The 72089-nt window shown below is 42.6% G+C and overlaps 2 protein-coding genes across 2 annotated transcripts in view; both read right to left on the reverse strand.

Annotated features, from left to right (window-relative positions):
* Positions 1 to 1790: 1790 nt before the first annotated feature.
* On the reverse strand, positions 1791 to 42570 carry MSANTD1 (Myb/SANT DNA binding domain containing 1; the record flags this gene model as incomplete). Its single annotated transcript, XM_084266925.1, has 4 exons — positions 42477 to 42570; positions 24294 to 24558; positions 13873 to 14157; positions 1791 to 2031 (listed from the first exon to the last, which is right to left on the reverse strand). Exons 2-4 carry the CDS (start codon positions 24545 to 24547, stop codon positions 1791 to 1793), a joined length of 780 nt encoding a protein of 259 aa, XP_084123051.1. The 5' UTR covers positions 24548 to 24558; positions 42477 to 42570.
* Positions 42571 to 70881: 28311 nt separating this feature from the next.
* Positions 70882 to 72089, reverse strand: part of HTT (huntingtin) — a gene marked incomplete at its 3' end in the record, with an annotated part of 75446 nt that continues 74238 nt past the window's right edge. The window contains exons 66-67 of the mRNA XM_084266731.1: positions 72027 to 72089; positions 70882 to 71095 (exon numbers count right to left, since the gene is read on the reverse strand). The exon at positions 72027 to 72089 is cut by the window's right edge and continues 98 nt beyond it. Coding sequence (XP_084122857.1) covers positions 70882 to 71095; positions 72027 to 72089 — 277 coding nt within the window. The remainder of the gene's footprint in view (positions 71096 to 72026) is intronic.

Raw genomic sequence — 72089 nt, forward strand, 5'->3', positions numbered from 1 at the left:
ACCCAAACCCTTCTAGGATTTTGTGATTCACTTTTACTAAAGGCCAGCTTTCCAGAATCACACCAGTCACCTGCCCTTTTTCCAATCACCCAGTCACTACAATAAAGGTGGAGCGGAGGTAAGTGATGCCATTACTCTTCAGCAACCATCAATTCCTGCAGGTTAAGTCTTCTGCTACATTTGCATTATCCTGTTATCATGAATTAAATGCTGTAGGAATGGGCCACATTTACATACTTAATCATTCTTAATTGCATACCTCCATGATCTTCTAAGAAATATTTCCACATATTATTAATTTGCTTGGTGAGTATAACCTTTATCCTGTTCACCAAGCATCATTAGAGATTCATCAGTTGTGTCTGGGCTTTAAATTTGTTTAGCTAACATTAGCTTAAGCAACAATACACTGAATTATACAGGAAAATGCAAACACCTTCAAAAACAATGAGAATTTATTTATTAATGGGAATGGAAGGTGGCCTGAGTTCCTAGTACTAACATCAATTCCATACTTACATACTTCTGTGTCTGAATCTAACCTGCAGTCTTGCAAGAGCAGTGAAAGCAGCAGGCAGATCTTTGTCGAGATGAATGCAACAAGAAATAGTATACAGGGAGTTCAGCTGACGACGGTTTGAATTCACCTTAAAGGTTATTTCAATGTCATATTTCACTGAAGAACCAACCCCTCGCTGGTACTTCAGCGGAAGGACTCGATGGAATCCTTTGTGCCTCCGGCTCCCTCTTGTGGTGCATCAGCGTGGAGCCGCCTCACAGACTCCACCTCAAGCATCCCCCTGCACATGCCAGGGTGGCGGCGCCAGATGGTCCTCGTGACTCCCACCTCTGTGTCTCGGGCATCGCTACGGGGGATCTTTACACGGCGATTCCGAATTACAAACCTTTGCCCGCGGTTATTGCTCCCAGGATTTTTCACTCTCCCAAAGCATACTATCTGCCCAGCAGTGATAAATAAGTTTCTTCTTTTTATTTCATTTGATAGATTATATATTCATATATGTATATACACACAGTACAATATTTTTCCTTTGTGATAGAGAATAAATGAGAGTTTTCATTGCTGGTTGTTCGTTAAGTCAACAGATTCCAGTTAATAATGAAAAAAAAAATTAAACATTTAATATCAAAAGCAACTTCAAGTATCTTCTATACATTTTAGTATTGGGTATATAGTAAGGTGGGTTGGGGGGTTTCTTTTTATATCAAAAGTGTATTTGAATAGACTATTTTTACCCTAATACTTTCAAGCACTATTCATATCAGGCATGGAGGTTAAAATGATGTATCTTATGGTCCCAAACTAGCTCTTCACAAGAACCATAGGTCACCTGTACAATCATGGCGTATGTTTCAAAACAGGATTTAACTGTCAGCAAAGCCAAGATGCAATTACCATGTTTAGAAATGCTCTATTTCCATCTCCTACAAGAGGTCAGGCTACAGTCCTTGATACGAAGCAATATACAACACCACTGTTTGTGAAACAAAACCTGACCTAGGCATAAATAGTACTGAAGTTCCCAGAGCGATTCATCTCTTAACCTTTCCGTATAAAAATAAGTCAACTTAGGTGTATATTGCACTAGTTTTATCAGACTGGGTAGCTCTCACCTGGCTTTATCTCTTCTCTTTCCTTAACTAAGATTACACTAAGCTTTTTAATTTCCATGGAAAACCTGGGAGTAGGGCAACAGACACGCATATGGTGTGCAATAAAGGGATATCTATAATATCAATAGTAATCTCAGAGGCAATCACAAATGAAACTACACATTAGATTTGGAAATCATCTTCTCCAGTAGATTCATCATTCTCTCCTGTAACTGTAAGCTTTGAACCTGAATGATGTTTTGCTGATCCAGAATCCTGCGCACTTCTCTACAGGTTTCTTCCATAGCTCTACTCAACTTCTTTTGTTCTTCCAGCATGGCCTCCATTAGTTTTAGTTTCTTCTTTTGGAAGCTGCAGCTTTGCATTTTTCTTTTCTTAACCGGTCTTTCTTCAGCTCTGGAATGTGAATATTTGTTAATAATTAAACTCATATTTATAAAAAAGAATGGTAGAACTTAAAATTCTGTACTGCATTCTTGACCAAACTATAATGCAGTCCCCTTCCATGTTCTCCAATAAACCCCCTCAAGTTCATGCCAAAATATAAGTATTTACTGTGTTGTTGCATAGTGTTACAGACTGTAAATTAAAAGGTTTAAACCTTAATGTTTTTGAGAAGAATTTTCCATGCAGAATACCAGCCACTTTTTGGTTTTTCCTTGGCCTTTCTTACACATTGAATAGATAAACTGTATTGGGAAAGACATTTTGCTCATCTGGCCATTAAAACTCCAATCCTAAATCTGCTCCAAGCATCCCATCCGGAGACAGCACTGCACTGTTGTGTGGTGGTAAGTTACAGCTGGGTTTGTAAAGCATCACATCAGTAAGGCTGATCCCACTGCAGCACACTACTCTCAGGGCCACAATGATGATCAGGGGGCTGCAGCATCTGTCCTGTGAAGACAGGGTGAGAGAGTTGGGCTTGTTCAGTCTGGAGAAGAGAAAATTCCAGGCTGACCTAATTACTGCCTACCAGTGCTTAAAGGGGTCCTACAGGAAAGCTGGAGAGGGATTGTTCACCAGGGAGTGCAGTGATGGGACAAGGGGTAATGGCTTCAAGCCGAAAGAGGGTTGGTTTAGGTTAGACATTAGGAAGAAGTTATTTACTATGAGGGTGGTGAGGCCCTGGCACAGGCTGCCCAGAGCAGCTATGGTTTTCCCCTCCTGGCAGTGTTCAAAGCCAGGTTGGATGGGGCTTTGGGCAGCCTGGGCTGGTGGAGGATGTCCCTGCCCATGGCAGGGGAGCTGGAACTGGATGAATTTTGAGGTCCCATCCAACCCAAAGCATTGTGTGATTCTATGATTCTATGAATTTGCCCTTGCACTGAGACATAACAGTGGCACTGAAAATTTGCTTATATATTCCATCTCAAAACATAAACAACATTAAAGCTTTGCAGGATACATCTTACAAGATGCCCTCTTTTCTTCAAAACCAGCCTGGACACCATACAAGTCAGAACACACACACATAGATCAGTTTCTCTTGACCTGCAATCTAAGAAAGAAGTGTGCTGAAGCATGAAGGAGGAAGAAAGGCAAGTAGAAGGCAAACATGCAAGTGAACTACACATCTTAAAAACCTCCAGGCTAGAGGTTTCTCCAGTAGAAAAGCTGACTACTTTTCTAATGGAAAGCGACAGTCCATGTGTTCATTGACACTCTTAACTCCAGACTGGAGTCCCTGATATCAAAGTTATTTGATGATGGGTCTGGAAGTCCCTTCACTCAAACAATGATCTCAGCCACATTCTGCTCAATGCAGCATCCTTTCTGGGTGAAATGCAGTAAGGAAAGAGCACAATTCTGAGTTGTATGCCATGTCAATGCCTTGCAGATTTCAAGACATCCTTGAATAAAGATAACTTGAACTCTTGAGGAATGTGTTTTTATTAATGTGAAAAAGGGGAGTGGGGAGGGAGGTCACTCAGCTGCAGCAGATTTGTATCATAATTTCATTCACGGCCTTATCCTACTTGACAGGCTTTGTGCAACTCTGACTTTCAGATCTCTCAGCAAGAGAAATAAACAACCCTAAGCACCTGAAAGACTTAATGCAAATATAACAAAAAGACACAAGCCGCTTGACATTTAGAGTGCAACGACCCAAAAAAGGTGAGGTCTATGAAGAGAAACAAGTGGATTAAATGCTATTAAAATCTTAGAGGAAAACTTTAGAATTGGTCTTGAGGGAAACTGTGTACTGTTCAGTCTTTTAAATGTACTGTCCCCCTGTGCACAGGTAAGAAAGAACAATCCTCCTTTATAAACATACCCTTTGTAAAGAAGGCTCTATCACCTTTACACTGCTAAGATGATGCTAAGGAAAAAGAGATGCCATCTTTATGCTAAACAAAACTTAGAAGGCACGCAAAATAAATTCACCTTTGCAGATTTGATATGTCATATTTCATTTTGAACATCAAATAAACATATAAAATAAATACAAGCTGCTCTGCTCCAACTGTGGGTCAAGCTTGGCGCTGACCACTGAGATTACCACAGCCAACCCTGCAAGAACAGGTCTTGGTTGACAGCAAATTCTGTTTGCCCCCATTAACTCTAACAGGCAGAATGATTTGAAGTGTGGTTCTCAGAGAGGTGAAGCAAGTGGAAAAGGTCTACAGCAGTCAAAGGACAACCCTAAATCTGTTATTCCAAGGTCCCCATCACTGCACACACATTCACAAAGATTGCATCCTTTCTTTCCAGTAGGAAGAGCAAGAAACATTCAGAAATGATCGTGTGGAAATTTCTGAAACAATGTGTGACTTTATCCAAAGTCACCTTTTGTATTGAAATCTGCCTTCACAGAGGATTTAATTACTGCAAACCTGATGGACCTGCACCCTCTTCCCTATACAACACTAAACAGGAGGAGCTGGACGTCACTCTGCAGCAGGAAAACTAGAATATCAGTTGCCATCAGGGCAGCATAGTGGGATGACTCATGCAACTGGCGTGCTGCAATGGATAGCAATAAACTCTTCAGGAGGCTCAGGCAAGGAAGGAGAGGCAGTGGTGTAGCCCTGTGTTAGGGAGTGTTCTGATTGTCTTGAGCTTAATGATGGTAACAGTAGGGTCAAGTGTTCATGGGTAAGAACCAGGGGGAAGGTACAAGGCAGGTACCATGGTGGGATACTGTTATAGACCACTTAACCAGGATGAAGCGCCAGATGAAATATTTTACAAGCAGCTGGGATAAGTCTCACAGTCATTAGTCCTTGCTCTCATGAGGGACTTCAACTTACCTGATGTCTGCTGCATGAGGTTCAACAAGGCTCAGTGCTGGGTCCTGCACTTGGGTCACAACAACCCTAGGCAATGCTATAGGCTTGGGCAGAGTGGCTGGAAAGCTGCCAGGTGGAAAAGGACCTGGTGGCGTTCATTGACAGCTGGCTGAATATGAGCTGGCAGTGTGCCCAGGTAGCCAAGGCAGCCAACAGCATCCTGCCTTGTATCAGAAATAGTGCAACCAGTAGGAACAGGAAAGTGATCATCCTCCTATATCAGCACTGGTGAGGCTGCACCTTGAGTACTAGATTCAGTTTTGGCCTCTCACTACAAGAAGGACATTGAGGTGCTGGAGCCTGTCCAAAGAAGAGCAGTGAAGCTGGTGAAGGGTCTAGGGAGCAAGTCCTGTGAAGAGCAGCTGAGGGAACTGGGATGCGTTTAGCTTCGAGAAAAGGAGGCTGAAGGGAAACCTTCTTGCTCTCTGCAACTACCCAAAAGGAGGTTGTAGCCAGATAGGTGTTGATCTCTTCTCCCAAGTAACAAGTGACAGAACAAGAGGAAATGACCTCAAGTTGCATCAGGGGAGGTTTAGATTGAGTATCAGGAAAACTTTCTTCACAGGGAGGGTTGTCAAGCACTGGAACAGGGGGTAGTGGTTGAGTCACCACCCCTGTAGGTATTTAAGACATGTAGCTGTGGTGCTTAGGGACATGATTTAGTGGTAGACTGGGCAATGTTAGATTAATGGTTGTACTTGATGATCTTAAAGGTCTTTTCCTACCTAAACAAGTCTATGATTTTACCAGAAATTAGCCATGATAAGACCTCTTGTCTGAAACAAGAACTGTCTCCTAGAACTACAAGAGGGCTTGTGTCTTGTTCAAGTAAGCCCTGGTGAGAATGGTCCTTAATAAGGATTGAAATGGAATCTGAGGCATATCAATGGTACTGAGCTGCAGAGTAGCATGTGACTTCCTTGGCAATTGTGACTGACATTTGGTTTTTAATTGCAATCAAGACCAAAAAAGGGAAAAAAAAAAACCAACCTGAAAAAGGGAGATGGAGTGATTTTGACTGAAAGATCTGAAATAAGCCTTATTTTTAAGACAAGGAAAAAAACCCCAAAACTCTGAAGTGTTGTCTTAGAATCTGTAACTGAAAAACAGGTAAAATCCTGTAAACAAATGTGTTTCCATCAAAAGCCTGTAAGACACATAACCACTATGTCCAAGAAAATAACTGTCTTGCACAGCTCCAGAGAGGAAAGAGAGGCAAAACGTCTGGTAGCGATGGCACCTGGGGAACTTTATGAGCAGTATCTGCAGTCTGCCAGTAACTGACAAAGTACCTGTCAACAGATACTTTCAGCACAGAGAAGTTCCCCCATAAGGGGGATTCTTCAAGGTCTCCTAAGTACTCTCTAAGTTTGTTTACAATTACCAAGAAAGACTTAGTTAGCCTTAATCAAAAAGAAATACTTGGTGGTGTTCCAAATCTCCTTTTCTCTCCACCACAGTGACTATCAATGAGAGGGGGTTTTGATCATTCACAAGTCCACAGTAAGAACTTGGAATTTACAATCCTCTCCTACTGCAGAACAGTTCTTGAAGGAGAGCTCTTGAGAAGGTCTGCAAAAGAAGGATCTAAAGAATCGAATTTATGGGTAAAGAACCCTCAGTCACATGAAACAATGCAAAATGCCCAGTGATTGCTGAAGGAGTTATTTGAATTCTGAAGTGTTACCTCAGATACTGAGACTTCTTTCTTGAGTTCTAGGTCTCCTAGGTAGCACGCCAGAGAGACCTCCCCACTATCAATAACTTTTTCTAACAGAAAGTGAAGAGAGAAGGAGGGATAGGAACATGGGTTCAACACTGAATAACCCACCAGTATCAGTATCTGCAGATAGTTTCACCTAGGAGTATGTCTAGTTTGGCAAACTGAGCATTTCTTATGCTTCTGCCTGTCAAGTTTGCTGCAGCAAACACCAAATGGTTCCTGTTGCTGATATTCCATGAATTCCTGGGCAGCCAACGCTTCTGTGATGATAGGTGTGAAGCAGATCTTGACAGCAGCCACAACCTCTGCCAAAGAAGCATCTCCACCCTTGGCCAAGCCTACCTACCTTTTGAAATCTGGGAGAAAGAAGGGTCTAGGAATTCCAGGACTTTGAATGCAATCTGCTGATATTCTTGGGCCTCTGTTGTCTATCACTTGTGCCCTCCATGAGAACTGGCACCAGTATTCCCCTGAACACACAAAGGAAGTGTGGAAGAGCTCTGGCATTGGGATCCTGCTGCAAGAACCACCTTGCAAAGCTATTTCCGTGCTGTGCTCCAGAAGAGATTCAATGAAGCAAACCAAGGGAAAGGAAGTGTTTCTTCTCATCTAGGAGGCTGAGCAGAAATGACAGTACGTACTGGGGGCCAGAGAAACAAATCATAACCTCCAGATATAATTAGGCGACACACTAGGCAAGTCTCAGATGCATTTGCTGCCCACCTATCCGAGATCAATGTAATTCACTGTTCAATTAAAAGTTCCTTGACTGATTGCCTACACTCACCCAGTAAGGCCCATTTCAGGGATGTGTGTGAATAATTAATGAAGCACAGGTTGAATAAATGTGTTACCTCTACAAAACCATTAAAAAAACCAATCTTCCTTTCTGAACTACTTCATGGCAAATGGGTTTCCAGTACAAATTATGGCTTTCCATTCCCAACAGCTGTTTCTGGCTTGGTTGTGCTTTTTTAGCTACATACAGATCTGAGACATCTTTATGGAAAATAATTAACAACTTTCTGGAAATATTAACACTAGAAATTGCACAAAGATCTTCAGAGTTTGAGGACTGAGAATCAAGCAGTCTGGGTCTTCTGGTAAACTAGGCTCATTCAAATACAGCTAAATGCATTCAGGAATTAACAAGGCTCATCCTTGAAGTGTAGAAAAGAACCCCAAAAATGACTTGAAGCCTGGGTAAAGCATCTTGCCATGACAGGAAGTCTGCCTAAGGAGTTAAGATGCACCACATAATGTGCATAGCCTAAAGCTCAGACTTCTTTGTAGATATTGCCCATTTGGATTTTAAATAGCCATTAATAATTAATTTTAGAAAGATTAAGGCTTTGCCAAAACTCTTATTTCCCAAATTAGCATCCTCACTAAGTTTTAATGAACTTACATTAAACACTTCGTATCTTGGTGAATTCATGTTACCAATTCTTGCTTTATCTCTGTATAAAGTGTAACACTTCTGTACCAAATTATTTAATAACAAAGATGGTATGGTCATGGCACATGACTGCCTTGAGGCAAGAAGGGAAATATACTGCAAGGGTCTGCAATATAGTGAAAAGAAAATTAAATAGAGGTAACAGTTGAAAATTTCATTCACTATATTCACATTAGAAACAAGACACTGGTTTAAGCAAGGGATTAATCACTGGAACAGATGAATTACCCATCTTCTGACTACCTCAGATCTAGACTGGATATCTAATAAAAATATTCCATGAGTGAAAGAAGTGGAGGACAATGGGGACACAGGGCTCCCGAGCGCAGCAGTCCTGGGCCAAAGGGAACATGCCAAAGAACACCCTCCCCCCTTAATGTTTCTGGGTTCCTCACCAGAGTAACTGAACTGAAACACACGGATGGTGTTTGACAGAAGCCAGACTAGATGACGTGGTGGGTTTATTACAGTCTATTAATCTGTGGAAGTAACTCTTTCACCCTCATTTTCAGTATGATAGAAATGGCAGAACAAATGAACCCCAAATCACATTCACAGTCTGAATAATCATTTTGTATCATTGCTTTAACAAGGAAAATAAAGACTATAAATTAATCCATGGGGTGAAAAAAATGCTGGTTTCAATTATTTACAGTGCTGTCAGGAATTCTGATTTAAAAGTTTAAGCTGTAGTACAAGACTCCACCACACTGCATTATATTATCTGACCATAATAAAACAATCCTATTGTTGTCAGATGTTTGATGGACATGTCAGTATAATAAAAGTTTTGTGTTAGAGCGTTGTTAAAACAATACTAAGCAAATACCCTATTAAAGGGAAATTGGGATTCCAAATGTTTATCTCACCTGCAAATGACAACAAAAATAAGAATTAATTTCTTGCCATGTTAATTGTATATCACTAACAGCCTGGTTTGGGTTGGCATGGGAATATTTGGAGTGGGGCAGTGGGGAGGGGGGGAGTGGTGAGCTGCAGGGGTGACTTCTGCAAGAAGCTGCTAGAAGCCAACACCAGTTGATTCCAAGACAGACCTGCTGCTGGCCAGGACTGAGCCCATCATTGGCAGTGGCAGCACCTCTGGGATAACAGAGTTAAGAGGAAGGGAAAGGGAAAGGGAAAGGGAAAGGGAAAGGGAAAGGGAAAGGGAAAGGGAAAGGGAAAGGGAAAGGGAAAGGGGAAAAGAAAAGAAGAAAAGAAGAAAAGAAGAAAAGAAGAAGAAAAGGAGAAAAGGAGAAAAGGAGAAAAGGAGAAAAGGAGAAAAGGAGAAAAGGAGAAAAGAAGAAAAGAAAAAAGGGTCAGTGTCTTTTGGAGCCAGAGAGAAGAGTGAGATGATGTGAGAAACTTTGCAGACACCAAGGTCAGTGCAGAAGGAGGGGGAGGAGGCACTCCAGGCAGAGATTCCCCTGCAGCCTGTGGAAGATGATGGGGAGCACAAGTCCCACCTGCAGCTCAAGGAAAACCCCATGCTGGAGCAGGTGGAGACAACTGAAGGAGTCTGTGACCTTGTGGAAACCCCCCACTGGAGCAGGCTCCTGGCAGGACTTGTGACCCCGTGTGGGACCACACTGGAGCAGTTCATGAAGAACTGCAGCCCATGGGAAGGACTCACGTGTGAAAAGGTGATGGAGGACTGTCTCCCATGGGAGGAACCCCTCGCTGGAACAGGGAAAGAGTGTGAGGAGTTCTCCCCTTGGGAGGGAGTAGCAGAGACAATGTGTGATGAACTGACCCCAACCTCCATTCCCTGCCCAACTCTGACACTTGGGGGAGAAGGGAGAGAACTGGGGAGTAAAGATGAGCCTGGGAAGAAGGGAGGGGTAGGGGAAGGTGTTTTAAAGATTTGGTTTGATTGGTTAATAAATAAAATTTTTCCTAATTTGAGTCCGTTTTCCCCATGACAGCAACTGGTGAGTGATCCCTCCCTGTCCTTATCCCACCTAAGAGCCTTTCATTATATCTCCTCTCCCCTGTCCAGCTGAGGAGGGCAGGGACTGAGTGCCTTTGGGGGCATCTGGCCTCCAGCCAGGGTCAACCCACCACACTAGCAAAACTGAGGGTTTTGTAAGGAGGTCCCAAATTCAAAGAATTTAAAATAAAATGCAAAGAAAGATATTTTCAACTATATTTAGCTTAAGAGTATGTATGCATTGATTAAAATATAAATCTTGGCATTTTTTCCCTATTATGAAAGCTAAGCATTAAATTCAATGCTTTTTTTAGTATATAGCTAAGTAGCCTCCTGCTACATTCAAGGGAACTGTGGAAAATAGAAAGCTGACACTCAAAAGATATGTTTGAGAGTTTAGGGGAATAAAAGCAAAGTTTTCAGGAAGCTTAAAAGTTGACTTTAAAAAGAAGATACTGTTTGAGGGTATTTTCACTATCCATTGTTGCCATAACATCATGATTTTTTACTACTGAAGAAAAAAGCCCCATAGTGTAAGCTTACTTTTCACACTTGACTGACCTGCTTCATAGCAAAATAAGGCACGTGCAGTTGTAAAACACACAGCTGTAAAATGCATCTCATTTCACAGAGAGATCTGCATGCATATCTTTCAAAATATGCTTCAAAATAATTGTTTTGCATAGCCAGACAGTACAAAAATTGAGAGGGGAAATAGAGGACCTGAAACGTTCCTTTAATTTCAAATCCCAGTATTGTCTTTAATCCTTTTTTTGAGTCTGTCACATCAGCTGTTCACCATTTAGAGGCAAGGGTATTTACAAAAAAAAAAGCCAAGGTGGGCCCAAATTTTATATACTAATTCTTTCCTCTCTATTTGGCTATTTCAAAGTGTTTTTCAAATACAGGATGACATACTAATTGCTTAAGCTGAAAATTGCTTCTCAGCTTACAATTATCCATTAGTAACTCTAAAAGAACTTACCTTCCTCATCTTACCATGATTTTAACCTATCTGATATCCTTAGCAAGTGCTTTATTTCCTTCTGGCCAAAAAAGGGTTCCCTACTCTTCTCTCAGTCATCAGGTAAAACTACCCAGGTCAAAGCTGTACAAGCTTTTCAAAACCTCCTGTGTTTATTGCAATACCACTTCTTCTCCTTCCAGTGTCATGCCCCATTAATATCACCACTGCCTTCTAATTTTTAATCCCATCATGATGCACACCTGAAGAGTTGGGCTGCTCTCTCAAGGGGCATCTACCACTCAACTACTTCTTTTCTGAAAAACAGCAGAACTGTATTTCAGCTTGTGACTATGCACATATCTTGCTGTTGAGTGGTATGCACAATACTGTATTGCACAAAGTTATTTTGTAGTAGTGACTGTGAGAGCTGTGGCTGCATTAGTAAGATGGGGAGCAGCGTATTATGGAGGTCTGACCAGACTGACAGCTGACCTACCCTTCCCTCCAGCTCCCAAACCCAGCTGCAGAGCCATCCTCCTCCTCAGGCAACAGCAGTGCTGCAACCTGACCTACTGGAAAGGCAAAACATCATTACCTGCCATAGAGACATGCAGCCAGTTGAAAGACAGCCTGTGCCATTAAAGGCTAAATTTAGATGATCTACAGGCTCAAAATTGGCCAAGTAAAGTTAAAATATTTGTTACTAAAACAGATTAGGTAATTAACTTGGACAAGGATAATTACTGAACCTGAAGCTAGCTAAAATGCATCATAGCCTAAACTTACACATCTTATCACTACGGAAATAATTCCATCAGAGGGGTGGCAGCAGGGACAGGGAGGGGATTGTACCTCTCTGCTCAGCCCTTGTGAGGCCCCAGCTGGAGTCCTGTGTCCAGAGCTGGGGCCCCCAGTGCAAGAGAGATGTGGGGCTGTTGGAGAGGGGGCAGAGGAGCCACGGAGATGCTCAGAGGGCTGGAGCAGCTCCCCTATGGAGAGAGGCTGAGGGAGCTGGGCTGGTTCAGCCTGGAGAAGAGAAGGCTGTGGGGGGACCTCATTGCAGCCTTCCCATCCCTGAAGGGAGCAGAGGAACAGGAGGGGAATCAACTTTTTTAAAGGGTAGATAATGGCAGGACAAGGGGGAATAGATTAAAGCTAAAGGAAGGTTGGTTTAAATTGGATATTAGGGGGAAGTTCTTTACAGAGAGAGTGATGAGGTGCTGGAACAGGCTGCCCTGAGAGGTGGTGGATGTGCCAACCCTGAAGGTGTTCAAGGCCAGGTTGGATGGGGTCCTCAGCGACCTTGTGTAGCTCCAGGCCTGAGGTTGGTGTCCCTGCCTGTGGCAGGAGGGTTGGAGCTCTATAATCCTTGGAGTCCCTTCCAACCCAGACCAGTCTGTGATTCTATGATTAAGTCCACTTTCACTGCAAACAAAAGCATCTACATAAAAGTGGGAGTCCACGTGCAAACTGTAAGCACAAAAGCTACATGTTTATGGTTGATAAGCTTGACTTCTGTAATGGTTTGACAACACTCTGCAATGAAGCCTCATGTGGTGACATCTATCCTCACCTATGGTACAAAATCTGTGTTGCCCTAGAGTTGTCCCTAAGTCAAAGAAACTTCACATCTAGACTTTAAGAGTATGATGTTATCAAATAGTGTAGTGAATAAACTATACCTCATGTTTGTGGAAAAGTGAACTTCTAATTAAATGTTAAATAATATTAGTGGAAATCAAATTGTGAATTGGGAAAAAAGTTATTGCATCAGAAGCGTGATCTTGGAGTTTTCAAATCCTAAAAGCAAGAGAGATTGTGCATCAGGGATATCAACTACTTACAGGGAACTAGGATGAAAAAAGTTGTTGCTTGTAAACAGAAAGGTTGCTACAGTTCAAGAATTATACACCCTAACACATATTCAGTTGAAAAAAAAAAAGGTTTAAAAAATACTCAGCTATTCAAGGGCTATTTGCTTGGATGATTGAATGAATTTACCCTATTTTTATTAATCCAAGGCCTGGAAATGATAATCCAAATTTGTTAGGTTGGATCTTTTCCCAGTTCAACACCTTCTCAGTTGCATGACTGACAGATATTTTTACTGTTAAACTTAGAGCCTAACAGACTCATGATAAAGATCTCTAAGATCAACTTTTTTTCCTGCCAGAAAACTGCAATCAGCTCTTACTTCACACCACTCTCTAAGAAAAATGAGACCAGAGAAGTCTAAAACTTGCATCAAGTGTACAAGCCTGCCCTTTGTTAAAGTGCTGCCTTCCAGAGAACCCCAATTTGTCAGAAAACACGTTTGCTTTCTCAAACTAGCATTTACTTTGAAAAGGTGACACTCTGTGTATTTAAAATGTTGCAATGTACTTTCAAACTGCATGAGTAGCATTTCAGTGTCCACAGAAACACTTTGTTTGCATCTTTTCACTACTTTAATAGCTGAAGCCAGAGAAACTTTGTACTTGCACCAAAAGGAAAATGTGAGCAAGCCAACAATCACCTGAGCAGTATGTTGTATCCCTGAATGCACTGCAGGACCCTCTTGAACATGCCCATACTCCTGCTGTAAACACTCTACCTCATGTGAGCAGTGACATACGTGCTGAGTTTTGGTAACACTATACAACTTTCTGCCCAGTCCCCCTACTCCCTTCCAGTCTCTCACAAAGGAATAAAGAAAATGTTCTAATTGAGCAAAGTGGCTGAGACCAGGGAACTGGGCTCATTTGGGATTTACATAAAAGATACAACGGCTGCCAGAGAAAAATGTGCCAGGGTGTCCCCTCTACACAGCAGATCCGGTTCACTGTGAAATACAAGAAAGAAGGGGGGAGGGAGAATAGATGCTACCTCAGTTTGTAAGAAAGTAAGCTTGATGAGCTCTCTGAATGTTCATCTTCAAAGCACTCTTCCCTTCCTTCGTATGTAAACTGGTTATATGGCAAATAGAGCGGTGTAGACTTAGCTGATGGAGACTGTGAGGCCTCCGTCTGTGATGTAGAAGGACCTGGTTGCTGATTTTCATGCATTTTCACATCACTGTGGTCTGTCACTTTGGATAAGATCCTATCAATGGTTTTGTAGTAAGGCCAGTCAGGTGCAACAGTTTCACTGTCAGTCATGCATTTTAATTTCCTGTAAGAAAAGGCATACAACATTAAAACTTGTTTTCCTATGAAAGTACTTTTCATACAGATCTTCTATCACAAAACTTGTTCTGGCCACATTTAAGAGCCAAACTGAAAGCTTTTAACAAGAATAAAGTTAGACACTTTTAATCTCCAATGAAGCCTTTCAGTTTCTTTTCCTGGTTTTGACCTATGATTAAAAGTTGCATGTAAACCCCAAATGAAATTCAATACAAATAAAGGACATTTCAACTTCCAATGGAAACTACCACAGCACTTGTGGAAAATTTTCTCTTCCCCTTACAGAATGGCAGGCTAACCAATCTGACAATGGTCCCCAACAACTGGAGTAGGCAACACACCACAGCCTTTACCAAATCATTGGCAGCCCCATCCTTCCATGCTTTGAAGGACACATATTTATTTTCCCTGACAAATACAAATGGCTATAAATAGAACCCATCCTTTTCATCATGTTGCCTAAAAGCTCTGAATTGTGCAGGTAAGCATCCTAGTAACAACCAGGAGATGTAGATGTCTCTTCATCTGTTACAGAATAAAGATCAGTGTAGGAAGAAGTATAGAATTTTATCAGCATTTAAAAAACCAACACAACACAACACAACAATTAATAACGCATTATAGAGAGCATGCACAAAAACATTACAGTGAAAGGGCTACCAACCATGACCTTGTCTTTCACATGCATCTTGTTATAAGATCTATTATTCATTCCTAACACAAGGTTCACTGCTATCCCCCTTGGTACTCATTGTTATTTTTTTTTATTTATTTTTACTGAGAAATATAAACTGAGATGTGTTGATGAATTATACTTCCCAAAGAAACTCCACTGCCCAGCTAGAATCCCAAACCTTCTTTTCATTTGCCCTTTCCAGTTGGGATCTTGTTACTCTACATCAAAATGCAGCAAGGAAACACAACAGGAAAGACAAGATCAATGACAAATACATTTTCACATTTTCATAAACCAGATTTCATTCAAATGAACAAAAAGCTGAACTGAATTTGATTCTTCCAGCTAGCAGAAAAAAAAAGAATGATAAACACTATTACTGAACACCTTGCCCACCCCCTTCTCTTGAAGCATTTCAGGTTTTTCTTCCTCAGAATCCATCCTGCCCACACCAGTCCTGCAAAGGACAGAATTAAATAACATGGAAACATGATAAAAACAGTGCCAAATTTTAACATGAGAACTTGAACTTCTTCCTTTTAAACAGCTCTCAGCCTAGGGTAAGAGGAAACCCACCAGTGAGCAAAGAAGGCAGAAAGATTTGCTTAGATTTTAAAGCCATTTAAGGATTCTTCTTTTTTCTCTCGTCCTTACAAGGTCTGATGAGCTTTTCCAGCTACTTAGAAATGCACATCATAGTCCTGCACAGCAAAGCCTCCACAGCCATCCATATTTGTATGCCCTCTATGCATTCAAAATTTTAATTTCATACATGTTTCACAACCTGCTGCTGCAATTTCATAGTCAGAGAGTATCTCGCACAACCTGCAAATAGATGCACACCCATCTAGTGCAGATACAAACCAGCTAAATACAGGGCTGACAGTAACCATCACTTGATATTACTTTTAGTTCCATTGTTTAGGCTATTTCCATGAACAAACGTATCAATTAAACCACCATAAGCTACTGGCCGAGTCTACGTTTCATTTCTTTGCCCGTGGTGAAAGCCCAAAGGCATTCAAGCCATGAGGTCAGGGCAGCGCGTTCACCGCGGGCGGGACAGCAAAGCGCGGTGCACGAGCGCATCCCGGCCACGCCAGCGCAAAGGCCGGCACCTGCACTGAGTCTTCATGGGATCTGGTCAGAGCCTTGAAGACTGGAAAACACTGTGCCAAAAAGGACAGGCAGAGCTCAGGGCTGGTATTCCGCTAACTCTGCTCTGGGAGCAGACTTGACTTTAGCCTAGTGTTAGCCAGGACCCCCAGTCCTCATCAGCACAGCTGCTGTCCAGCCAGTCTGACCCCAGTCTGCATCAGTGCAAGGGATTCAACCACCCCAGGGGTAGGACTTTGCATTTGTCCTTGCTTCATTTCACGAGGTCCCTGTCAGCCCGTCCCTCTTGCCTGCCTAGGTCCCCTTCAATGGCAGCCCTACCCTCACACATGCAGGCTGTGCCCCCCCCCCCCCCCCCCCCCCCACCAGTTTGGTGTCATTTCAAAATAGAGCAGGCACTCTGCCACCTCCTCCTTTCAGCTGTTGATATGAAACAGGGCATGTCCCACTATAAGCCCCTCCATCCTCCACTGAGATTGTGCCTCCAGGTAGAGGATGAGCCACTAAACCACTACTCTTTGAACCCAGCAATCCAGCCAGTTTCTCACCTTGCTGGTGATCAGTCCATTTGGAGTACAACAGCCCAACTCAGACGTAAGAATGTTCTTAGAGCTGCATCAAAAGGGTTTCTACTGTCACCCTAGACAACATACACTGCTCTACCCTCATCCACAGATCTAGATGAGGTCTAGATCTGATCTAGATCTAGTTGTCTAATCACAGAATGCAAGCAGGTTCAGCAGAAAGGATTTACTCTTAATAAACCCATTCTAGGTATTTCCAGTCACCATCTTCTCCTTCATGTGACTGGAAATTGCTTCCAAGATGGCTTACTCCATGATCTTTCCAGAAGTTCAAGGAAAGCTGATCGACTTTTAGTTCCTCTTCCTGCCCCTTCTAAAGATGCGTTTAACACTGGCCTTTCTTCAGTCAACAGGGATCTCTCTCAATATTCACAAATTTCAGAGATGATCACTAATTCAGTCCTCTTCCACCACTGGTATCTCCCCTAACCCCACTCCAGGCACACCAGAGAGACCTGGGCAATGAAAACTGAGATTAAGAACGTACTGAGTATCCTCAGAGTTATTATTTGCATCTGCTTTCACTAAACCACCCACCCCATTTCACCATCTGGCCTGTATTTTCTATTTTTATTCTTTAACTTAGAAGTTTTTAATGAGTAGGTATTTTGCCTGGGTAGCTCAAAATTGGGTTTTATGTCTGAGGCCAAGCTGTGTACCTTGACCCCATTTTTGACAAAACTACCATGATTTTGAAGGAAGGGCTGTACTTTATTCCCTGCCCACAGAGCTGTAGGTTTACAGCTATATAAACCCAGGTATTTCTCTGGCTCTGAATGCACCGAATGGATACTAATTCTTCCACTTCTGACTGCTTACCATAGCTCTGAGCTAAGAAAAGGGATCACTACCAGGAGGTAGGCAAGAGAACTTTGTTAGCTTGAAAGAAGCCCCAGCAGCAAGCATCTACCTGTATGGAGTCTGGCTCATACATAAAGAAAAAAGGATGAAACAGATGGAGAGATGAAAAGACAAGGGGAAAGGGAGTGTCAGTCCTTTGGAAAGTAGTAAGAATGCTGCAGGTGGAGGCAAACAGGGAGAACATTCACTGGAATAGTGGTGATGATGGTTTAGCTTTCTGGTAAAAACAAACCAAAGAGCTGACTTAGTAATGTTATTGCAAAATTCTAGACTGGTTCGAGTTAAAAGGGACCTTAAAAATTATCTAGTCCCAGCCCCCTGCACCAGACCAGGTTGTCCAAAGCCCCATCCAGCCTGGCCTGGAACACTGCCAGGCAGGGGACATCTACCACTTCCCTGGGCAGCCTGTGCCAGTATCTCACCACCCTCACAGGGAAGAATTTCTTCCTAATTTGTCCAATCTAAATGTCCCCTCCTCCTTCATCTTAAGGTCATCACCCTTTGTCCTATCACTCCCTGCCCCTGTTAACGACCCCTCTCCAGGTTTCCTGTAGCCCTTTCTTGAAGGCTGCCTGGGGCCTTCTCCAGGCTGAACAAGCCCAACTCTCTCAGCCTGTCTTCACAGGAGATGTGCTCCAGCCCTCTCATCTTCTTCTTGGCCCTACTATGGACTTGCTCCAACAGGTACATGTCTTTCCTGTAATGGGGACCTCCAAACTGGACACAGTATTCCAGGTGGGGGTCTCACTGGAGCAGAGGGGCTGAATCACCTCCCTGGACCTGCTGGTCATGCTTCTTTTGATGCAGCCCAGGATACAGTTGGCTTTCTGGGCTGCAGGTATATAATTGCCAGCTCACATTGAGCTTCTCATCCACCAACACCCCCAAGTCCTTCTCAGAGGTGCTCCCAACCCATTCTCCAACCAGCCTGTAGTTATGCTTGGGATATTAGGATTCACTTTAAATAATTTTCCCCAAAATGGCCAGAAGTCCAGAAAACATAGTGACACAGCTGAGAGTTCTTGCCTGCATCATAGTAAGCCTTACCCTGGCAGAGCTGAAAGCTAAAGCAGAGATGAATTTATAGGTTTAAGTCAGTCATTACCATCTCTCATCACATCAGGTCTTAGTTACACCCAAAATGTAAAGTTGCTTTTTGTTTGTTTGGGGTTTGGGCTTTTTGTTTGTTTGTTTTAATGAGAAATGAAGAAGTTAAAAAGAAGCAGGACAATAATATGACTGGGATGTAAATTCCAGTGAGAGAGGAAGATGAGCCAAACATTCAACACTCTGAAATTGGCAAATCACTGCCTGAGTGAACAAGCCAGGCAAAAAAATAGGTAAGAAACAGGGGTAAGTGAGAAAGTCAGCAGAGCTTGAAAAATAAATTCATGCTGAGTTTATGTAGACCTGTTGCTGGTTCATGAATCTCTATTAAAATCCAGCGGAGAGCAGAGGCAACTGAGAAATCTCCAAAAATTCAGGGATCAAAGTCGAGTTTCCAGTAGATAAACACCTGAAGTATGACAAACACTGTCAACCCAGCTAATCTGAGAGGTGTTTTCTTGTTTTGCTGCAGAGAAGTGAATAAATTAACGAGCTTTGAGGTCCTACTGCCAAACCGCTCCACTGAATAGACTGAGACACCAGTTGAGTAATCTGTGCTGCTGTTGACCTTTCTACAGTCTTTATTCTCTGTGCCTGTTAATCCACCATCCAAAATGAAATTATGACAATATTATGTTCTAAATAGTTTTTTTTTTAAATCATCATTTAGTCAGTAAAAAGCAAGCAATCTATAACTTGCCTTTTTCTCCCCCCTCTTTGCTCAAAATACTATTGCTTTTTTATTATTATTACAGTATTTGATATTACTGCTTGCCTTAAGGAATGGATACAAGATCCATCTCCTGGGGTTTCTGAGAAAAGCTTTTGAAATAAATAATAGCAACTGTTCATGAGCCAATCAATGGTGAGGAAAAGAAAGATGTAGGAAAGTACAGTACTAAGTTGTGCATCTGCCGTAAATGAATGAAATTAAACAGAAAGATGTTAAAATATTAAAATTTAACTTTCTACAGTAATTCGGCTGCACTTATATTTTATCATTTGCTGCAACAGAGGTCAAATATTCCAGTCCCTTAATGTCACAGAGTACAGAAATGTATTACACAAGCAACAATGTTTAATTGCTATCATGTACACATGAAAATAAAAAATTAGACTAATCTTTTATTCAAATCATGAGACAGATTCAAATTTACCAATCATTAACATTAATTGACTGCGATTCAAATCAAAAAGCAACAGCTGCATCCTGTTTCCTAGGCTTTGGGGAGGGTGATGGTTTTGAAAGTAATGAATTTGCATTCACACAGTTCTTATTTTTAAACATCAGAGGGAATCAGTCAAAACTGTGGACCACTGCGCAAGCTTTACAAACGCTGCTTCCCTTTTATAAGGCAGCGCGTATTATGTCAGTGGAAATATTATAGCAACAGCTACAGTGCACTGTCACACACTAAGATCAACGTATTAGCTGTGACAGGACAGTGCTTTCTTTTAGAAGGACTAATTATAAGTTTGTATGTGCTGAACACCCCAAGTAGCCTTCATGCTAGAGAGAATTCAGCACATATTCCAAGTGATGCTAAACTGCAAGAGCTGGCACACTAATCTCAGCCAAAATTTTGATGACCAGCACATCAGGAAGCTTAACTTTGAATTCCAGTAGGCTTGACTCAGCCCTTCCTCCTCCCGAGAGGAATAAATAGCTACGGAGGTTCACGCACCTCACCGCACAGGTGTCTGTAAAGCCAAATACTAACAACCTGGTGGCTTATCTATCCACAGCAGATACTGCAGATTCTGCTGCAGTTCTGAGAAGCAGAGTTTTACTCAAATACACCTGAAAAACAAACAAACAAACAAAAAAAAGCCTCCCTCCACTTATGGTGCCCTGCTAAATTTTCCACCCAGCCAATTTCCACAGCAGACAAAACTGTCCTTTAATATACCAAGACTCCAGTAAGACTTACTTCAGGTCATGGTACTTTTTTTCCCTGGATAGTTTCCTCCAACTGCACTTGGGCTGCCATAATGTAGGAACCGCTCCCTGGTCAGCCCATCGTCCTGCTGCCTCGCTTCTGACAAACGGTCAGCGCGAAACACTTCAAGAGCCGTTCTGATGGGCAGGTTTTGAGGGGACATTCACCCATAAAGACACTGGCTTACTTTTCCATTGACAGCTAGTAATAGCCTGAAATCCATTGTCTTTTATAACTCTAATTTGAAGACAAATAATGTCTGCATTTTTATTTAATAACTCTAATCTTTAGTAAAAATAATAATAATAAAACAGCCTAACACACTCTCTTGGTGTCAACGATTTCCAGTGGTAATGAGTTCCATGTGCTTATTATACAGCACAATACAAATTTATAAGATTTTAACTAGTTTTACATTTCTTGCCTCACAATTCCAATAAATTCTTATATTATGGCAAAAGAAATATCTGCTTTATATTCTGAAAAATAGCACTGCATATTTTTCTGCACCTCTAGAACTCCTTTGTATTTCTTTGCCTTCTTTCCAAGCAAGTCACAAACTTTTCCATTTCTCTTAATATAGAAAGCTTTCTACATCTCAGCCTAATTGTGTTTTCTAAACATCTTCTCATTCTCTTGTCACCTTGTTGAAATATAGGGCAGTCAGAAATAAACACAAGAATTCAAGGAGGAAGTAATGACATGTAATACTTTTCTACTGTGGCATTTTAACATTCGAATACTGGTTTTGTCTCAGATGTAGAGGAATGATGATCTTAAAAGTCTTTTTCCACCTTGTGATTCTGTGGGATTCTGTGGAATGGGATACTATCACCCTAAACCTGCTTTTATGCTCACATGCATCGAACCACACCTGAACCAACTTAATCTGGCAGCAGAAAATTCCACGCAGGATCCAAGCATGTCTAGATCCAGGGTGAACACCTGGGCCATGAGCCCATACCGAGCTCGGTGCCACCGTTAAGTGTGCACAGAGCTGCATGAGCTGCAGCAACTGCAATCCCTACTGTCTATCAAAGACTTCTCCCCTACCCCTGTATATGTTTGACTCCTTCCACACAACGAGTAATGCCTTTCACTGAGCAAAATAAGCAAAACAATATTTACAGAACTGCATCTTAATACACCATGGGATCCTCAGACTGGAAAGCACCGGTAGAAATGTGATCGCTGCTTTTTATTTTAGATCCTTCAGTGTTTCAGATCATGAAGATCTGTTTGAAGGGATGTCCCAAGACAAGACATGGAACTTTCAATGCAGAAATATTCAAGTACTGCTTTTTCTTTTATAGAAAAAAAAATACATGTACACATGCATATACCTAAGTACAGCAATTCATAGGGCAGAAATTTTCTTTTCCATTATGAAATTGTGGCACATCGCTAAATAAAGCTATTATTGGATTAAATACTCTAATCCAGTTAATTTCTGAAGTAAAGCTACAGACCACAGCATCTTTGCAACACGGTAACCAGGTGCCTACAAAAGTAGTCCTGAACCCCCGGGGTGCAGAACACCCCCTTCATTCCTGCTGCGGGTCTTAGGATCTCCCACGTCATGCTTACTAACCCTATATAACCATTACAACATGTTATATCAAAACAGGGCTTCTCCCCCACTCTGAGGATCTCCCTTCTCAGTTAATGCCAGAGTGCAGTGGTGATGCCCACAAATACAGTGAGGTAAAGCACCTTCCACAAGTATCCTGCAGGCACCAAAACGTGGCTTAAAACTCAGCTGCCTCACAGCAAAGCAGCAGTCGGTAGCAACTCCCGTTATTTACAGCTTCATCACAACGCTTTCCCATCCTCACACACCAGCAAAAAGTACCCAGAAAACTAGAAAACGTAAATCACAGCTTTTCTTTGTCCCTGCTCTCTCTGCCACCTCGCCTTGAAAGCAAAGCACACGGGCGTGCTTTGGGTAAGAACAAACAATAAGAAAGATGCATTTCATACTCAAGAGTACAAAATGAAACAGCACCGTGACAGTGCAAGGCAGTTCTCTAACTCTCCTAAATTAGCATCTTAATTAATAAGCAGGGACCTGCAAAGCACTGTGAAACAGCAAAGCAGCATGGCAACATGCAACAGAAGCAATCTCAGAAGTTCACAGAATCATAGTAAGAATTTTTTTGAAAGTGCTGTGTTGCACACACAGAGCGTATGTATGGGACTGATTTTATTTCTTCCCATCCCCAAATGCAACTTTAAATTAAAAACATTAATTAGAAAAACTGAGATGGTCTGATTGATGACAACACTGAAAATTTAGAACAAAGGCTGACAGAAATAACCTATTCCACTTGGCAATTACGGCACTTAAATATCATGCAGGGTTGCTAGACACCTGTAAAATCTCAGTGCCACAAGATGCATTTCTCAGCAGGGAGGACTGCAGATTTAGCAGACTAAGCAAAGGCCTGGTAGCCAACAACTCCCGACTTCTAAATCTGCATGTCAGTGTGAATTGCTGGGTAAAATTTGCTGGGCAAAAATTTATTGTACTTCCAGCTTTCTCATCTACAGTCTGGGCGAAGAGAATTCTGAGGATTACAGCAGGGTCAGTAAAACATTTTAGAGACATTAACATTTGCTACAAAACATCAAGCCTAATATTTTGAGAAATGATGTTGAAGATTATGCTACCAATGTAGAAGGAGGACATTCAAAGTTAAGGGGTTTACAGGATTTCCCTAGTTTTCTATTTGATGAGTAGTCTCTGCATTAAATACAGTGAGGGTGCCTTACAGAAAAGCGAGCAGTTTTAACATGGTTGCCTGCTGTAATAACCTTTTTTATTATTAATATGAGCTTTGAGGAGAGATTAAATAAAAGAGTCACATATTTGATTTTCTTGCATTACAAGCACATAGCTAAAATCACCACTCAGGATTTCCAGTATGAGGCAGTTTGTGCCTCACAGAGATAAGAATTTTAAAATATATATAATTTGGGGGGGGGGGGGGGAGGGGAAGAAGATATGCAAATATTTCTGTTAAGTTCTAATTATTTTTTTCCCCCCTGCAATCAACAAATGCACAAACGCCTCGCATTTTCTAAAGCAAACTTCCCCTCCTGACTGACACTGCCTGTTCTTTATCATCCCCTTGTAGACACCTCCGCCCTCCCCCCCTACATCCTCCCCCCACCCCCCCACCCGACTCCTTTGGAGCAGTATTGACGGTGCACATTGATTCTCTCTCTGCAGATATAATAGTTCTTTCGCTGCTGCTGCTGCTTATAATTATAGCAATGTGTGTCACTCAGTAATAAGACATTCAATTATTCTTGGCCCCGTGAAGTGTAACCCTTCAACTCACGAGAACAAAATCTAAGAGCTTCAAGACCCCCCAAACATTATTCTGGGGGTTTTTTTTATTATTTTTTTTTTAAACTTTGCCCTGCATTACCGAGACTCTCACTGGCCACTTCAAACTGCAGGAGTTTCACTGCAAGAAACTGCTGCCAAGCTAACACAATCAGTCCCCCTCAGCAAAGAGAAAAAAATAATAATAAATCTCTTTTCCCACTAAATACATTTCCATCCCTCTGCAACATAACAACGTTAGCTAATTATAAAGAAACAAAGTTCTCCCAGAGTTTGACATGAAATGGGGGGGTGGGGGGTGGGGGGGGTGGGGGAAATTAACAATGACGTAACAGCACTGGCAAGAGAGAATTTTAAAAGCGATATGAACAATCTTTAATCTTTTATCGACAGATTTCCTGTAGGAGACTTCTTTCTGAAAGGCAAAAATCACTGCGTTGCCCCTGCTAAAATCTCTTAAAATAAAAAGAATTAACTGAAGCTTACCTGTACTGGAATGTCATATTTGTAATTTTTATCTTTATTTCCTCTCCGTGGCGAATTTCTCCAGTCATTTCAAAGAGTTTGTTAGCCATTTTCTCATAAACTTTGGCATTCCTTTTAGTTTGTTTCAGCTCATCAAAAAATTCTTCCCAAACCAGCATTAAACCTCTCATTTCTGCATCAGTCCAGTTTCTGGCCCTCCTGTGTTTCTCAGTCTGAGAAGAGACAATGTAACTGGGAATTTCTGCTGCAGCCATTGCTGACTGACCTAAAAGGGTTTTAAAAGAGGACACTTAATATAGATTGAGTTTTTAGTTTAGGTTTTTTGTAGTGCAAGACATGCATATGTGGATAAAGAATTTGAATGACAACAGAACATATGAAACCTTTTTGCAACAGCTTGAAGCTTGAGTGCACAAAATGGGGCCTACATCTGACAGGCAGGAATTTAGTTAAAAGCTTTTAAACAGAGAAACGTCATTTTGATGTCACGTTTCCATAGCAACAGAGCAACTGCATAAGCTACAACAACAAAAACCTTTTAACTGAAAGCCAAAGAATCAGGACAAAGTTGACAGGCCATCAATATTAAAGCTTTTAAACACTTTAGGTTTAACAAAAAAAAAAAGATCTATGCAGCCTTTGAGAAGCTACTTTTAAGTTTCTACTTCTTTTTTAGCTTTCCCTTACCTTTTAGGCAGACAATCTGCTAGCAGGGGGTCATGGTCGCCTGAACGAGCTTTTAAGTTGCGCCTTGACAGACTCTCTAGGAGGTTGCAAGGACTGAGGCCACGTACACAAAAAAAAAAAGCGCCTTTTTTTTTTTTCCAAAGATATTCTGCAAAAAGCTTCAGCCAGCTTTATGAAAACTATACATCTCTAAGCTAATAAATGTTTAAGCAGGCAGGCTCATTAAAAAGGAGCCTGCATCTGGCTTTAGTAACATGCACAAAATAGTATTTAAGTGTTTAAATATAAAGAGAAATACATATATACAATTTCAATATAAAGCCACTTTTTTTTTTTCCCTGAGATGTTTTGCTGCTGATAAGCACACACTGCAGTCCTGTCAGTATGAATTTGCCTTTGTAGGTATGTATTACTGTATGTGTATTTTGTATTCCTAGTAATTTAGATGCTATTTCTGCAGCCTGTGTTCTGCCTTAGGACTGCAGCAGAAGCATTTCACCTGCTTTATGGGGAACCTAAAAGGATTATTCAAGGAGTTAAAAAAAGGCTGTGAGATGCTTAGAACTGTGAATAAATTGCTTTGCTGTAAAACAAGCATTTTGAGCTGGTTTCTGTACAGGGCTGGATTCTGCCAGCAGTTAGACCAGAGGAGCGCCGCTTATTCGCCGTATTAAACATTGTGCAAGACAAGCAGTGGGCCAAATTCTGCACCCACTTCCACTCCTGTGCTCTGACAATATCCTTTCACAGAACGGAGGGATGCAGGAAATGCATTAATTCAAGCAGCACGACCAGCTAAGGAGAAAGACGTTAATTTCCTATGCTCCCAATGTAACCATGTTATGTAAAATACAAATAAATAAACCACGGACCTTTCTTCTTATGATTTTGTTTCAGCATGTAACAGCAATAACGACCTCACTGCAGGGCATTTCCTGAAGATTAATGACAGGCAGGGGTTAATGGCCTGAGGCTCACCCAGTCAGTCGTTAATCCCCAGGAAATGTTCTGTGCCTCAATCCTTAATGCTTAAGTATCCTATAAATTGTAAGTCTTCTCATAACCACATCCTTGATCTTAACAATAGTTTAAAAAATGCACAGCTTGGTTTGCATCCTGGAGATAGCAAAGGGAGCACATAATGCTCCTAAAAGGTGCACTAGTAAAAACTGTAGTATCATTGCCTTCATTCTATTTCATTTATTCTGTTGTTTGTTACAAAAGGCACGACAGCATACCATAGACCAAGGGGGAGGGGGAGAATCACATACACTGTACATAGGAACTTCCTCTGATCCAACCCTGAACATGCCTCTGTCAGAAATACCTGCTGAGTCACTGGCTTCCTCCAAAAGGGGAAAAAAAAAAAAGAAAAAAAGAGAAAAAAAAATCCCCTAGCTTTCAAATGAGTACTTCTAACTACTAATATGACAGCCTAGCAACTATTACCTTTAAAAATGTGTAAATAGCAACATATGTTGTGATGATGATCTTGCATGGTTTGTCTCTTGGGTGGCCAGCTGGGAGACGTCACATGATCAGGGGACAGATGGTGGTCAGAGGAGGATCAGCTGGTGACACGTTCATTTTATTAATTTATTGTTTTGTTTTGTTTTGAAATTCCCATCACTTAACCTTGGGCTCCATGCAGCTCTGTTAGCAAAGCCGTACCAAACGCGGCTGGTTGCAGGGGCTGGGGATCACCAGGACAAGTTTAAGGAAGCAATGCAGTGTCCGAGAGAAAAACACCACTCGTCTCTCTTGCTGGGGTGCTGGGTCTGACTTAGGACCGATGCATGCTACTGTAAAGCCAAGCTTGCATTGCAACCCTTAATCATCCATTAGAGGTTTGTTTTTCCCCTCCAGGCTTTAATCCCCCCAAGTTCTGAAAATGCTGATTAACACCACTGACACTCAGAGCTTGATACAGATTCAGAGAAACAAACTTCACAACCGGTTTGTGGAACTCTGAGCCAGACCATCCTTACATTCCACCGTGATATGAGACACGATTCAACCACCTGTATGTTCTCATTGTCCAATGTATGGGTAGAAGCCTATTTTATCAGAGCTATGTATTCCTCAGTTTCTCACTGATCCCTCATCCGAGGGATAGATTTTACCATAATTCTTTTAACACCACTGGCAACAAAACTTGTTACAACAATGCAAATTGTAACAACAATGTGTTAGAAATGACAAAAGGTCCTAAAAACAGAACTTAAGGTAGACAAGTAGTGAAGCAGTAATTTATTATACATTCTTGCAAGAACGGGTGACCCAACAAAGTAGGCACACTTTTGGTCAGTGCCTGCAGCCTTTTTATACCAGACATCTATACATATTCATCACCTGTCCCGCTTTGTATTAAGATGAGTTCAAAGAGGTGGTTTCCATAAACTCCTCCCAATTGCGTCTGCGCATTGTCCTGTGGTAGTGGTCGTCGGGGGTCTCAGCGATGAAGGCTCCGAGTCTTCCTCAGGTTGAACCTTTCACCTCCTTCCTCTGTTTAACTATGGATTTTACAGGCTCAACCCAGGCGCCCCATCCACAGCAGTACACAGTATAATACACATGGCATGTCTGGGACATTCCCACTTCCATTGGTGAAGTAAATTAAAATGCATGAGTCCTTTTGTCTGGGACAACTGCTTACTGGCAAGTAGTTGTCTTTATCTTAACTTTCCTGGCAACTGACATGGCCTAGGGCTGAAGGAAGTCAAAGTTCCATACAGGTTTCAGATTGCACATGTTAATTTTGTGAAAGGTTTGTTCACTCCTGATCAAAATTATTAGATTTATCGAGACCCCACATCGTTTTTCCTGTTTGACTTGATGTACAATCAACATGATTGAAGCCTGTTCGTTGAGCCTGATTTCCTTAAATTCCAGCCCATGTCCTCAGTCACGATTTAACCCCTTATCTCATTGTCCAGGATCATCTGCATCTTTTAGCAGAGCTATGTACTCAAATTGAACCCTTGAGAACAATATTCCCCCTTATTTTCCTAAATCCTTTAAGCCAGTAAATAATACAATAACATTTTTCAGTTTGCAAAAGCAACATTTCTTAGCACTTTCCACAAATGTTTGCAACAGCTTAGGAATCCACTCCAAAAACACCCATCCTATTCTACCAAAAATATTTCCCAACCAAGAGTCCTTCATTTGTTTCTGCAGCTCATGCGTAACTTCAGCAATCTTCTTCATCTTCTGGAGGTTTCCTTGACGAGGTAGCGACACATTAGGAATTGTAACACAGCACTCTTCTTGTCCATGGTTTGCTTTCAGGAATCCACCACACACTCTTTGCTCCTTAAGTAGCATCATATCTAGCACAAGTTGGTTTTGAAGTGCAACTTTAGAGACAGCTTGTACTTGTGTATCGAGCAAGTCAAGACTGTCATTAGTAAGGGCCGCTAAGGCTTCCACTTGTGCAGTTAAATTAGACAACATCATTCTGGTTTTAAGATGACCTATTCCAAATCCAAAGAATCCTTCAGCCCATACCACTAGTTTCTGAGACACAGTCCAATCACCAGTGTCTGTACTTTGTTTGGTACAGGGATGCCACAATCCCGAGAGATTATTTTTTCTGAGTATTAAGGAGGAATAGTCCTGTCTCAGTATATTCTACATCTTTACACCTTGTGCTACTATTACGTTCCACTGCTGGAGAATAAGGCTCTGGTAATTTTTACACAAGCAGGCAGCACTGACTAAATGCTGTAATGAAGGAATTAACCACAATCAACTGTTTTCTAGGTCCCCACCAGTGGTACAATTTATAGTGTTTGTGAGATTCCACAGAGGTGTTTTTACATGAGGTTGTGTTGACACCCTGTGTCAAGGCCACCAGCAGTAGCAATCCCTGCTGTTATCTCTCCTCATGGGCTTGAGACCATTAACAATTGGCAGGTGGCCCTTGCATTACATTGAACCATATACATGAATTACTGAGTGTTGAAGGAAATTCAAAACACCACCGTGTGTTTACTGGTTCCACACACCTCAGGATCAAGCACTTTCCCCACTATGGCTCATCCCCATTTTGTGTATCTGCCCAAGGGTGTCTGGAACACAGCTGTTGGAAGGATCGGTTTGTTTGCATCCCAAAGTCCTATTGTCCCAGCAAAGGGGAACATAAGAACAATTTAGACTCCAAATGGAGGTTCAATTTAATGTATTATCAAATGGCCACTTCCTTTCAAAATCTCCCCAAATTATAGACTTATTCTGGTTCCAGAGCCAATCTAAATTTTTACCCATGTCCACAGGGAGAGCTGTTATAGGGATTCCTTGAGCAGGGGTATGTGGTAAAGGCAAACAGATAGTCACATGAGAAAAGTTAAGCATATGAGCAAAACCTTGGATCATTTTATAAATCATTGTCTGGTTCAGTGTGATTTATAATCAGAGAACCATCGACATGTTATTCAAAAGCTCAAGACTCTCTATTCCATATACTAGATTGTCTGCTTATGCCTATGGTTATAGACCTGACAACTATTATTACAAAGATTTTTACAATTACAGCCATGATGTAGCACTTCTTATTAAAACTTGATTTACAAACAATCATCCCTATTGGAACAAACACACAAACAGACAGACAAAACTAAGATCATAAGACCAAAACTCCCAGTCTGTGCTTCAGAGGTTTGAGCATCTCTTCAATTCCTTCCAGGGACAGTTCATATTTCAGATTGCTACCTATCAGGTCTCCACCCCATGTCTTCTCAGCTGTCCCTTTTCTTTTTCCTGCTAGAGCAGTCATATAATTAAAAGAGAAGAGAGCTGTTTAAATGTATATAGCTCAACAGTGAATTGGTTAGAAATCTGGTGTAATCCACCTTTTAGGATATCATTTGCCTTCAATATTCTTGCCAGTGCACTATGGGCAATGGCAGGGGGGTATTTGCATTGAAGCTATATTGTACTCCCTCCCAAGTGAACACAGATTGATGTTTATCCTCCTCTTGAAGAGGATTCATAACCTTAACATCCAGAGTGGACACCCCTGAGTGTTTAGTTAGTGTTTGGGTGACTGGTTCAGCAGTGTCAGGACCAGTGGCTCTGAGTAGCACTGTGTTACTGTTTGACTCCCTGCAGGCCGCTGCCAGCCATCCCCTACCATCCGGTGTGCACACTGACCACACCGGGGCCTTACAGGGTGACTGGGCTCTGGTTGCAGTATCATGGGTTTCCAAGTCTTTGATCACCTCTGTGATCCCCTTAGCAGCAGATGGTATTCTGGAAGGAAGTAACTTAGCAGCTGCCTCAAGTATTGGAACCCACACAGTGGGGCTCCAAAGCTTCACACTGTTCCATTAGGTAGTTTCCAGACTGTTTGCTAAGACATCAAATCCTAGTATATTATTTCGGTATGGACCAATGACAACCTTTATCTTCGACATTTGGTTTTCCCTTGGAAGCCAAACACACAGTACTAATAGGTCTGGCTTCAGGGATTCCAGTTGCTCCTATTATATTTATTTTCTAAATCCATCAGATCCATCTCCAGCCGGTCTCCTCATGGAAACACGGAACTGCAGATCGGACTCCGCACGCGCTTCGCAGCCAGACTGCATCTCATTCACTCAAACACTCAACACATAGTACCGGGCACAAAAAATTCTTGCACATGCAAAGTGTAGCAATGGTTATAACTACAATGATGTAAATTTCCATCCCCATGGGCTGCAGGAAGTTATAAATGATGGTTATCCAAGTGGTAACTGCTAAGGAGGCTCGCTTACCCTGCTCCTGCTTCTTTCACAGTCATTAGCAGGCCCATCCTGGCTCCCGGCATCGAGATGCACTGAATACCTCAGATTCATTCAATCTACTCCCAAGATTGCTAGTGGCTGCTCAATCAGTCAGTGAATCTGCAAATTACCACAGGGCCCAGACCACCAAAGGGACTCACGCACTGCCCTAAGGGAGTCCCGCAAACCTCCTGCTGACCGCAGTGGCTGACTGCCCTCAGAGATTCCCGCAAGCTCCCTTCCCGGACTCGAATCCACCCAGGGGTGAGCATCGTGCTCTTTACCTCGCATAGGAAATCTCCTCACGACATAAAGGTTTCCCCAACCTGATTAAAACATACCTGGTCTGCCAACGATGGTCCTTGCCTGTCCCTGTGGTGATCTGAGTAAGCAGGGGCGTCGTCCCAAGAAATCTCAGCAGGTCCCACATCTGGACAGAGGGGATCCCATCTGGGGTGCCAAATTGACTCATGGAAACAAACTTCACGACCCATGAAGAGTTATAAAGCAGGTATGTTTATTGCAGCACTGGGTTCAAGGGGGCTCGCGCCTCCTAACTTGCACACTGTTCCAACAAGTCATTAATATACATAAGAATTCCAAAAAGGTTGGGTCATTTGAAACAGTTCTGTTCTGTTTCCTCTTGAAGGATTGCCTCACACCCTCACACCTCTGCTTATCTTGGGTGTGTACCTCCTCGTTGTCTGCTGTATTTGTCTCTTATATGATATCGTACACATTGTGGATGCAGCTCAAGGCTACCTCCTTATTTTGGCTATTCCAGGCCTCGGCATTTGCTGATCTACACTAGATTATATTAACAGTGTTTAACTCTCTGAACCAATATATAGACATTGTAAACAACCCAAAGATGGTTTCTGCTTTACGGGTTTTATCAATCCAGTTTCAAACACAACAACCAGGTCAGGGTGGGAGAGAACCTGTCCAGCTGCAACAAGTTCTTTCCGTGATGGTCCCCTGCTATTCCTTCCCCTTTCCAGCCACATGTGCCTGCTCCTTCTGCTACACATCGGCTGCTGGAGCTATGCCAAGCTCCCAGCCCCAACCCTGCATCCTGCAGAAGGAAGGGCAGTTGTTTCCTTGTACAGTTCATATCACTTAACTTTTCTATATGCTGTTTCCTATTAGTCTAATTGACAGATTGATATAGTGGTGGAGTGCTATTAACATCTGATAAACAAAAGAAATGCTTTCTAATACTACCTCCCCTACTCCCCTCCCCTCAGCACCAGAAGGGAATCTAAGTTTTCAGGACTCAAGTTTTATCCCCTCCTCCAGGAAAATCGCCTATATTAATTATGGAGACTCCGCATGCCTCCTCTGCCTCGCTGAGCACACACACCCAATGGTTGATAAAGTGACTGTTTTCTGACACAGTCACAAGCAAGGAAAGCCTTTTTACTCCCACATAGTCCCTGCAGTCCTCACCAGAGCCAGGGGTGGGAAAAAACCCAGGTCTCCAATGTGCACCTTTCCCTGCTGATGTTCTGCAGATCTGTACAGTCCCTGGGAGTCACCAACCCCTTGTACCAGTCGTTGTCAGGAGGAACAGCTAGGACATTGGGGGAAGAGCAGCCCTGCAATGGTGGAGAGGTCTCGCTCAACAGATCAGGGCATTCAGAGAAGCAGCTCCATTTGGAGGCGCAACTCTATTAGCACTTAGCTGCTTCTCACCCCTCTCAAGCTAAAGACCCAACAAAATTCATCATCTGCCTCAAAACTGGCTGGTCACCAAACCCAGAATAACTGCTGGCATGCCGAGCTGCGCCTCTGCCAGCCTCAAGGCACTGATGCACCTGGCACTGACATCCCTCACACACTCTGCTCTGACGTCGCTGCTGACAGCAGAGTCCTCCAGCACCAGCCTGCCCTAGACTGAGGACCAGCCGGGCACCAAGTGCCTCACAAGCAACTGAAGCTGTTACCACTCTCCTCAATAAGGATGGTACTTCTCTTGGAAACTACTGAAATACATCATGGAGCTTCTTGAGGGCACTTACGTAGGCAACTTCCCTCCTCCACTGTCCTGCTGACCCCAGTGCCTCTTCTGATGGGTACTGGAATGACAAGTCCAGAAGATAGTCCTACAAACACTGACCTTAGTGGGCTTGAGGATCTCACTCGTGCCCTTCCATCCAGAGACCATTAATTCAATGATTGTCTTCCAAACCTGTTGTTTATATCATCTGTCTAAATACCCTACCTTTTTTTGCAGTCATCATGTATCAGCTTGAGTAATAGCTCTCACAGCTGTTTCTCTTTTCATGGTAATCTCTAAAGATAATAAACCCCAAACAGGGTGGAAGGGTTTCTCATTTGCAGATGTGGATCTAATGAAGTTTGCCTAGAGATGTTTCCATCACAGAGTTCTGACAACTCGATTAATCCCAACATACCTGTTAACTGCAGTTCAAGTGATCCATGCTAACCAAGCACGTATACAGCCTTCAGCTTTGCAAGTGTAGGCTAACACATGCCAAACAAAACTTCCTTTAGCCAAGTTTTAAGGGAAAGGGGCTTTCCCTTGCGTTTGCAGGACATAACGGCTCAAGACAGTCAATTACCAGAGCTCAAGCCTGAAACTGTAAGCTATTAAACTCTGATCACAGAAGAGCATGTCTAAACCTGCTGATGGGAACCATGGTAGAAGCAGCAAATCAGAATTTTTAAGAAATTTCTGCCCCAGATTTAGCATCACTGGCAACAAACACCGCTTCAGAGCCGTGGCAGGAGGAGTTCGTCCCCACCGGAGGGCCATCAAAAGTATGCATCACCCCTCAAAGATACAATTCTAACTCTAAACCACATGGGTATTTCAGTAGGGCATCCCGTTACATTTGATTATATGTAACTCAAAAATCAAAGCTGCTTGCACCCCTTTTGTGTTCCAGGCAAGCTGTTAAAAGCAAGGTCATCCAAAGCACAGCTTGTCCCTGCTTCTTGCAATCCTCCAGTCTGGCCCACCAGAAGTGTAGCATGTGTGGGTAATAACAAATTCTTGAAATAGGATAGTGGCTGCAGAGCACATGTTCATCCCCTGGTTATTTCAGTGCAGGCACAACTTGATAACTCAAAGGGTCTAAAAGTATGTATGTGTCTGTTTAAAAACAAAGGCATTTGGGTCTTGTCAGTGGGATGCAGTGTTTCACACTTGAAAAAAGCTGTTTGCACATGTTGGGAGGCTGTCTCCTGCCACGGGTTTTGCTGTCCACTGGGCTAAAAAGCCCACTTTCCAGAGTCTTACTACAAACAATGTGTACAGTGTCTGTCATCACTGCACCACTGCAGTGTGCAAAGAGGGATAAATGCAATGAGAGGAGTAGTACTCTTCCACCGCTTCTGAAAAGTTTGGCCTGAGGAGACAGACAGGGACAGGCGATCACAGAGTAAAAGTTGCCACCATTTTACCTCAACAGAAACAAGGCCACAGCAGCAAAGCCACTGTGCTCAGGAGAGTGCTGGAAACCAGGAGCTTACCCTACGGCAGGGAAGCACATTGTAGACTGCAGAACTCCATTTGGGAACTCAGATAAGGTCAATACAGCCTTCAGTATTATAGTCTCCTTGGGTGATGGAGTTATGTGGGTTTGTAAAGGCTCAGGAGCTTTAGAAAAACATTATGGTTCTGAACGTCTATGCTGTAGAAGTCCACATGAACCACAGCTCATCCTGTCCTAATACCTGTGAGGGAAGTTTACCCGAGTATAACGGCATTTGTAAAAGAAAGGGGGGGCGTGGGGGTATGTGTATGTAAGAAAAAAAGCTATCTAAACTGCAGGAGGTCTTATTACAAAGACATAAAGAAAAAGTTCTTCAGAAGCACAGGAGGTGTCTCATGGTACATAAAAAATGACAGTCCCTTTCATTAGAAGGTCTGCAACCTAACTGGAACATGCCACAAGGGAAACAAAGAGGATAGACCAGGAGGGGTGAGCGACAGCAATGTATTACTGAGCAAAGGCCATCACATGGTTGAACAGCTTTTATGTATATGCAGAATAAATAATACTTGCAAAGAAGTCTGACAACAGAAATGGGTGCTCTGAAGGAACCTAGCTGAGGGGAAGGCATCCTGCCTGACATGGCGCAGAAAAGATTTTGATATGTCCACACTTAGAGCAAAAAGAACAAGAAAGCTTAGGATTTCCACACAAATGCCCTGCCATGGGGCTGTCCACATGGACTGTTCCCCTGGTGGCAGAGGCAGGGCACTGATCAGCCTAGATGGAGAGTGGTCTGAGAAGATGCAGGTGAGCTGAAGGAAGCTGGAGAGGTTTTTCATTTCATTTTGCTAGATCACATCCTGCTTGAATTTCACTGTAATCAGAACATTTCCCAAAAGCATTTTGATCTTGCTGAACTGGCAGATTCTGACCAAAAATATCTCCTTTGCCTATTTTAGTAGTAACCATGGAAGCCAGCTTTGCACAGACATTCAGTTGAGAGAGAAGGATGGTGAGAGACAGCAAGGTGAACACGGACAAGCTGGGAAACAGGGCTTCAGCAGTTTGTATGGACAGACTGGGCGGCATTAGCACAGACAAAGGGGAGAACTGGCACACATGGGTTTAGAAGGAGGAGCACAGGGACTGCACAAACCCCAAAGAATTCACTGAAGAAACCAGGTATAGACTGGCACATTGGCAGTAACTAGATTAAAAATGACTGTTCTGATAATTTACTTTTTAAGTTTAGCTGAAACACAAATACTTGTGCTACAGACGCTAGTTTAACATACCATAGGGGGAAAATAATTCCTCACATTCTGAAGCTACAAATAACCATTCCCAAAACATCTGGCACTTGCAAAATAGGGAGGCAGGATGCCAGACTAGATGGACTTTCAGTCACAATGATCTTAAATTTTCAGGCATACAGGAAGAGACAGACAATATTCCTAAACTTTATAGTATAGAGAGAAAAGACATCAGTCCTACATGTGTAACACTTCCAGTTCAATTTATAGCAAACAGAGCATGTCTGAGATTGGCTTATGTTAAGAAATCATTCGGAGCTCCTTAGCACATGGAACAACGTAGTATCAGACAGACATACTCCTTTTCTGGTAAATAAACAACAAATCAGATTACAATGAAAATCATTCGTTCCCCAGGGAACGGTCTCCCAATTCCCACTTGAAGTAAGTTATTTTGACCCTGCTTACTTACAAGAGTGTGTCAGTAAGTCCTCCTGCCCATGTCTGGGTTTTAGCACATTTTAGCAAGCTTACATGCTGGAATGTATCAAGTTCATTAAAACTGCTCCTAAAACGCTATGTAAATATTGTTCTCTTGGAAGTAAATTCCTCTGAGAACTTGTTCTGAATGGTCCATGTTAAACGTAGACCGTGATTTAATCCAGTTTGGATTTGAGATGTATCACAAAAGAAGAAAAATAATCCCTGTTGAGAAGTCTGCCCAGTGCCTGAGCAACGTTCCCACAACTCAGCAAGCCAGGAGAAAAACGCCTTGTCACAAAAAACCCCCAGGTGACGGCAGCTGGTTTGACTGTGGTGGTGGTGCTGCATCTGAATGCCCCATCATTTCTGCCCCAGCAAGAATTAATGCTGCTGGCATCATCCCTTGTTAACAGCAGTGTAAAAGGTAGCGATATTTACATAAATTCTTGAAGCAGGTTATTGCTCTATTGATCCATTAGCAAGAAGCCATCCCCTGGATCCAAACAGATGAGAGCACCGGGAGCACGGCACTGGTACAGCACTCCTGCTCAGCAAGTTTTTACACTGCTGTGGTAGCAGGCATTAGAACTGTGTTGAATAAATGGGTTCTAGCTTGCTGTTCTTCCAGAAAAGAGAGTGGTTTGGGCCCATTTCCAGCAACCTCAGAGAAACTGCAGGGCAAGTCGCTGACAATTCCCTGCCAGAAGCTCAGCCTTGCTGCTCAGAGCTTGCTACTAGCTTGGCAGCCTGCTGCATGCACCTAGCAGCTGTCTGCATCCCCATGCTGCCTCTCCCTGACTCCCTGCCAAGGCCCGCAAAGGACAAACGGAGATTCCCACTCCCTCACTGTGCCCTGCCTTCCAGCCACAGCCATGCTCCAGGCGAGCTCAGCAATTACCCAGAGCAGCCAGGGAACACCTCATACCCGCTTGTCTCAGTGTGGGAAGGCGGTGGGGTTAGGTCCTGCTGTTCTGCAGTTCAATCAGCCACTGGTTTTGAAAATAAAAAGCATTAAAAAAGAATAATCAAAGATATCTGCCAAGTTGGGAGAGGCAGGAGCTTCTCCAACTCTCCTGGGCTTCTGCTTGGAGACCCTGGACTACCCCCAGCTACAGGCTTTTCACCTCACAAGGGTGTGCTCAACTTTCCAGCCCCACAGAGGAAAATTTACAAGATTTTAAAAAATGTATTTCAGATAAAATATTTAGGGCACAGGAGATTTTCGTATCAGTTCATAAAAGATTTAAATACTCAAATGTAAATGGTGTGTTGTGTATTATTGCAAGGCAGCCTCAGGAATGGAAATTTGAGAAAAAAATGTTTCAACCTATCAAGTTCAGATGACACTCGTAAAAGACTGCCTGATCTGAGAGCTGCCAACAAGATAAGTAAAACCAAATTCACCAGCACTGCTGCAACAGCCAAAGAGATTATCTGCTTAACAGGTGATAATGGGAGTTGAGACCTTACAAGAAGTAGCTGCCATTTCTGGGACAGGCTGCCAGTGAAATCACCATCTCCACAGGAAATGTGTGGCTTTCAAGGGATAGAACTGGAAGCATCACACAGCAGGTTGCAGTTGGTCCTGACTTTATTCCCAATGCTGTACTCAAAGTGTTTCAGGGGTGTTTAGTACCCCAGAGAGCTATGTGAAAAAACTGCTATCCCCAGTGAAAACACTTTGGGTTTCCAGCAAAATGTGAGTTGCCATATCATCTCATGGAGACAGTGCAGATATATGGCCCATGAAGTCCTGCATGGTCTCTGTTTCCAAATGCTTCCCCCAAAAGGATGACTTCTGCCTTTGTGCAGATGATCTATGCAAGTAGCAAGTTGGCAAGATACAGAGCTTCAGCTCCAAGACAAACATGGTACTGGGATCTTTAATGTTAGCTCTCACATCTCAGGATAGGCAGGAGGACGACCCATCTCAACATTGGAAGGTTTATCATCATGCACATATAATGTTGCCTCTTTTCATACAAAGTGATTTACCTGTATTTAGGGTCTCGTTATTTCCCTTGGTTTACAGCATTCACAGTCCTGCTCTTTGGACATCCCAGGCATAGCCAAAAGGGGTCATCTCCCCCTCTCGCATCCAAGCACGCTCCTCCACCCAGCCTTCTGCCCAGAGATGCTGCTTATTGCCTTCACCATAAGCCTGTACTGCAATTGCTTTCCTCTGACTCCTGTTTTGTTTGTTTGAGATGCTTTTTTCCCCTCTCCATGGCGCTCTGGTTTTTATCAGACATGGTTCTGCTCCAACCACTCACCAGCCACCAGAATCCAGTTTATATTCTAGCCTGATGCACTCCCTCAATCTGGGCATTAGCTTCTACTGCTTCAGCCACCACTAAACAAGGAATGTGTGTTTGCTTCCTCTCTTAGCTGGCAGTAAAATGCTGACAGCAAACCCATGAGCCTATAGATCAAAGAAACATTTCCTAACCGTCACGTGCAGGAGCATTCTGGCCAGCCTGAGAAGTCCGTCTGTCTCCCTTCATAAGTTCTGAAGTATTGCACACCCACAAACTACTACTGGAGGCAAACTCTTCCATGTCCAACACCAGCTGTCCAACACCACCAGTGATTTTAGAATCCTGCCTGGTGCTGTAAACCAGAGGATGTGTCTCAAATAAAGGTACTTCTGCCTGGGGAAAAGCAGTATGATTTGCTTGCCTACAAATACCCACTGCAACGTAGGGAGTCATAGGATATCTAAAGTTGGAAGGGACCCATAAGGATCATCCAAGTGGAACTCCTTGTTCCTGGCAGGGCTGCCTAAAGCTAACCCATATAACTAAGATAGTTGTCCAGACACTCCTTCGACTTCGACAGGCTTGGTGCCATGACCACTGCCCCGGGAAGCATGTCCCAGCCACCAAACATCCTCTCAGTGAAGAACAATCTCCAATTTGAACTTCCTCTGACACAAATTTGGAGGCAAGCAAAGCTAATGCTATCAAAAGGAGTAACACCTTCCACTGCCACTATCCACTCCTCTGCTGAGCAGATCACACAAGTGCAATCAACAAGGTTAGTTTAAATTATGGATTCACTGGACTTGGCTGACCTGCAGCAGATCTGCACTCAATTCTCTTTTTGACAGCAAAGCTGCTTCCAGTAGATCAGCAAAGACTGTTCTGAGCTGTAACAAAACTGAAGAGCTACAGTATCACAGACCCTACCAACTTCCAGCCAAATTCCACAGGGGGCTGAGCATACCCAGCATAAATCAGAAACCAAACCCAGATGTTTGAGGGGGAATTTGGACAGAAAATCCATGAAACTTAAAGCCACGCAGATGTAGGAGACATCCAGCATGAAGATTAAAGTACAGACAAGCTGTCTAAAGGGAGTCTGTGGCAGATGTAAATGGCACGAAGGAATTTTTATTTTTTTCCTCAGCCCTAAATATTGTATTGACAGATTTCTGCATATCCAGGAGGAGAACCTTTGGATCCCTTTGTTCTAAGCAAATTTTCAACTGCTCAGAGGGTTGGGATTTTTTGGTTACACAAAACAGCTTTTGTAACTGTAGGACCAGAGACCTTCTAAATAAAGCAACAAGGAACCACCATCTGATTGCAGAAATACAAGACTAAACAATTTACAAAAACCCAAGCTAGTTCACAACACAGGATCTCATTCTCTTTAAGAAGAGTGGCCAGTGTCTTTCATTTGTGTGCAAACAGAAAGCAACAACGCGTTTCCCAAGGGAGGCATCCTGGTGGATCTGTTTACTAGAGGCACTAGGCCAACTCCAAAGGACTTAGGAAATCAGTCCTCTTCCACCCCTACTTCACTCAACTCACTGAAAAAGGGTATTGGAAAAACTACTTGGACTGGCTTTAGCTCCCATTTTGCTGTAGATTTAAAAAGAGCTGCACAGCCTGATCCAGAAACCCTCCCAACCAAGGGCAGAACAAGCACGACTGCTGCTTGTCAGCATCTTGCTAGCCATATAAATGAAAATATTCTTCTCTGCTTATATACTGCAACTTTAACCCAACAGTGATGACTTTATGCACTTGAACATACTGTTTCCACCAGCTCTTCCCCACAGTCTTCTGTGTCCCGCAGCAATATCCCAGTGGCTGAAGCCACTCAAGCAAACCAAAAACGTGCCACAGGCAGCAGTATGAAAGTCAGTGCCAATGCCATGGTTTTCTCCATTTGCAACATCTTTCCTCTCTGCACAGTCTGGTTCATGACAACTGGACAAGCAGATTGTATTAAAGCTCATGCCTACCTTTTCAAATGATTTCTCATCAAGTCTCAGTGGGAACTAATTGAAGATTAAACTAATCATTCCACGAGGCCTCTTATAGAGTGTTTTATCACTTTTTGTGATTATATTATTGAGAACTTCAATGAAGTGCTGATCTAGCAGGACCACGGAATTTATGAGCTGATGTGGCTGGACAAGCACACGTCTGGGACCTGAGGATTTGGGGTGTCCCTGGTAAATGCAACAAGGCAAGGATTTATTCATTTCTTATGGCAGGAAAAATGTCTAGGAAAACTGTGACAGTAAACGTTTTCCAAAATATCACCCTGCCTTTCTGACAACAAGGGGGCAAGTCTGACAAGAGCTGTTTGATGTTACATGAAATGTTCCTGACAAACTCTCTGATCTTCTCTGTCTCCTGAAACACAAGGAATACCATGACACCCAGCCAAAACCCAGCTCCTGTAACTCATGTTGATCTCTGCTTTAACTTGCTTCCACAATAACCAAATTCTTTCATCAACCCATCTGCAGCTCCATCCCTGACCTCTGATCTGCACAGTGCCTCTCTGGGTATCGTACATGGCTATCAGATAACGACAACTGACATCCAGACTTCCAGTAACCTCTGGGTAAAAGCCATAATGCTGGGGCATGGCAGACCCCCAGACAAACTAATGTGCTTTTTTCTGCAGTGCCTTGCAGGGTTAAAGAGTCACTTTTACCAGAGATGAAAGATGAAAGAAAGGTCCGAAAAGGTTTTGAAGCATCAGAAAACACCCCCTGGACTGTCAGAACCAGACACATCACTCAGTAATAGAACTCATGGTCCCAAAAGAAGGATCAGATTTTCAGGTTTCTTCTACTGTTAAGGCAAAAAAGATTCCTGGATACAGCTCACCACAACTATTGGGAATATTTTGGGAGTATTTTATACATCTCATTATTGTAAATGTTTTAGAAACATTAATATGCTGTATTCTACTCTGCCTCCTTATGTCTCTTTTATCTTTCAAATGAGAACTCCTTCAGGCAGGCAACACATGCAAGTTCCCATCTAAGCAATTAAAATATTACAGGTGGTGTGAGTTATCAGTCAAATTTCTTGGAACCACTCTCACCTTTAGGATAATTCAGGTGCTTCCCACTACTTTTGACATGTTACAATATGGGAAAGCAAGACCAGCTTTATTTTAAGATTATTAACATGATATGACTGCAGTGCACACAGAAATGGTCAAAAAAAATATTGACTCTTTCATTCCCCAAAAATCTGGATGAAGCTCCAGTAAAACAGTAAGCAAATCTTGTGAATAAGGTTTTCATTTACATTTGACTGTTAATTACTGTCAGAGAGCCAGCATCTGTGCCGCTGCCTATTTTATTTATACACACACATATATACACATACACACACACACTATTTATATCTTTATATATAGATATATACACATACATTTTATTTGGCTGATTTCTAATACTAATTATTCCAATATAAGTCTTGGAAGAGAACAGGAAGAGAGAGCTCAAGGAAGACCAGCCCACTGCCTTAAGCAGAGCCCACGGAAACCTCACAACATGCAGAACAACCTTCAGGAAGTGGAAGAACTTTGTGTTTTCCCCTTCCAGATACTGGAAACGCGTTGCATGACCCTACAGACCCCATCCCAGGGCAAATCCAAGACTGCTAAAAATCAAAAACATGCTCAGATGCCACAAGCTGGTTTTCTGTGTGCTGCAGCTTTACAGAATCACCAAAAAGAGAAATTATTTTGTCTTTATTTAAACAATATTCTTTATCAGAAACTTCTGCACGTAGAAGCCTGGGGAAACGAGACTGACTGCCAGTCCAATATGGGATTGTAAGAAGGCATGTCCACAAAAAAAGTTGTTAGAATCTCCAAACCATGAAGAAATGTTAACAGTCAACAAATTTTAAAATATACCCCTGCCAGTCTACCAGGTAACATCTCTGAAATGGTCCAGTCCCACACCAATCTCAGAGCCAGTGCATCAGCAGAAAGCAAATGGGTTCAAGGCCAAAGCACTGCTCAGTTAAACCCTATAAAACCCCAAAGTTGTAATCACAGAGAAACAACTCCTTACTAGGGAATGAAGTGACAACTTGACCAGCTCTGGCTGATGACAACACTCAGAAATCGCAGCCCCAAAACACTTGGCCCTATTCTCTTGCCCTCTTTTCAGCGGTGGAGCAGAAGGGAGGCACAGGCTCAACATACAAACCCACACTTCTGTAGCTTTGGGGGTTTTATGGTGCAAAAGAAAACTTTCAGTACCTGCTGTCCTAGGAACAGAAGATCCTCCATGAGCCTTGAAGTCAACGCAGGAGTCCTCGCAGCAGATCACTGACCCGGAGCAGAACTTCGTCTCTGGAGAAGAAAGAGTTGAGCAGATTACATGGGGAGAGAAGCAAGGAAATGTTTCAGAGCAATTGAGATGGAAGGTCAGTTGTGCTTAGCCAAGGTTATCTTCTAAAGGTCTACATGAGGTGGGTTTAGTTTAGTTTGAAACCTCTAGCTTTTCAAACAGCAAAGACAAATACATTCCCCATGCTATACAGTCCCATCGTAAATCACTTGAATTGGCCCATAAGCCTTCAACAACCTAATTCCTGTGTGCTGAAAGCTAATCTAAGTCAAAAGAATATGACAAACACCTGACTTACACATCTTGCCACTGCTAGCAAAAGGTGTCTCTTTAAAAGAGATCCCTGCCTCTCCCAGGCCACCAGCAGATGTAATTTTTCACAATTTTTCTCTCATCTGCCAAACTCTTCCATTAGTGAGTTAGTTAATGCTCCGTGCTCAGCATGATGCACTTCAGAGGATTGCAAATCTTTTTTTAAAACATGGTGGGTCCTGGAGGTATTGTTATCTCTATTTTACACAGATATAGCAAAAGAAAAAAACTCAAAAGCTTCTAATTGACTGTGAAAGTGAAGTAATTTTCAACAGAGAATTGGATGCTCTAGAGCTGAAGTCAACCTTGCACGTCCTTCAGTCACATCTCAAAATGAAACATGCCCTCAATGGCAAGGTCCTCAAAGCCACAGAGTTAACTAAGGAGTATTTCAATGGGAAACAAGTCCCAAGTTTAAGACTTGGAGCTAAATTACCCATGACTTCTATCCTCCAAGAAAATTACTGATTAGGTGTCTAACAGTCCACAGGAACATTGTTTTTCACCAAAAGAAGGTATTTGGGTACCTCAAGTTGTTCCTCCTCCGTGCTGTGATCCCACCATTTTGGCTGAGCTGAATCTCTTGGCACTTATGCCTGCGGAAGCCCACTTGGGATTGGGAACTTGTGACCACGGTTAACGCTCTTCAGTGTGGCTCTGGTATGAGGGAGCAGCTGCTCCCACTTTCATTTAAAGATGTGGCTGGAGGAAGAGGGTGTGGTTGGGGGAGCCTGAAAATAGCACCCGCCGCCAGGGCAAGGTGGTTTCAAGCTCTCCCTGATGGAGAGAGGTGCTGGGTTTTGGACTCTGCCTCCAGGGCCAGTTTTGATTTTTATCCAGTGATGTTTTCATGCAAAACATGTAGTAAGCAGCTTTGGGAATGCTGCCAGATACCTGCTCCCCACCTCCCTTCAGGGGAGGTCCCAACCAGTAGGCCACAGTCAGGCTCCCACTTGCTTCTCCTCTCCAGCTCTGAGAATCCTTCTCCTCACTGTGGCACAACTTCAATAGGAAGGGCTAGAGAGGTTGCCTACAGCCTGGGAAGGGACAGGTGGATTTGAATATCCCTTGGGAGAAGGAGGACCCAAACCCAAGTTCGACCACTTCTGAGACAAGTATTATAACCCTTAAATTATTATTTGAAAACCACCACACCAATCATTTGTATCTTAAGCAGCAGGTACAAGACTGTGAGCATAGACTTGGCAACCAGGCAGGTTTGACTCCCCTGGCCAGGTTTGGAGCTCACAGATTGTGGGAGCCACATGCTGGATCCAGCGTGAGAGCTGGAATGGCAACGGGAGAAGGGAATCCAGGAGCCTAACCAGGTATCACTGCAGAGAATTCAAGAGACAAGTTGGGGGCTGGGGGGAGTTGCTGGAAGGAGGTGAAATAAGATCCTACAAACAAGGCTTCTAGATACACATCAGTTCCCACCATTCAAAGTCCTAACCTATTACTTTAGGGTTAAAATGTCAAACTAAAATCTCTTTTATCACCACCAAAGTGCTTTTACCTTGAATTTTTAAGTGTTTGTTTAAGCCGAGGTTAAAAACAGCCTGGCCTTCTTGACTGCTATGCAGATCATAAAACTCCCTGTAGCCCAATAGGCTATAGAAAGTTTCTTTAGCTTTACTAACTATTGTGTGTCTGGTCTAGCTTCCTGTACCTTCATCATCCTCAAAGAGTTTAGCTGCAAAAATTTAACCAAAGTAATTACTTACAGGAATTTTAAAGTAGCTGTTAGCCAATGTTTTTATCACAAACCAATGCAAGGAAGTAACAGCTAGTTCTATGTTTAATTGTTAGGAAAAAAAGTTTGTAATTAAAGAGCAAGTCCATACAAGTGTTTTTAAATACTGTGAGCCTGATTTTCTTCAGTTCTGTAGTTTCTTTCAATTCTTTAAATACATATTTGAAAGAAGTCGAAGGACAAGTAGCACTGTTTGAAAGTTGTAATTAAGTCTTTTGAGAAAACAAGTACATTTTAAGCTCACTGAAGTATATTAACCAGAAAAACAGGAGCTATGTGGTAGAAAAGTGACATTTTTTGACAAAACAGGAGGTATTTAGAGGAGGTATCCCTCTAAATTGGGAAGGTGAGTAGGCTGAGTAAATGGTAATATTTGCAATTAATTTTAGACATTTGTCAGGATGATTTTGTAGGTAGGTTTGTACAAGAGGTGCAGAAATTTTTTTTTAGATCTATTCAGGAAAAGTCTGGCACAAGATTTTGAATTAGATTTCAGACTCATCTCAGAACAGTCATTAGTTTATCCAACAGCATTAAAAATGAACAGCAAGTGCCCCTAAACCTCCTCCCACAAAATGAGAGTTAAATTCTGCATCATTCCAAGCTGATGATTTTTAGACAGAATTTCCCACTCACCTTAACAAGGTAATAATTTAAAACTCTCTGCCAAGGAATACAACCTCCTCGCTGGACCCCCGCAGCTCTGAAGACAGCTGCTGGTGGATTATGGTGTCCTGTACCCAGAGCATCGGAAAGTATTCGGGAGACTTGTGTTAGGAAAAAGTACACAGTTGTACAGTGATTAAATTCCTTGCAGTTCTCTCATTCTAAGAAAAAATAGAGAGAGGAGCCTAAATTTTTATAACTCAGAGTAAGGAAACAAACAGGGTGTTGGTCCTTTCAGCCAAGCCCCCGTTGGCTGTAGAAGAAACGCCGTACAGTTGCGTCTCGCCAACTTGCCACGGCCATTTTTCCAGCCTTTGCAACAGAATCACAGAATTGTAGGGGTTGGAAGGGACCTCAAGAGATCAAGTCCAATCCCCTGACAGTGTAGAAGCATTAGAAAGTCCAACATTGCTTTTGTCACTTGGAGAACAACATTGGCCAATCCTTCTTGCACTGTCACTACACCACAGGCTGTCTTACCCGATTTAGGTTTAGAACCTAACTCAGCTTTCAGCACAAATGACTGCTGAACAGTGGGGAAAAGGCAGAACAGGGGTAGGACAGAGATCTTCTTCAGTATAAGCAGAGCTGAACAGATCCAGATTCAGAGACCGGACAATTCTCTGGCAGCATTTGAGAAATACATGAAAAAGTTGTATTCCATGTTGACTCCAGGGGTCATTTCCAAACCCATGTATAAGCTCTCTTGGCACAGAAGCAATTCTGTACGTGGTGTCGTTATGACAGCTTTTCTGTGAACCATCTTTACTTCTACTGTATTCAAGATGCAGTTATCACCCTGTGCAATTGTGGATTTAAAATCTTGTTTTGTAAGTTGTCTGCAAAGTCCTTAACATGCCATTTATCTTCTTGAGCAGGATTGAGCTGATATTTTTCAAGAACTATTCAAAATTACACCAAGACCTTTTCCCTGAATGCTTACATCCCTGTGGATGTGTAGGTATAGTTCTTTTCCCTTATGCATTACTTTGCAGTTGTCTAGACTGGGTGAGAAAAAGGGAGAAGAATATTCACAGTTGGTTTTAACTTTTACTATCTTGACAATTTCTTAGCTGTTTGTCATCTCTTTTTCTCCTTAAACATTCATAGATAATTTAACAGGAAAGATACCAACAGAGACTCCTGTATCTCAGTGTCTTTCCTGCACTAGGAGAACTGATGATTCAGTTCCTAATTTCTGCGTTATTTCCTTTAAACAATTAGAGCCATAACCAGTTCAAAACTATGGGAGCACTTTCACGTTTATTTCTTTAGAATATGGGGGGGGGGGGGGGGGGGTGGCGTTGATAACCATTAGTAAGGGACCTTGAGAAGTCCAGACTGATCTTACCAACTGAAGCACCTCAGCCCCTGGGCTGCTGGGTTTCAAATCACACAGATTTGCAACAGCTTCCTTCTACAAAATCCATTTTGGCATTTACCCAATATATCGTATTTACTCCATGAATTCAAGTCTTCATTTTAGTTTCCATAAATTTGCCCAAGGAAGGCTGGATTTACTAGTGTACACAGCCTTTAAACATCAGTTACACTTGCCACATTCACTTGCCACAGCAGTTACTTAATTCATATCAAACAAAACCATTAATTCAACAACTCCAGTCTGGGACTCTTGGGTGGCTAACACCTATTTTTATCAGTAGTATTATGTGTTTTATCCAATTGTCCTGTTGTGCTGACACTCCAGATTAAAAGCGCTCTTTACACTTTTACATAGCAAAATGCTCCAGAAGAGAAAGCTCCCTGAGATCCTTTATAATGAACAGCAAAGCAAAGATTTATTTAGCCTTTCTGTAACAGCACTATGTACTTTGAATGTTCGTGTTACACCACAATCCCCTGTCAAGCCTGCTGATGGACAGGCTTCCTCCTCTTCATGCATTTGAAGGAGTTTGCTCATTGTTTCTGTGAGTTTAGCAAGTTGTTCTTCAAAATTGATTTCACCTGCCTTGTTTAACTTGCCTTATTTAACTTGAACGTATGCTCTTTTCTATTTTCTCTGTTCAAACATGACCTCCACTTTCTGAAAGATGTCTTTTTACTTCTAACATCTCTCTGCTTTTCCACTGAACAATACCAGCTTTTCAGAGAGTTCTGCTCGAGCCTTTTGATAGAAGAGAGATACACATTTCCTTGAGCTCATATTATAATGTCTTCTCATGGGCTACAGGTTCTCTGCAAGCATCTTACTCTTTTAGCTGTTCCTTTGAAGGACAAAATTTTAAGAATCATTCTCATGTTAATGTATTCCACCTCACTGAGATTTGTTTTTGTTTGCACAGAGACAAGAAAAGTGATCTTGTCTTGATCATTGGGTGCTGCTCTGGGTTAAAACTAGCATTGTCTCATCCCTGTTACTTTAAGCTGTTTCACATCCATACATCGCCTTCCCTGCTGTCTCTCACATCAAGATCTTTTTCCCTCTTTTCTGACCCTGTGTTCAGTGTCATTGGTATTTCTCCATTTACTTCTGCAGAGAAAGTTCCTTTCACCCCTGGTACTCTGCTGAATACTCTCTCAATAACAAGTGCCTCAAATAATGAAACTGCACCATTGCCAAGATAAGAGCAACCCATATTTCTAAAACAGAGTCCCTTCAGCCAGCATTTTAACAAGGAGAATTTTCCAGACTGTTTCAGGACCACATTTCAGTCATCACCGTGCAACAATACTAATTATGAACACCATCAACACCAGTATCAACACAGCCACCTGCACATCTCCCCGAGATGAGAAATGTATTCCTCCAGCCTTTTGCTTGCTTTCTGACAAAAGCACGCAAGTTCCCTGAAAGGACAGTTCCTTCACACCTCCAGGACAGTTTGGATGACAAGTCTAAGGAGCTTAGCTTCTGTAATGTTTTCTGAAAAACGCTGTAAGGAGGATCACCGACACAGATGACTGATTTTCATCCAGGAGACTCTAGCACTGTTCCACTATCTCATGCATTTATTAGGATTTCATTTCCTTCTGCAGCCTCAAGGGAAATTTCGTAATCAGCACACCTGGTATGTGTAGTATAAATAATTAAGGGGATGCCCTCTCTAACGATCTATGCAGAAAGGCTGTTCTGCTCTAAGAGATGGCCTGGATCCTAGTATTATTAGAAAAAAGAACTAGGCTATGAAATCCTCTCTCTTTTAAGAGAGAGAAAAACCTCACAAACATTTACTGACCCAGATGGAGCAGAGGCTCTACCTGATCTACTGAGGAACCTACTCAGTCAGCGTGTTTATGACTTATTTCAACATTATTCTTCCCATGCTGTCAGCATAGAGGGTGCTTTATCACCATTTTTCTATCCCAGAATATAATTTATTGCTTGCCTTAACAAAAAGATCATGACACCAATTTAGCTTACAATCGCATCAAGAAAAATACTTAATGTGACAAGTTTGGCAATGAGGCAGCACTAAACTGGTTTGGTGACAAAAATACTTAGGACAAGCCACGTTAAGGAGGACAGAGCTCACACAAAGCCCTCCATACTCGGCTTTATCTATTCAGCAATCTGCTAAGGCAGTATAATTGCGACAGCCTGAGCGCTGGTCTTTGGACGATTTGCCTCAGACACTAAGAGCACCGAAGTCCTCACAAATTGGACCTTTTAAAAAGGAAATATAATATTCCAGATGGATAAAATAATCGACTCTTCTTCTACGTTGCAGGACGTGCAAATTCATGTCTGATATCTTACACCAACATGTTTGTAGTAGCCACACGATTCTGATCTGAAAGGGTTATTTTGACGTTATGTAGGTTGTTTCCCCCTTTCCTCCCCCCCCTCAAAGTCCCTCAGAAGTTAGACTTTCACTTAAGTGCTTTGTTTCTTTCTCTCTTGTACTGTGAGTACTCTTCATCTGAATTCTTCTTTCCTTTACCTTTGATTATTTCCCTGCCTTAATCTGTATTTAATACCTACACAACAGATCCCTCACTTGAAATATTTTTCTTTTCTTTCCCTGAGCCTGAACTTAAGTTTTACTTCAAAGCTTCTACAAAAAGTTTTATCATTTGAGTGTGCTTCACTTTAGGCTGCCATCTGTAATGGAAGTACAGCACACTAAATGACATATTTGTGATTTAGAATCCCATTTTGCAGATAAAGAGGTTAAATAGTTAATTTAAATATACCTGACATGTAACTCAAACAGATTCAAACACTGAGATTTGCTCACCATTATTATTGCTATTTTCCAACACATTAATTGGATATAGGTAGTCAAATCAAGAAAATCAGCTTCTCATCAAGGGCTGTATTCAAAATTCTGATTATTTTTTTTTTACAGCTAAAAATGCTAATGAATAATTTATGACAATAAGATTAAATCTTGTGTGACATATATGCAACATTGTGTAAACATATTCCCACCCTTTCAACTTGCCCTGTTACCTTAGGAACATCTAAGTGCTTATGCAATTCTCTAAAGCAATCAGATTTGAAAGATCTACGACTAATTGAATCTATTGCTACTAGTGTGAGCAGCCCATATTTAAATTCCAGTTTTCAATGGGTTATGAACTAAAGTGCCTTCATTACCAGAGTTCCTCCCTTTCTCAAACCTGGTACTACAATTGGAACTGACTGGCAACCTTGCCTACATCTGTATGTTGCCTTAAGGAGATCCTGCTCAGGTGCCTGGGTCCTCAAGAACCAGAGCCTTCAAGTCATAGTATGAATAAACATTACACAGAATCATAGTAGTTTTCTTAAGACAAATAAATAAGACTTATCTTTTAATTTTGTTTGTGTTGGTAACATCTAGAGCTTACGCTTAATTTAGAAAAAGAGAAGTAGGAAGCAGCTATCAAGGCAGAGGGATCCAGCCATCCTATGATAAAATTCAGTGTTTGGTTTCAGTGCTACCCTCTACTTATCCTACCTGGAGCAGTAGGACACTTGGGATCTGATCAGTTAAACCAGTTTCAGAACCCTCAGCAAAAAGTTGGCTTCAGTTTAGAGAGCACTACCAGGGGACTCCAGGCACGTCTGGAGTGAAAAGTCCACTAGTAAACCTTCACAAGCTGAACAAGCTTTGTCCCCTCTTCGGGAAGTAACTGTGTGATTTGTCAGAACAGATTTACTTCTGTGGGACGAGCACTTGACAACTTAAAGTATTTTGTGAAGCTCCTCAGACTTACCTGTCCCCACCTCCACACTTCACTCTGCTCTAGTGGAAACTTGCACAACCACAACCCCTGCTCCGCTGAATCCCTTGGCCTCTTCTTACAGCCACAGCTGTTGGAGCCCACTAGCACTAACTGCGCTGCAAGTATTCCCAAGCTGTAGGGACTAAGGGGTTAATCCAACTCGCAGGCATACATTAAACTGTGCTAAGAGCATTCCACAGAAATACCATCCTGAGCTAGCAGCCCAGAAGGAATAGCTAACCTGACACACGCTCTGTCCGGGCAACAGACAAATACGCTTGCTTTCTAAACTCAGCATCAATAGGGCACTTTGCGGGGCACTCAGGAACGCTTGGAAACCCGTGGGCATAGAAATTCAGCCCTTGTATGGACAGCTGCATGAAAAAGAGAAAAAAAAAACACCCTGGAAAGTAGTTCATGCAGCCTTAGCTGTGAAAGTTGTACTTTGTTTTAAGCACTCACGTTGAGATCACACCACCTGTTTAAAAGGCAAAATATTTCCTCACTTATTTTAAAAGCTCCAGCTCTGCCCCCCCCTCCTCTTTGCATAAACGTGCTGTACAGACACACACTTACAGAGAATAAAGAACCCGCAGTTGTAAGTATCCCAGTTATTGATCTCTATCAGGCTATATAAACCAGCAGTTTTAGCAGTCTCTCAGGAGTTTGCTGTAAAAGCAATTGGAACTGCAATTAACAACAGCACATCTTAGGATAGGGAAAGACTTCTAACTAGAAGCTAATTAGGAGGGCAAACACTGAAGCTTGTTAGCTGAGATGCTAATGAGAATTATACTTGAGTGGCAGCAGACTAGCTATTCAGAGTTAATTAGAAACCTCAGCTGATAGTATATTGCTCTTAAGAGCTTTCAAAACAAACAACTGGAAAAACTGTCCTGCAGCTAAGGATCCAGCATGCCATGTTGGGCAATTCACAGGCACAGGGAACAGCCAGAAAATTACTCAGGCATCAGGGTAATTTAACAGCATGTGCAAAAGGTAAAGAGGAAGGTTTTAGGTAGGTGTGTGCCCTCCTGGATTTTCTGCAATGGTTCTGTTCACCAGTGGTGAATTCAACACTGCACTATGCACTGCCACTTACTCTGCCCAGCAAGAACAGCGCCCAGTTGCACAAGAGAGTGAGCTGTAGGACTGCCACACACCCCAAGCATCTACACCACACTTCTGCAGAAACTAGATGAGGATCTGGGCTGGTTCAACAGCCCCTGGCAGCCTTCCTATCCCACCCACCGGCCTCAACCTCTCCCATCACAGCTCTCTGCTCACAGCCAGGGAAAGTTGCTGATGTTCAGCTGTACCAGGGCAAAGCAGCAGCTGTCTGCAAGTTGCTCACACCATGCCTCTGTCTTCCCGGGGCACGGGAGGGTTTTAGTCTCTCCCCCTCTTTTTGCAGTGAGGAGACAAAGAGCAAATCAAGGAGCTTCGAGGGGAAAAATCAGTTAAGTGTAACATCACCGCAATGGGGATCGTGAAGTGTGGCCTTACCTGGGCTGAGTTGCATGGCTGATTCCTGCTCTGAGCAGAGCCAGGGAGGCAAAGCAGAGGGGCTGTGTGTTTAAATGTTTCCTCTGTGCCTGATTGGAAGCGCAAGAGCCAGTCAGGGGCAGGGGAGAGGCTGCTAAACTCAAAGTAGGTTGCTTGTTTCAGGAAAAGATTGGATACTGGAGAACCTGCACACTGGTTTGCAGTGCATTTGAACACATGAAAAACGTGTGTCACAAGGGAGAGAAATGCTCGGGAAGAATCAAGGAGATTTTCAGTTTCACCAAGGCCCTGCTTGCATTAAAACTTGCAGCAATTTAAGCAAAATCTGGTTTTAATTCTATTTATTGAAACCACTTACAAACCCATGTGGATACTCTTAAACAGATTCAGTTTTCCAAAAGAAAATCAACGCAATGCAGACTTCAATTAAAGCAGACAGAAGAGCACCCACAAACGGTTCTACACCAGTGTAATTAAAAGGGTTTCAAAGTTTAGCTTTAGCTAAACAAATGTGACTCCTAATGCAGATGTGACCTAGCAGTCACTGGCAGTGGTGTATGAGAGGATGGGAACTTTGCAGGCTGAAACCTCCTTTCAAGAGTCCTGGGAGCGCGTATGTGTAAATACACCCTTCACACAAACTTTTCAACATCTGCATTGGAAGGCATGTGAACGCACAAAGAATTAAGAGGAGACACTAACACTGGCAACAATAATACATAAATCCATCTGTTTCTTAAAGCAAAAAAAATTCCCAGTGCATAGGCAATATTCTGAAGAGACAAATTTATTTCACTAAAGCGTTGGGAACCATCGTTTTCACCTGATGTTTTTGAAGAAAGAGCCCTGGATTGTGGTTATTCAGGTTTAACAGGACTTGTAAACGCTGACTGAGGCTAGAGGCAAAATTCCCCAAACACCAAAGTAAGGTAGCTCTGGGCTTGACCATGCTGCAGCTCCCTGGAGAATCTTCCCAGCCACAAGCCCTACACCTCAGCCCAGCAGTGCACTGATGACCAGAACACGATCGTGGGTTTGACAACGCTTATTTCACAAACCCAAATTCACTGGCTGCTGGTGCCTGTGATCCCCAAGGTGGCTGGAAGCACCAGCCGGGTATCCCCTCACTTGCACAGCTGCTCTGTAGTCAGCACACAGGGTAGTTAGCTGCTTGGTAATTCAAACCAGGCTAAATAAAAGAACCAGAAAAGCTTTAATTTGTATTAGTGCTGCAGAGAATATTTACTAGTGGGGAACCAAGGGTATAGATAGGAATACTTCTCAGTCTTAGCAAGCTGCTCTCAAGCTGGCACAGGTCTCGAACGCAATCTAGCCAGCATGGCAACAAATGGCAGTTGCCTTCCTCTCCTTCCCAGGGCTTATTCCCTCCATGCCTCATTGCTGCAGCCCCAACTGGCAGCAAAGCAGGACAAGGCCCTGGTGCTTCCCAGGTTTGTACTGCTGACAGGTACGGCTGTACGCCCCATCAGGCAGAGCTCAGGTGTGGCCGGAGACACATTTGCGTCACTCCTTCACCTGTGACCACCGTGCCTGGCAGTGTGGGACACTGGTATCAGGCACAGCATTATCTGCAGAATATGGTATCTCCAAAGAGTGCTGGACAACAATTCCAGTGCCTGAATTGACAATGGAGAGTACATACCTGTATCTAAGAGGTCAGTTTAGCTAAGACTGGGCCTCTCTCTCAGTTCCTCATGGAATGATAGAATCACAGGGGTTGGAAGGGACCTCGAGAGATCATCGAGTCCAATCCCCCTGCCAAAGCAGCGCCCTAGCTCATATTGCACAGGTCAGCATCCAGACAGGTCTTGAGTATCTCCAGAGATGGAGACTCCACCACCTCCCTGGGCAGCCTATTCCAGGGCTCTGTCACCCTCACTGTGAAAAAGTTCTTCCCCATGTTGGTGTGGAACTTCCTGTGCTCCAACCTGCAGCCATTGCCCCTTGTCCTGCCTCCACAGACCACTGAAAAGGGGCTGGCTGATTCCCCCTGCATCCCATGCTTAAGATATTTATAAACATTAATAGGGTTGCCCCTTAGTCTTCTTTTGTCTAGGCTGAACAGCCCCAACTCAGCCTTTCCTCATGGGGGAGATGCTCCAGGCCCTTAATCATCTTTATAGCCCTTCTCTGGACACTCTCCAGGAGATCCCTGTCCTTTTTATACCAGGGAGCCCAGCACTGGACACAATACTCCAGGTGGGGCCTGACCAGGGCAGAGTAGAGGGGGAGGATCACCTCCTTTGACCTGCTCATGCTCTTCCTCAGTTTCTCAAGCTCTTTTTCCCGACTAATAGCTCATACCCAATAAACATACCTGGGCCTCAGAGCTCTGCGGTTGGTCACAGCACAAGTTAAAACTGGGCAAGCACTTCCCAGAACAGCACAGCGTGCCAGTTTCTGTATCCCCCCTCTGTCCTGCTGTGCTGACACCTCACTGTATTTATTTTGGGGAAAAAAATAAATCAAATATGTTGGATTAAAACTATCATTAGCTCATGTCGAAGCATATACAGGCATGAGGCAATGGTAGTATACACAGAGGGATGTTTATAGCGATAATCTAATGGTAGTGAGACTTATTTATTTAATCTATCAGAAACTTCTGGCTGGAACAACAGATCCAAGGGCTGCATTTGCCCCACCACACACAGGACATACTCCTTCAGCTCTGAACACTTCACTTCCCAGAGTGCAGAGTCTTCCAATCATGTCCTTCAGTCTCTGGGGAAACTGTAACAAAACTGGGTTCTCTGAGTATTTTTGCTGCCTTGTTGAGCAATATCCTTTCTCTTTAGACATCCTCAAATGCAGCTATTGTTTTGCTCCCATTGATTCCCATTGATTTAACATCCTAGCAAGCATATGCTACAAACGGCAACTTTCCCCGTTTGTAACATGTGTTTGGTTCCCATCTTCCCTCTGCAGGGATAAATGGACAACTTTAACCCCGAACTTCATCTTTTTACCTTCTCCTGAGAGAAAATCTCTTTCAGTATTGCTAGCTTCACACTGGCTTGCACACAGCATCCAACTCCACAAGAGCCCAATTTTCCTTTCAGGCTGATGATCTCCCGCCGCTGTGCAGGAGTCCTCAGTGCTGGCCTTCCTCTCGCGGCCCACGCCGCACACCTGCAGCAAAATGACACAATCTGTTGCAGATTTTTACCTCTTTCTCTCACCCCAGATCTAGGCTGCTGCTTAGCTTGCATTACAGCTCCCTGGGGGTCAGTGTTTTAGCTCTGCAGGACATACTAACCCAGCTCTCCATCTTGTAATGGTTTTAATTTTTTATCATGCCCAGAGCAATGCCTGCTGTCTCTTCTCAAGTTTTCAGATGCATCAAGGAATTTCCTTGGCTTGGCAAATGTTCATGGGTCTATCAAGAGTTGTTTCTGGGTTTTCTAATAATGGGGTTTCTAGTAATGACTCTGAATTACCTTTTTTTCTCCTTTTCCCTAATTCAGACTCTGCTCTCTCACAACTGACATAATGCCCCAAAACTGTAACACTGCACCTTTAATCTTAGATCACTCACCAGCCCTCTTTCTTCAGGGAATAAAAGAAGGGAAAAATAATACTGTAGCATCAGGAGCAGAAGTCACTTCTTTGTTAAAGCCTTTGCCTCGGGTCAAGCAGGCTTTTCATAGGAAAACCCTCCGGTTCCCTGGAGGACTTGCATAAAACCCCTTTCTCTGCTGCCACCTTCACCCCCATGCCCTCAAAAAGCAGTGTCTATGTCTCCATTTTTCCTATGCTGCTTCCTTCCATCTGCATTTATTTTTTGGTAGCCAAGTGCAGCTATCGCATCCCATTGGAAATGACTTAAAGGAGCTTCGAGCCTAAAGGAACTAGTGAACCCATGATGCCATTTTCCCTATTCTATGTATTATTTGTGTATGTTTTGAGTATGTATTAAAACAATTTGCCCCCAGTTTAATGGAGGTAGGTTTCTAGTTTCACTCGTATTAAGTAGTCCTGCATTTTCTGCATGACCTGTACTCCCAGCAGGCTTGCTTTTCCAAAACACTCCATGTGCCATGTACTTTTCCCTTACCGTACTACAATCACACGTTGACTTGACTTGCTGCAAAGTTCAGTCTCTTCTCCCATCAGGTTGAGCAAGGAAGCCTGTGTAGCCCCACACGCCCCTCACTGAAGCCATTTGTGAGAGCAGCGCTGCTTTCCCCAGGCACACAGTGCTGTTCTGCACTTCACAATTCTTCCTGCTTTGCACTGCTCCCACCTGCAAAATCTCATCCTCTGAGTCAGCACTTGCATCTCAGCCCCATGCTTTCCATCTCCCTGTGTTTCTCTTCCCTATAACTTCTCATTGCATTTTATCTCCTCCTCCTTGCATCTTTGCATCTTGCCTTTGCACAAACATAGGTGCACTTTAAAAAGAGTTTTGCATTATGTCTCTGAGCTTGCTCATGCACTTTCTTTGTTCGCATGCTTCCTCTCCAGAAGTTTTACATACATCCCGCATTCTGTGGGAGACAGACAGACAGGATCATCTGCACCTTGTATCCCGGGCAGAAGAGTTTCCTGTGCCCATACCCCATCAAAACAGCAAACAGCTGCAGCAGTACAGTGCTGGGGCAGAGTTACCACATCCTGCTCCACACTGGGACTTCTCACCCTGGGCTCGATGCTACAAGAAGCGCAGCACTCACAGCGATCGCTGGGCTTACAGCTGCCCAGGTTATGTTTGTACGAATACTGTTTGCAGGGACCACAGAGCCCAGCAAGCTCGCAAGTTCAAGTACCCTCCAGCATTTTTATTCCTGTTAATCACTGCTGAGCTCATCTTTGAAGGTTTGTGAACATCAGCCATGTAATTTATTTCTGATTCTTTGTAACAGTTGTCAATACTTTAACTATTAAACCTCATTAGAGGATTTCCCTCCTCCCCCCATTTTTTCAAAAATAGGGTTTTACCTTACCCTGGCAAGTCTGTTCCTGTTCCCATCCTAATCCTGCTAGAGACCATGTATTGCTCATTACTAGACACATCTAGTCTCTTTTTTCTCTTCCTTTTTCTGCATGTCTGGCAGTTTTGCACCTTTCCTTCTGTAAGCTAAATAAAGCTCAGTTTCTGCAGCCGTTTTGTTTCCTACAAGTCCAGCTGAGGCAAGAAGGCCAGGAAGGAGCCCTTACCATGCTTTCCCTTCACAAAGCAGTTCTTCCCCAGCTGTCTTATAAGCGCACTTCAGGTACTGGAAGGCTGCTATAAGGTCCCCTCGGAGCCTTCTCTTTTCCAGGCTGAACAACCCCAACTCTCCTATGAAGACAGGCTGAGAGAAGTACTTCATCCCTTTGATCATTTTTCTGTCCCTCTTCTGGACACTCTCCAACAGGTCCATGTCCTTTTTCTGTTGAGGGCTCCAAAGCTGGACACAGTACTCCAGGTGAGGTCTCCCCAGAGCAGAGCAGAGGGGCAGAATCACCTCTCTTGATCTGCTGCCCACACTTCTTCTGATGCAGCCCAGGATGCAGTTTGCCTTCTGGGCTGCAGATGCACTTTGGTGGCTCATGTCCAGCTTCTCATCCATGAGTCCCCCCAAGTCCTTTTCCTCAGGGCTGCTTTCAAGCACATCATCTCCTAACCTGTATGGATAATGGCTTTGTTGAGCCTCATGAGGTTCACCTGGGCCCACTTCTCCAACCTGTCCAGGTCCCTCTGGCTGGCATACAAGTCCCTCTGGCACATTAACCTCACCACTCAGGTTGTTGTCACCAGCAGATTTGCTGAGGGTGCACTGAATCCCACTATCAATGCCATTAATAAAGATACTAAACAGCACCGGTCCCAGCACAGACCCCTGAGGAATTCCTAATTTCTGGCTGCATCCACTTGCCACAACCAGCTCACATCCACCACCAGGTGCAAGCACAAGATGGTCCCTGCTACAGAACTCCTCCTTGATTTTATTCCTTTGACTCTCTTCAACTGCCTCCTGAAAGAGCTTTGCCTCTCCAGGAAATGATCCTGCCAGAGCCTTGTCATAAATACATTCCTTTCACCTAGAAGGTACCACGTGCTGCAGAAAGCCCCCAGGGAAGTACATACACGGCTCTGTACACGCTTAGTAACAAAATACCCACTTCACATTTAGACCCTGGCAAAAGGACAGACAACAGCAACTGGTAACAGCTCGAGTACCGCTGCTTCAGCCCACTAAGACCATGTTTTTTCCCTACTATTTAACTGTGAGGCTGTATTTCCAATAAAGCCATTTCAGAAGTTTTATAATAATTGGGAACGCTTTCATGTCCCATTTGAAAGGGCTCCTTGAAACAGATTAAAAAAGAAAACATCAAGGAAGACATTAGGACTGTACCTTGCTCTTTCATCAGTATATATAGTACATAATGCACATCAGGTGCCACAGGAACTGCTGTTCAAGGTTAAAGCAAGGTCCTTATGAAAGGGACAATTACTCTCTAGCAACAGATAAGGAGAAGAAAGTCAAAGCTAAGCCATGTGAGAGGAAAGGCAGGAGTCCTTAAAGTTAAGTGAAAGAGCTACAAAAGCCTTTACCTCAGGAAGAGATCACTTCAGAACCTGGCTGTGAATTCAGGTTTTTACCTGCCACCAGTAACCCCCCCTCAGCCTCTCCCTCCCCACGCCTGAGAGGCGGTGGCTGCGCTGGCTGGCATGAGCTGCAGCGCGCAGCGGCCCTTCCTCTCCTCCATGGGAAACCGGAGTGGCTGGTGGGCGCTGTGGGGAGCAGCAGCAGGACGTACGCTGATGGTTACTGAGGGGGCTGTCCCAGGGCTGTGCTTGGCTGCTGGGATTCATTTCATGTTACTGTAAAAAAAATTAAAAAAAAAAAAAAAAGCCAAAAAAAGAGGCTGGTTTCAGCATCCCAGTTAGGTACCAGAAGTGTAATAAAAGCATGTTTTTAAAAGGAAAATGAGAACCAAAGCTCATATTCAATATTTGGTGGAGAAGGGATGACTCTGCAAAATTATTCAAACACCACTTTGTTCATCAGCTGACATAGTTGAGGGCTTGTGACAACAGCCTTACCTTTATTTACTTTTTACATACCCTGATTTACATTGCAGTTGGCCTCTGGCACCTTTCTACAGATCCAAAGTTTTCACATGATTGAAAGTCCAGAAGAAAAAGGATGTCTCATCGCATTGTCCAGGAGCATGAGGTCTGCACACACGTTAACACTTACATTGCCTTCTCTTGGTCATGAAGCAAACAGGAAAACTTTCTACTTCAGCATGTATCTACAGCGTAGCCACAAAAAAATCATATATTTTCTATTACCCAAGTTCCAGAAAGACTCTTACACAAGAACATTCTCCTGAAAAAGTAATTCTTTAAATTCCCTGTCCCTAACGCTGTACCCTGTGGTTGCTTTTTGCCCGTAATAAGAGGTCACTGATCTAGACACACCAGCAGCTATTCCCTCCTGGGACAAGCCCCTCACAGCAGTTTAGCATCTACATTCCACAAATAAGCTAGAGCAGGGAAAAAAAAAAAAAACCTTTTACATCTACAAAGAAGCATTCTCATAGGCACAGCTGTACATTAGTTAAATGTGCAATTCCTCCACCCTCTCCTCTTCCAGCTGACAAAGCTGAACTGGCTTAAGTCAAGTTCAGCTCCACATATCTGAGGGATTTACACACTACACCATTTAGCATGAAGGGGCCTGGGGCTTAGTGACACCACCACTGCATGACTGACTGCACCACTGGCAGAGAGACACTCACTGCAGAGATGGAAATACACAAATGAAAAAGCAAAACTCTCAGGAAATGAGATTATTTCAATTTTGAAAGAAAAAGAAACAAAGAATTGGAAGGGGCTTCCTAGGTATCCAAATCTTTTCTCTCAGTCAAGCACAAAGGAGCCAGATGTTATGTGTCAGAAAATGTCCAAGAGCAGTGTCCTGTCTGGTCACTGGAGATGGGTACAAGAGCAGAACAAGCATACGGAATTTCCCAGCCTTCAACCATTCACAGCTCTGGGACTTCCTGAGGCAGATGTGCTTCGAGTCTCCCTTTTAAGTCACAGAAACCTTTAGCATCCCAAGCATCCACAATTTTGGCAAGTTCTTCACTGTAACTACTTGCTAAGTGAAAAACATCTCTTGCTTGCTTTCAGCATGGTTCCCCCTACCTTTGTACCACACTTTCTTCAAATTCACCAATTTTGGATGCCAGTTGCAGCCATCCTGTCCAGGCTTAGCAAAGCTAAACCCCCACCTGGAACTGAACCTGGTGAGGGATGCGAAGGGCTTCTAGGAAAACACAGGCTCACTGCTGAATGGAGTGAGGGCCTGGTGACACAGGACATCAAGGAGTCCATGGTCTTCAATATCTTCACCACCCTGTGTGCCACTGGTAAAACTTGCTTCCTGGAATCCCAGTCCTACTCATGGAGGTCTGGAGCATTGAAGGCTCACCCTCAATGGAGAAGAAAGAAATTGGGGAACGCTTAAACACTATGGACATATGCAAAGTGCACAGGCAGTGAAGGGATGCACTCATGGGTGCAGAGGGATGTCACTGAGAGGCTGTGGCAATCAGGAGATGCTCCTGAGGCCTGGAAGCAAACATCCCTTCTGTCTTCAAGGAAGAGGATCTGGGGAGCTACAGGCTTAGCCTTACCTCCACCCCAGGAAAGTAACAGAGCAAATAATCCTGGAAACCATTTCCAAATGTATGAAGGACAAGAAGGTGACTGGCAGTAATCCGTATATGTTTAGGAAGGGGTAAACATTCCTGACCAAGCCAAGAGCTTTCTTTAATGAAACGACTAGGTCAGTGGATGAAGGGAGGGAAGTGAAAGTGGTTTATTTTGACTTTAGTGAAGCTTAAGAAACTGTCCCTCCCAACAGCCTCACAAACTGGTCAAGCACTGGCTAGGTGATGAGGAGGTGCACTGGAAACCAGCTAAACTGTTGGGCTCCAAAGGTTGCGATAAGTGTCACAAAGCAGATTGCAGTCGCTGAGGGAATAACCATGGGGTGAATACCATGTCCAGTGCTGCTCAACATCTTCATCAATGACCTGGATGATAAGGCAGAGCAGACCTCAGCAAGTTTGCAGAGGATACAAAACTGGGAAAGGTGGCTTATGCACCTGGTGGGTGTGCTGCCATCCAGTGGGACCTCAACAGGCTGGAGAATTGGGTTGACAGGTCCCTCCTGAAGTTCAACAAGTGGAAGTTATGCACCTGAGGAGGAATAATCCCCTTCACCAGTATATGCTGGGGTTCACTTTGCAGAAAAAGACCTGGGGACAAACAAAACATGAGCCAGCAACCTGCTCTCAGTGCCCTGCATGCTGCAAAGAGACTGCGCTGTACTCAGCCCCAGTATGACAACATGTACATAGGACTGACATTTAAAACCTCAAGGATTGGACAAGACCAAATCATACCACAGAAATAAGAAATTATGCCTTTCCCAAAAAGAATTCTGTGTAGGAGCCATCTTCATCTGACCAGCAAGACTGGTAAGCACTACACAGCCTTTAAATATTAAGGAATAATCTGTGCAAGACTTAGACTTTGAGAACCTATCTCTAGTCAAGCTGCCCTTTTTTTTTTAATCATCAAGAGGTCAGGTTACAAAACCAGTAACAACCAGTGCCTGATGAATCTTAGTATTGCAAGTATTGGCCTTTGGTACATCACAACTGTATAACTTAAAAATTCATTCTTTTTAGAGAAGTAACTTTCTGGAATGCTATGGAGAAACAAAATAATGCAAGAATGTTATCTGTGAAAATGGCAAACATCAGGTTGTCACTAAAGGAAATGCCTGTAATATGAGGAGGTGCTGGCTCTAACAATGAAAACCTATTTATTTATGTTTTTATTTATCAGAAGAAACCACTCCACACTTACTCTGCTTAGCTAGATAGCATATAAAAAAAGGAAGATAGTTCTGGCTGACGCTGGAGTAGTAGTTTACAGGGGAAAATTGTAGTTCAAAGAACAAATAAAGTTTGGGGTTTTTTATAATAATAGAATGTAAAGGAACACTCAAGTCAAAGTCTAATCACAAAGGTAAGAATCATTACAAAGAAGCAATTTCAAGTTCTGCAACCTTCTCACCATCACAGCTCACAAAGATGTTTCATTTCTTTGCTGCTCTGTAAACACCTGTGGAGCCAGAGAAAGCTAAATGCACAAGCTGGAAGCAAACAGGAAAAATGCTCTGGAGCCTTTACCAACAGGCAGGAAACATTTTCAGGCATAACGTGGTGGACATAGCCAGTGAAGGTGAAGAACAAGATGATGCTCCCTACCATTGCTTTCTCCCCGGACGGTACCTTGCAGCCACATTGTATGAAGGCATTCCCTGCCCTCTCTTAGCTCAAAGGTGCTCAGCCCCTTTTCTCAGCAGCTGTCAGCCTGACTCTGTCCTACCATGTCCTTCAAAGTGTCATAGGTGCCTCTCTGCTCTTGGGTATGCCCTCTGCCCTGTTTTGTCTCAAGGGAGATGGCAGCATCTTCAAGGTCCACAAGCTGCCCTGACCATATAGATCCACATGAGAAAGTAACAACATGCAACAGACAGCAGCACACCACCCAACTGCTTGGGGTTGGGATTATTTCTTTATTTTTATAAAAAATAAACATTGATACTGTTCCCTGTCCATAACTGGCCATCAGCAGGCAAAAAGGTTCCTTGATTCACATACAGCCCACCCCAGGCTGCTGCGCAGAATCCTGCTGTTCCTTCCTGCATCGTGTCCTGCAGCTTTACAGCAGCAACACACAAGAACAAACTGCATGTCAGACAACTCTCATCACTGCTACTTTTTGTGTCCCACTAAAATGTCAACTCTTGATAATTTTTCTTCAAATCAATGCCCCCCCCTTCATGGCAGACTTTGAAACTCTCTTCAAAATGTGTCAAGCATAAGCTCTTGTTTACAGAACTCAGCTTCCAAAATTATTCTGTCTACGTGAGATTTTATAGGGTGACTGAGTACACAGGGAATAATCAAGCTTGCTCTCCTGTTCTGACTTTTTTTTCATGTAATCAAGCTGTAGAGAACAATGCAATTAAATCATCATTAATTTGGGATTGGAATTTATGTTTCTCGTAGAGTTAATGCAGACAAACTGAGAACAAAAGCAGCACATACAAGAGAGAGCCAGAGCTCACTAAGGAGTTAATAATTAATAACTAATTCGATGATATTTAACCCATCAGCAAAAATGCAAACGAACCTTAAGCACTGCAAATCTCACTGCAACAAATCAAGTTCCTCGTATTTTCACCACTACATACAGTCAAGCCATCTTTTCACTGTAATTCTCCACAGCTTCTTACAACACTCCATCATCACAATGAGATTCATCATTAATTTCAAGGGTATAACATGCAGTTTGAGTTTTTATGGATCTAAGAAAGGCAGATATGCTTAATCAGGTCATCAGAGATCACTCGAATCAGACCAAGTTTGCTGCATTTTTCCCATGCAGGGACACTCTCAAACCCCAGGATAAGCCAATGGTAGGACTGGAAAATTAGCCTGTCAGCATAACACAGGCCTCTGCTTTACCATCGATAAGGTACCTTGGTCCCAAGATCACGTTTTCTGAAACAGCAGGCTCCTTTCACTGTTACTGTTAATGCTGCCTGAAGGTTTCCCAGCAGCCAGAGAGTGGTTCTCACATTTTCAAATATTACTGGACCACACTGCAATGGAAATGCTGGCATTTGAGGAACTCTGCAGTACATAAATACGTTGCTTAAGTGAACATAGGTAGAACAAGAGCAACAGAAAAGAGGCATAAATACAGATAGAAAGGCCATTTGTGAAAGCACTTCATTTTGGTACTGATGAAAATACACATCTGAACAAACTTAGATTATTACACTAGGTATAAAAAAGTTGCAGATTTATTGAGTCTCCTTAAGGTTCACTTCTTCAGAACCCACAATTCATGCATGAACTCCACATACTTTGGATCACCTAGTCTTACATTTAGTTACGTAGTCACGTACCAATCTATTGATGACATCCAGCTTTTATTGTAAAGCATTAGCCATGTAAAATATTTATTCAAGGGGTCAGGCCAGAGGAAAGAAGGAGGAATGAGGTTAAGCAAGATTGCCAAGAGATCTAATGATCAGATGCCTCGAAAGCACTTAAAAATACCTCCCAGCTCTCCAGTGTTCATTTAAAACTCTGTTAGTCTAAAGCAGTTGTGAAGGGGAAGGAAAATGAGCATGAGCAAAGTATAATTAAAGGAGTATCTGCCAAAACTTGCCTGAAATAAAAGTTAAAAGATGAACTGTGTTATTTTCATGGATTTAAAATCAAATTGCAGAGACAGTATTTGAAGTGTCAACACTAACAAGACATATCCAGAACAGAACAGTTAAGTTAGCAAGCGTCACACTTGCATTTCCATTGGATGGTCAAACAAACTTCAATCCTAGAGCCATTTAACAGCAAGACAAAACACACTTAGTGTCTCTTCCTCAAGGGAAGAAACAGGTAGGAAGATTTTTGGGGATGTTATTTCAGGTTTGGGGAACACTGAGTTGAAGTTCTACAGCACATGCACTTCAAGATGAGCTAGATTAGCAAAAACGGACTATTGATATGGTCTGATTTATCCTGGCTCGCAACACCATAGGCAGCTGGGGCATAGTCAAACCCAACCCTCAGGGATGCATTTTGCTTGGAGCCCAAACACTGCTGAAAGAACTCCGACATGTAAATAATGAGGTAAAACAATCATGTTGCACTTGATCAAAATCTACCCATGACGTTTGCAGCTTGAAGGGTATGAAAACAGCACCTGGGGTGCGGATTACTCTGCCATACTTGGATGTATATGCCATGGGAAAGAACAGAAACAAAATTAAGACAGAATTATGGCTGCAGAAGAGCAAGAGGTTTGGCTCAGAAAATATCATTCTACATACACTACATAACCTTTTTCATGTTCCTGCTTCCAACTTTTTAACAAACCTACAAGTTATAAATCTTTTCATCTCTTCAAACAGTTATGCAAAACCTATGGTATAATTATGGTGTAATTCTACAAGCAATCAAAGCTTTTTGTCTTGTAACTGGGGTGGAGCCAAGCCAATTCCAAAACCATGACTGCAACGCTCTTACAGCTGCACTGACTTAAAAGAAGAAACAAAGCAATACCCATCGGGGACAGGAGAGGCAGCGGGGAAAGTGGAAAAATTATAGTAAGTTGAACAGTTCTAGCCTTCTAAGGGCCATGTTTCACCTCCCTGTACCCAGCCATTCTTCTTTAGGAATAAAGAATGGGTATTCTTTTCCAAGTGGCAAAAAGATCAGGACTTTATTACTCAGACAAGTCTTGAACTCTGAAGACAAAGAAACTTACCACAGTACAGTTCCATTCCTTGGCCCACGGCTAGACCGAAAGGAGACAAGAGTGGCTGATCGTTCGCTACTACCACTGACAAGGGAAAACAAGCTGCACAACAATTACTTTGCACAGAGCACGTGCTGGTTGCATTCTCAGTCATCAAGCTACTACTTAAAGCTTACTCCAGAATTTCCAGAGAACAGCCGAGCGCTGAGAAGTTAATCAAAACAGTGTGTCTCGGAGCAGTTGAGTACTGCAGGAGATCCTCCCGCCTTCAGCGGCAGGACCACCCAGAAATTTCTGCTGAGCTGCAAGCCTAGCAGCTGGGAAACCAAGCTCAGGCAAGCGAAGCCATTTCTTGTCCTGTGTAACACTATCCCCCCCCAGGACCGCCGCAGATAAATACACCCTCATTCACAAATGCAGCTGTACGCTTAAATTTTGTGTTTTCTGATCTCATCTAGAATTCAGAGAGGAGTTTTGGCAAGCATGACTATTACATACAATTAAAAGCTCAACTGTGATACTTCTGTGTTAATTGCAAATGGCACTGTGACTGTAAAGCATACTGATGTTTCCAGAGAGTTGGAGTATGCTTGCACTTTTCAAAAAGCTCCATGTTTGATAGCTGCTGGAAAGAGATACCAGGGAAAAGCCAGGGTAACAATGCTTCGAGACACTTTTTAAATAACCAGAGAAAAATCACTTACAGTCATAGTTATATTTTATTTTCTCTTTCAGTTTCAATGTGCAGTATTTTCAGCATTTTCTTTTAAACTTAAACATACATCTAAAATAATACGCCTTCCTCTTCCTTTGAATACAATTGCTTTTGGGTTGGGGCTCCAAGCTCATGCTCATCATTGCCCTCAAACTCTACAAGACACCACCAGAGGGTGCGTGTCACATGCTGTTTACCTTACCCTTGTCAGGCTGATCCAACTGGATGGTATGTGCACACAGACTGATGGGAATGGCAAGCTCACAACAATGCACCTGACAACAAGCAGCGCATGCTCCACAAACGCTCTGCAGCATTTATACCCCGTTTACTTGAATACAGCTCAAACTTGACAAAGGATGGAAGTTCTCCTGGGTACAACCATGGGTTTCTCAAGATTTTCAGTGGATACTTTAAGGTAGCATGCACAAAAAGTTCACCTGAAGTCTCAGTGTTAGGTAAAATTAGCGTATTGGACCTGCCCCCAAACTTTGCTACATTGCTTACTCTAGTTCTCAGAGCAGCTTGCTTTCACTTTAAAAATAATTTACCTACCTAAAAACTACCGAAATACTTTGCACTCTCTCAGAACTTTCAGCAGTGGCATCCTTCTAACCAAAATTGTTTTAAAAGTAAGAGCAAAGCACTTACATTGTCACTTAGTTATTTTCTACCTTTAGGAGAAAGCTTAGATGGGATTGTACATGGAAAAAGTCTGCTTTATGCAATGAAAGTATTTGACACAGTCCCCCCTCTTCTCCCACCCCGTCCCTTTCAGCCACTAGGTAGGATCCCGAATGACCAAATTTAATTGAACTGCTTATTGCTCTATTTATTGCTCATTACACCTTAAAATTTATTTAGGAAGCATAAATGCTTAGCCACAAAAGCTCCATAAAATCTTAAGACAAAGCAGGTCTGCTCCTCTTGGAGAACTGTCTTTGCAGTGTTTTTGACACAACCTCCTTATCTGCTATAGAAAGTTAACAGCCATTTAAAAGGGAGAATGGCAAGACAGAATGTTCTTAAGGCAAATACACTAAATATCAACAAATTACTTTTAACCCAAAAGGTTCCACTTGTTCCCCACTTTGATCTAAATCTGCTCATTCATTACTCCATACTGGTAACTTCAGGAACGCTGCTGGTGGTTAAGAAACAAGCCATGTCTTGGTGCCGAGAAGGCATTCCTACCAAAGCAGAAGTAACACACGATCATTTACTCAATGCTTTAGGCAAGAAATGACATCTGACTATAGGCTTTGAAAAGGATTTAAATACTCACATTCAATTTCAACTGACAAAGAAGGTAACTGGTAAAGAAAGTACTTTGAAACCCACAAATAACAACAGCTTTACAATGGATTTTAGTTTCCAACTCCTGACTCTTGTGCTCAGTGCAAGGGAGGGGGCACGCTGAAATGAAATGTGATCAAACTTTATTTACTGGGCCAGAGGGTAGCTGGCTCAAAAACTATTTGTAAAAAGTTGGCCAGCATACAGTGTTCTTAAAGGAGAGCCACAGTACAGGTTTGGTAAAGTAGGTTCTTTGACAACTGAATTGTAAACGAAGCTTTAAACATTAAGCTGTCCTAAGTATGCTCCCAATCATGCCATACGTCTAATCTCGCAAAGTTGTAAAGAAGCCAGTTCCACAGCAAAGCACATTAAAGAAACTGTTTGCTTTGGTTTGCCAGGACACCAGATGTAAATCTTATTTCTACCCTGTTGTAAATGAAAAACTGAACAGCCTGATTTTCAGATCTACCTTTCTGTCTACATCAAGTTAAAAACCACATTCTGTGAAACAAAACCCTGCTGTAAGTCAGTCTCAAGGCACAAGCCAGGCATTTCTTGTTTGAAATCCCACATTGGTATTTCTTAGCAGCCATCACAGTGTTGTTGCTGTCCCCTGTGCCTCGGCTCTTGTCACTAGAAGCAGGAAGGAGTGATTTTAAATATGATTTCACTCCAAATGTAGTGAGGATGGGGAAAGCTTGTCTAGGAAGTAGACAGCAAAGCGTGCTGCAGGTGAAGGGTGAGATCTGAAGCACTACCAGTGTGCGCCTCCACACTGGGAAGACCCTTACGTTACAATCCCTTCAGGTCACTGAGAATTTCCTAAAGAGGAGGTGCCCTTCCTTTAGGTACTCAGGACACGTGTTTCAGGAGGTACACTATGACAAATCTCCAAGAGAGGTTAACACAGATGGAGTTATTACAACCAGTGACTGTATGAGGTTAGAACTGACCTCATCAGCTCTAAAGCTGGGTGACAAATGGCTAATGCCAATGCTGGCTGGAAGGCCAGCAAGGGGCATTTCAGGGAAGGGGGTCTGTCACATCGGATGTTTCCCATCCAGCCATGCTGATGGCCTGGGTCAGTCTATTCCTTCACTGGTTGGAGAGATTCTGTGGCAAGTTCCAAATGGGCTTTTAACATTCCATAAAGGGGTTAGCTCCTCTTACCTGAACGTGAAGTAACTGGTATCCTGTGTTAACCACGAGGAGCTCGAAACAATGGAGAATTTAAGAGTTTGTAACACAACATATACTGTCATAGGGTGAGAATATGACTAACCTGATGCTTAAAAAATATATTAAAATCTATTGTAAATTTTGGAAAATAGCTTACAAAAATATCTTCACTTAAACTATGTATCATACAAAAACTGACTGGTGTGGGGGTTTACAGTAGAAAACAATTACTGGTGGTTACAAAAGGGAAAAGTGATCTATACTACCCTTGAGGAAAGCACAGGGCATTATATCTCACTGCCTTGAATTAGACTTTTATCAGAATTAAGATAATTTCCAACATTACTCAAAAACTTTCTAACGGTATCTATTTTATTAAACCTTTTTCTGAACTCCTGTTCAGTTTCTTTTACAAATTACCACAGTGCTGTGGCCCAAGAAAGAAGAATAACCCAATTAAGGGCAGAAATAATTGCTCTAGATAGTAAGATCTGTAGAGAGCTAAATACAGCAACATCTACAGTTGTTTCTCCTGCCCATACAATTGGTTTCATCTACCATAAGAGGAAGTGACACCAGTGGACAACTCCTTCATAATCAGTTTATGGGCAGAAGCAACAATATTTGGTCTAGATTTGAATTAGTTTAAATACATGGGTTTAATAAATACAAATATACACATCTGTATACATTAAATGTTGTCACATGTGTATAATTTTAACATATACATTATATACAGAAATACATACAGTACATGCTCCTCCTGACAACACTCACTCGTTCTGCCAAGTGTCACCAAAAGGTGTGATCAGAAAATGAAGAGAGGTTAAATATAGGATGTGACTGAGAACCAAGGTATCATTTCTCTACAATTAAAGAATTGTAAGAAATACAACTGAAGACAAATGCTGTGCTAGATTTCCCCATGTAATGCTGAGGAATCGATGGGGTTCCCTGGGTGGTGAGAAAAAGCTAGATCTGGCCCTGTGTAGTGTCCTAAGATATACGGGTATTTGTACTGCATTTGTGTCTAAAGCATTATGTGTACAACAGGTGATAGAAGAGGTTGTGCAATCCAACACCTCAGCCAGTCCCAAAGGAGACCACAGCAGCTCCTGGTTCTTAACTGCTAGCGCAATTCTTTTAAGAATGAGAGTGGTTCGAGCCCAGACGACTCCACGGTCTCAGTTAGAAAAGGTCAAATGGTTACTGACTACTGGGGAGCTTGCACCATTTTGTCTCTTAAAATGCTGTGCAGCAAATAAGAGAAGTTTAAGTATACAAAATGCTGATCCAGAATAACTCATCCTCTCTCTTACTGGTATGTCTCAAAATAAAGGAATTCAAAAGAAGCTACAGTGAACTGGATCACAAGAATGCCTCCTTTGTACAGTCTCTTAAGACAAATTGATCAACATATTCCAGTTTTAAAGCACTTCAAGAAAACGTGAGATGCAAAACAGTAAGTATGTAATCTGGACATTAGAGATGGATCTCCAAAAGGAACATGAATTTGAGTACAAAGAAAGGAAGTGAGGACAATACAGATGTCAGGACACTCAGTAGTGTGGCTTCTGGTCATCTCAAATTACAGCACAGCTCATGCACCGCACATCTTACAATTTTACATACTGTACAAGATATAGAAATATTTAAGTTAAAATTTCTTTTGCTGATATACTGTACTCAAATTTTAAATCCTGAGAAGAAAAAAAGAAAAAAGTGTGGTTACGTATGTGCACTATATCTCTGATATCACCAACACATACACCACAGGGCAGGAGTCCAGAGAGAGGAATTACATGCTGGAAGTGTAACTCATGAAAGCCATTTTCTCTTGTCTTTGTTTGGGAGAGACATTAGGAAACAATTTCTATTCTGTACTACACAACAGTATATACAGGTACATGAGACGATGACATCTTCTAATGACTGCAGCTTGCAATAACAGTCTTCCTGTCACTTTCTGACCAGCTGCACCACAGTGGCTTCAGCTGAACATGAGGAAGAAGAGTAATACCAGTTACCTTGTTCTGCAGCACCTGCTCAGATTTTACAGTTAGTACACGTGTCTCAGGCTAGGCCCAAACACCACGCAAAGAACAGAGACAAATGTCTTTCCCCTCACAGGTGCCTGGTGTCAACAAGAACAAATACATTAGACTTCCCAGGTGATTTCCAGTGCTGCAGAGCACTTCTCCGTGCATTCTGGAAGTAAAACCAGCAGGTCCATATTTGTCACAAATGCCACCCCAGATACTTCCTTGATCTTGTATTCCCTGTAATCCTTATCAGATTCCCACACTAGTCATGCAGTTCAGTTACGCATCGGGATGTTTAACATGCTGTGACCTTGTGGACATTCTGCAGACACGTTAGCAGGCGATGATACGGGGTTCCTGGAGATGCTACTACTTCAAACACAGACTGAAAGGCCCTCCGGTCTAATTCTTCATCTATCTGGTGTCGGTAAAAGTCTATGGCCACCAAACAGAAGATGTTAACATCCACTTGCTCAGATTTTCCCATCCTGCTGATAATATGTGGAAGACTGAAATATAAGTTAAGGTCATAATATGACAGAAGTTGCTTATCTTTTGGTAGAGCATTTGGAACTCTCTTCTCCAATAAAATGGTGTATTTTTGAGTTCACCGACAATGTTAAAGTGCAAAATACTATCACATATTAAGCTGGCACTACAGAAATCCTATTTCTCCAGTAACTTCATACATATTTGTACCCCCAGAAATTCATTTTCACCTAGCAGTGAAATTTTTAACCCACTGGAGCAAACAGCACAATCTGCAGCACAGCTACAAGTGATGATCGCTAAAGAGCATTGATCAGATTAAGAGTCATTAGAAGTTTCAAGCATGACATATGGCCACCTTTTTGCCCAGTCATGAAATGCAACACTTATTTTTCTATTAGTTTCTTTGGGATTTTTCATTTGTTTGTTATTAAATGAACCCAACACTGATACCACCTACGTCTTTTGACTGCTCCAACTTACCTGGCTGATGCCATTCCACTGCCAAAGCTCACAACTGCAGGTGGACAGTCACAAAATGCAGCTTTTATATAGTGAATAATTTTGAGTGTTTATGTTTGTTTTAATATATTTTATCTTGCAGAAGGAATATAAAACAAAGCTTTTAAAGGTCACTGCAGAACTACCTGGTGAAGCTTTAAAGAAGTCCTTTAAAGTAAAGAATTTCCTAAATCTTTCACAGTCACACGGAACAGATCTTAAAACAGTAGTTTAGATAACTTTGTTCCATGATCCGTTATAAGTTCCTTTTCCTCCATGACCTCCCCAAACCTGAGGTATCAATAGCACAAAGTGATATAAACCAATCAACTGGAGAAAATCTCCCTTTGTGTGTTCAACTTGTACTCTTATCCTTCAATGCCATCAATGTGCTTTACAGAATCACTGCATTTACCCAAAAATAGCACACCCTCGGTCTGTTTAGGATACATTGCTGAAATCCATTGACTGGTGGAAGCACTGACAAAAAAGCAGGAAAGGCTCCACATGGCC

The sequence above is a fragment of the Gallinula chloropus genome (assembly GCF_964237585.1).
Source record: "Gallinula chloropus genome assembly, chromosome: 7".
In the NCBI taxonomy this organism is placed as follows: Eukaryota; Metazoa; Chordata; class Aves; order Gruiformes; family Rallidae; genus Gallinula; species Gallinula chloropus.